The sequence below is a fragment of the Cryptomeria japonica genome, chromosome 9, assembly GCF_030272615.1.
Source record: "Cryptomeria japonica chromosome 9, Sugi_1.0, whole genome shotgun sequence".
Taxonomy (NCBI): domain Eukaryota; kingdom Viridiplantae; phylum Streptophyta; class Pinopsida; order Cupressales; family Cupressaceae; genus Cryptomeria; species Cryptomeria japonica.
The window spans coordinates 20,089,903-20,161,991 of NC_081413.1; the positions used below are offsets into that span (position 1 = coordinate 20,089,903).

General features: G+C 36.3%; 4 protein-coding genes across 9 annotated transcripts; 1 reads left to right on the forward strand and 3 right to left on the reverse strand.

Annotated features, from left to right (window-relative positions):
- Window positions 1-21,596: 21,596 nt before the first annotated feature.
- Window positions 21,597-22,652, reverse strand: LOC131055517 (probable carboxylesterase 6). The gene has a single exon (XM_057989977.2). The coding sequence runs from the start codon at window positions 22,644-22,646 to the stop codon at window positions 22,098-22,100; it is 549 nt and encodes a 182-aa protein (XP_057845960.1). The 5' UTR covers window positions 22,647-22,652; the 3' UTR covers window positions 21,597-22,097.
- Window positions 22,653-25,463: 2,811 nt separating this feature from the next.
- LOC131055520 (probable carboxylesterase 18) lies at window positions 25,464-27,262 on the reverse strand. The gene is made up of 2 exons (XM_057989988.2): window positions 26,105-27,262; window positions 25,464-25,987 (listed from the first exon to the last, which is right to left on the reverse strand). The coding sequence occupies exon 1, from the start codon at window positions 27,236-27,238 to the stop codon at window positions 26,189-26,191; it is 1,050 nt and encodes a 349-aa protein (XP_057845971.1). The 5' UTR covers window positions 27,239-27,262; the 3' UTR covers window positions 25,464-25,987; window positions 26,105-26,188.
- A 1,729-nt stretch (window positions 27,263-28,991) lies between these two features.
- LOC131055519 (uncharacterized) lies at window positions 28,992-38,164 on the forward strand. 6 transcript variants are annotated; one of them, XM_057989980.2, is made up of 9 exons: window positions 28,992-29,366; window positions 32,178-32,254; window positions 34,459-34,537; window positions 35,770-35,883; window positions 35,967-36,056; window positions 36,144-36,380; window positions 36,872-37,474; window positions 37,596-37,721; window positions 37,922-38,164. In XM_057989980.2, exons 4-9 carry the CDS (start codon window positions 35,779-35,781, stop codon window positions 38,111-38,113), a joined length of 1,353 nt encoding a protein of 450 aa, XP_057845963.1. In that variant the 5' UTR covers window positions 28,992-29,366; window positions 32,178-32,254; window positions 34,459-34,537; window positions 35,770-35,778; the 3' UTR covers window positions 38,114-38,164. The 6 variants fall into 6 exon arrangements, with proteins under 6 accessions (XP_057845963.1, XP_057845967.1, XP_057845962.1 ...); XM_057989984.2 differs by lacking the exon at window positions 35,770-35,883; XM_057989979.2 differs by lacking the exon at window positions 32,178-32,254.
- A 6,252-nt stretch (window positions 38,165-44,416) lies between these two features.
- LOC131055516 (probable carboxylesterase 18) lies at window positions 44,417-45,662 on the reverse strand. Its single transcript, XM_057989976.2, has one exon. The coding sequence runs from the start codon at window positions 45,543-45,545 to the stop codon at window positions 44,493-44,495; it is 1,053 nt and encodes a 350-aa protein (XP_057845959.1). The 5' UTR covers window positions 45,546-45,662; the 3' UTR covers window positions 44,417-44,492.
- Between the last annotated feature and the right edge of the window lie 26,427 nt (window positions 45,663-72,089).

Consider the following 72,089-nt stretch of genomic DNA (forward strand, 5'->3'; position numbering starts at 1 on the left):
TTGTCGATGTTGTCATTTTGCGATCATTTCCCTATCAATCATTATCTGTCTCAATTGTGTCAATTTGGATCAAATCATGTCAATTGGCGTATTTCTCAATCAAATCATTTATCGCATTGGTCATTTATCAATTCAAAGTCATGACATTAATTATCTTTAATCAAGGCCTAATTGTCATTTTCGCATTTCTAATTCGTCTTCTAGGGTTTTATGATTTAATCATTTAACCTAATGTGTCATTTCTTCCTCTAGGATTACTAAATTATTTATTAATCCTAAGTTTTCTCATTACAATTAAATATTCATTTAATTGGCTAATTATTCCTCTTTGTGAGTGAATTAATTAATAAATGAAAAATTATTGATTAATTCACTAAATTCCTAATTTTCATCAATTTTCTAATTCTTAATTTTCATCAATTTCAATTTCCTATTTTCTTAATTTCTAATTCCTTTTCCCTCCTATTTCATCTCCTAATTCTATGGGAGTGACATTTCAATTTGTCATAAATTGTCATAATTGACAATCAATCAATTTTGACATAGAATGTGTCATAATTTGTCATCAAATTGTCAATCAATTAAATTGTGCATGGAAAGTGCATAATTTGTCATAATTGACATATTGATTTGCAATTTCCATTTGAATTGCATCATGCCAATTTTGTCAGTTATCCAATCTCTCTATAAATTGGATAATTTTCTTCAATCAATACCCCTTGAATCTTGATGCTTCATGAATCTCGAATTTTTACCGAACTTTCGTTTCTAGTACTCTTGAGCCTTTTTGCTTTCAATTGTGTGAGCACTTGTAGGTGAGATCCACAAAACTATTGAAGAGGAAAGAACAACAATGGAGCCGCATGGAAGGAGTATTCAATCTTGAATCTGGTTTTGCATAATGTTTTCTTTTGAATGCTTCATTTTCATACCTCTATTGAATGAGCTTGAGGATTAGGTTCATTTCAATGAGTATTTCTTTGATTGAGCTATCATGTTTAACGTTTTGATTGATCTACTTATCTTGTGATGATTCCTAATTTCTACGTCAGTCTTGGCAGTCCATTTGATCCTATCATTTTCTATCATTCTTATCGATCAATTGGCCTCTTTTCCGCATGTTTCCGGCCAATTCCTCGAGGGGGCATGCATATGTCATTATCGTTGTCTGGGGCATTTTTTGCTATTGTTCTTTGAAACAACGCTCAAAATCGCATTGTCTCAAAGAGGGGCAAAATGTAGACACCCAAAAATGGTCAACGCTTGCGGAATCATACTTTAACATTTGCGCATTGCCTCATTTTAGGTTTTTGCGTCGCATTAACATTTCTCCTATGTCACGCACTTGGTCGTTATCATTTGCGAACATCGAGTCATTCTTCTATATTCTTCAATCATCTCGTCCTCGAATTTGGTCTTGGCAATAACATTATCTAGTCATGATTCTGATCGATTTTACTCTGTCACATCAATATGCGCATTCATTTGTCATCATTTTGGACATCGTCAATCCTGATTAGGGTTTTGTCCTCTTTTCAATCTTGTCATCTTGCAATCCATTTTATTGCCGATCCTTGTCCTCTTGTCGATGTTGTCATTTTGCGATCATTTCGCTATCAATCATTATCTGTCTCAATTATGTCAATTTGGATCAAATCATGTCAATTGGCGTATTTCTCAATCAAATCATTTATCGCATTGGTCATTTATCAATTCAAATTCATGACATTAATTATCTTTAATCAAGGCCTAATTGTCATTTTCGCATTTCTAATTCGTCTTCTAGGGTTTTATGATTTAATCATTTAACCTAATGTGTCATTTCTTCCTCTAGGATTACTAAATTATTTATTAATCCTAAGTTTTCTCATTACAATTAAATATTCATTTAATTGGCTAATTATTCCTCTTTGTGAGTGAATTAATTAATAAATGAAAAATTATTGATTAATTCACTAAATTCCTAATTTTCATCAATTTTCTAATTCTTAATTTTCGTCAATTTCAATTTCCTATTTTCTTAATTTCTAATTCCTTTTCCCTCCTATTTCATCTCCTAATTCTATGGGAGTGACATTTCAATTTGTCATAAATTGTCATAATTGACAATCAATCAATTTTGACATAGAATGTGTCATAATTTGTCATCAAATTGTCAATCAATTAAATTGTGCATGGAAAGTGCATAATTTGTCATAATTGACATATTGATTTGCAATTTCCATTTGAATTGCATCATGCCAATTTTGTCAGTTATCCAATCTCTCTATAAATTGGATAATTTTCTTCAATCAATACCCCTTGAATCTTGATGCTTCATGAATCTCGAATTTTTACCGAACTTTCGTTTCTAGTACTCTTGAGCCTTTTTGCTTTCAATTGTGTGAGCACTTGTAGGTGAGATCCACAAAACTATTGAAGAGGAAAGAACAACAATGGAGCCGCATGGAAGGAGTATTCAATCTTGAATCTGGTTTTGCATAATGTTTTCTTTTGAATGCTTCATTTTCATACCTCTATTGAATGAGCTTGAGGATTAGGTTCATTTCAATGAGTATTTCTTTGATTGAGCTATCATGTTTAACGTTTTGATTGATCTACTTATCTTGTGATGATTCCTAATTTCTACGTCAGTCTTGGCAGTCCATTTGATCCTATCATTTTCTATCATTCTTATCGATCAATTGGCCTCTTTTCCCCATGTTTCCGGCCAATTCCTCGAGGGGGCATGCATATGTCATTATCGTTGTCTGGGGCATTTTTTGCTATTGTTCTTTGAAACAACGCTCAAAATCGCATTGTCTCAAAGAGGGGCAAAATGTAGACACCCAAAAATGGTCAACGCTTGCGGAATCATACTTTAACATTTGCGCATTGCCTCATTTTAGGTTTTTGCGTCCCATTAACATTTCTCCTATGTCACGCACTTGGTCGTTATCATTTGCGAACATCGAGTCATTCTTCTATATTCTTCAATCATCTCGTCCTCGAATTTGGTCTTGGCAATAACATTATCTAGTCATGATTCTGATCGATTTTACTCTGTCACATCAATATGCGCATTCATTTGTCATCATTTTGGACATCGTCAATCCTGATTAGGGTTTTGTCCTCTTTTCAATCTTGTCATCTTGCAATCCATTTTATTGCCGATCCTTGTCCTCTTGTCGATGTTGTCATTTTGCGATCATTTCGCTATCAATCATTATCTGTCTCAATTGTGTCAATTTGGATCAAATCATGTCAATTGGCGTATTTCTCAATCAAATCATTTATCGCATTGGTCATTTATCAATTCAAAGTCATGACATTAATTATCTTTAATCAAGGCCTAATTGTCATTTTCGCATTTCTAATTCGTCTTCTAGGGTTTTATGATTTAATCATTTAACCTAATGTGTCATTTCTTCCTCTAGGATTACTAAATTATTTATTAATCCTAAGTTTTCTCATTACAATTAAATATTCATTTAATTGGCTAATTATTCCTCTTTGTGAGTGAATTAATTAATAAATGAAAAATTATTGATTAATTCACTAAATTCCTAATTTTCATTAATTTTCTAATTCTTAATTTTCATCAATTTCAATTTCCTATTTTCTTAATTTCTAATTCCTTTTCCCTCCTATTTCATCTCCTAATTCTATGGGAGTGACATTTCAATTTGTCATAAATTGTCATAATTGACAATCAATCAATTTTGACATAGAATGTGTCATAATTTGTCATCAAATTGTCAATCAATTAAATTGTGCATGGAAAGTGCATAATTTGTCATAATTGACATATTGATTTGCAATTTCCATTTGAATTGCATCATGCCAATTTTGTCATTTATCCAATTTCTCTATAAATTGGATAATTTTCTTCAATCAATACCCCTTGAATCTTGATGCTTCATGAATCTCGAATTTTTACCGAACTTTCGTTTCTAGTACTCTTGAGCCTTTTTGCTTTCAATTGTGTGAGCACTTGTAGGTGAGATCCACAAAACTATTGAAGAGGAAAGAACAACAATGGAGCCGCATGGAAGGAGTATTCAATCTTGATTCTGGTTTTGCATAATGTTTTCTTTTGAATGCTTCATTTTCATACCTCTATTGAATGAGCTTGAGGATTAGGTTCATTTCAATGAGTATTTCTTTGATTGAGCTATCATGTTTAACGTTTTGATTGATCTACTTATCTTGTGATGATTCCTAATTTCTACGTCAGTCTTGGCAGTCCATTTGATCCTATCATTTTCTATCATTCTTATCGATCAATTGGCCTCTTTTCCGCATGTTTCCGGCCAATTCCTCGAGGGGGCATGCATATGTCATTATCGTTGTCTGGGGCATTTTTTGCTATTGTTCTTTGAAACAACGCTCAAAATCGCATTGTCTCAAAGAGGGGCAAAATGTAGACACCCAAAAATGGTCAACGCTTGCGGAATCATACTTTAACATTTGCGCATTGCCTCATTTTAGGTTTTTGCGTCGCATTAACATTTCTCCTATGTCACGCACTTGGTCGTTATCATTTGCGAACATCGAGTCATTCTTCTATATTCTTCAATCATCTCGTCCTCGAATTTGGTCTTGGCAATAACATTATCTAGTCATGATTCTGATCGATTTTACTCTGTCACATCAATATGCGCATTCATTTGTCATCATTTTGGACATCGTCAATCCTGATTAGGGTTTTGTCCTCTTTTCAATCTTGTCATCTTGCAATCCATTTTATTGCCGATCCTTGTCCTCTTGTCGATGTTGTCATTTTGCGATCATTTCGCTACCAATCATTATCTGTCTCAATTTTGTCAATTTGGATCAAATCATGTCAATTGGCGTATTTCTCAATCAAATCATTTATCGCATTGGTCATTTATCAATTCAAAGTCATGACATTAATTATCTTTAATCAAGGCCTAATTGTCATTTTCGCATTTCTAATTCGTCTTCTAGGGTTTTATGATTTAATCATTTAACCTAATGTGTCATTTCTTCCTCTAGGATTACTAAATTATTTATTAATCCTAAGTTTTCTCATTACAATTAAATATTCATTTAATTGGCTAATTATTCCTCTTTGTGAGTGAATTAATTAATAAATGAAAAATTATTGATTAATTCACTAAATTCCTAATTTTCATTAATTTTCTAATTCTTAATTTTCATCAATTTCAATTTCCTATTTTCTTAATTTCTAATTCCTTTTCCCTCCTATTTCATCTCCTAATTCTATGGGAGTGACATTTCAATTTGGCATAAATTGTCATAATTGACAATCAATCAATTTTGACATAGAATGTGTCATAATTTGTCATCAAATTGTCAATCAATTAAATTGTGCATGGAAAGTGCATAATTTGTCATAATTGACATATTGATTTGCAATTTCCATTTGAATTGCATCATGCCAATTTTGTCAGTTATCCAATTTCTCTATAAATTGGATAATTTTCTTCAATCAATACCCCTTGAATCTTGATGCTTCATGAATCTCGAATTTTTACCGAACTTTCGTTTCTAGTACTCTTGAGCCTTTTTGCTTTCAATTGTGTGAGCACTTGTAGGTGAGATCCACAAAACTATTGAAGAGGAAAGAAAAACAATGGAGCCGCATGGAAGGAGTATTCAATCTTGAATCTGGTTTTGCATAATGTTTTCTTTTGAATGCTTCATTTTCATACCTCTATTGAATGAGCTTGAGGATTAGGTTCATTTCAATGAGTATTTCTTTGATTGAGCTATCATGTTTAACGTTTTGATTGATCTACTTATCTTGTGATGATTCCTAATTTCTACGTCAGTCTTGGCAGTCCATTTGATCCTATCATTTTCTATCATTCTTATCGATCAATTGGCCTCTTTTCCGCATGTTTCCGGCCAATTCCTCGAGGGGGCATGCATATGTCATTATCGTTGTCTGGGGCATTTTTTTCTATTGTTCTTTGAAACAACGCTCAAAATCGCATTGTCTCAAAGAGGGGCAAAATGTAGACACCCAAAAATGGTCAACGCTTGCGGAATCATACTTTAACATTTGCGCATTGCCTCATTTTAGGTTTTTGCGTCGCATTAATATTTCTCCTATGTCACGCACTTGGTCGTTATCATTTGCGAACATCTCGTCCTCGAATTTGGTCTTGGCAATAACATTATCTAGTCATGATTCTGATCGATTTTACTCTGTCACATCAATATGCGCATTCATTTGTCATCATTTTGGACATCGTCAATCCTGATTAGGGTTTTGTCCTCTTTTCAATCTTGTCATCTTGCAATCCATTTTATTGCCTATCCTTGTCCTCTTGTCGATGTTGTCATTTTGCGATCATTTCGCTACCAATCATTATCTGTCTCAATTGTGTCAATTTGGATCAAATCATGTCAATTGGCGTATTTCTCAATCAAATCATTTATCGCATTGGTCATTTATCAATTCAAAGTCATGACATTAATTATCTTTAATCAAGACCTAATTGTCATTTTCGCATTTCTAATTCGTCTTCTAGGGTTTTATGATTTAATCATTTAACCTAATGTGTCATTTCTTCCTCTAGGATTACTAAATTATTTATTAATCCTAAGTTTTCTCATTACAATTAAATATTCATTTAATTGGCTAATTATTCCTCTTTGTGAGTGAATTAATTAATAAATGAAAAATTATTGATTAATTCACTAAATTCCTAATTTTCATCAATTTTCTAATTCTTAATTTTCGTCAATTTCAATTTCCTATTTTCTTAATTTCTAATTCCTTTTCCCTCCTATTTCATCTCCTAATTGTATGGTAGTGACATTTCAATTTGTCATAAATTGTCATAATTGACAATCAATCAATTTTGACATAGAATGTGTCATAATTTGTCATCAAATTGTCAATCAATTAAATTGTGCATGGAAAGTGCATAATTTGTCATAATTGACATATTGATTTGCAATTTCCATTTGAATTGCATCATGCCAATTTTGTCAGTTATCCAATTTCTCTATAAATTGGATAATTTTCTTCAATCAATACCCCTTGAATCTTGATGCTTCATGAATCTCGAATTTTTACCGAACTTTCGTTTCTAGTACTCTTGAGCCTTTTTTCTTTCAATTGTGTGAGCACTTGTAGGTGAGATCCACAAAACTATTGAAGAGGAAAGAACAACAATGGAGCCGCATGGAAGGAGTATTCAATCTTGAATCTGGTTTTGCATAATGTTTTCTTTTGAATGCTTCATTTTCATACCTCTATTGAATGAGCTTGAGGATTAGGTTCATTTCAATGAGTATTTCTTTGATTGAGCTATCATGTTTAACGTTTTGATTGATCTACTTATCTTGTGATGATTCCTAATTTCTACGTCAGTCTTGGCAGTCCATTTGATCCTATCATTTTCTATCATTCTTATCGATCAATTGGCCTCTTTTCCACATGTTTCCGGCCAATTCCTTGAGGGGGCATGCATATGTCATTATCGTTGTCTGGGGCATTTTTTGCTATTGTTCTTTGAAACAACGCTCAAAATCGCATTGTCTCAAAGAGGGGCAAAATGTAGACACCCAAAAATGGTCAACGCTTGCGGAATCATACTTTAACATTTGCGCATTGCCTCATTTTAGGTTTTTGCGTCCCATTAACATTTCTCCTATGTCACGCACTTGGTCGTTATCATTTGCGAACATCGAGTCATTCTTCTATATTCTTCAATCATCTCGTCCTCGAATTTGGTCTTGGCAATAACATTATCTAGTCATGATTCTGATCGATTTTACTCTTTCACATCAATATGCGCATTCATTTGTCATCATTTTGGACATCGTCAATCCTGATTAGGGTTTTGTCCTCTTTTCAATCTTGTCATCTTGCAATCCATTTTATTGTCGATCCTTGTCCTCTTGTCGATGTTGTCATTTTGCGATCATTTCGCTACCAATCATTATCTGTCTCAATTGTGTCAATTTGGATCAAATCATGTCAATTGGCGTATTTCTCAATCAAATCATTTATCGCATTGGTCATTTATCAATTCAAAGTCATGACATTAATTATCTTTAATCAAGACCTAATTGTCATTTTCGCATTTCTAATTCGTCTTCTAGGGTTTTATGATTTAATCATTTAACCTAATGTGTCATTTCTTCCTCTAGGATTACTAAATTATTTATTAATCCTAAGTTTTCTCATTACAATTAAATATTCATTTAATTGGCTAATTATTCCTCTTTGTGAGTGAATTAATTAATAAATGAAAAATTATTGATTAATTCACTAAATTCCTAATTTTCATCAATTTTCTAATTCTTAATTTTCATCAATTTCAATTTCCTATTTTCTTAATTTCTAATTCCTTTTCCCTCCTATTTCATCTCCTAATTCTATGGGAGTGACATTTCAATTTGTCATAAATTGTCATAATTGACAATCAATCAATTTTGACATAGAATGTGTCATAATTTGTCATCAAATTGTCAATCAATTAAATTGTGCATGGAAAGTGCATAATTTGTCATAATTGACATATTGATTTGCAATTTCCATTTGAATTGCATCATGCCAATTTTGTCATTTATCCAATTTCTCTATAAATTGGATAATTTTCTTCAATCAATACCCCTTGAATCTTGATGCTTCATGAATCTCGAATTTTTACCGAACTTTCGTTTCTAGTACTCTTGAGCCTTTTTTCTTTCAATTGTGTGAGCACTTGTAGGTGAGATCCACAAAACTATTGAAGAGGAAAGAACAACAATGGAGCCGCATGGAAGGAGTATTCAATCTTGAATCTGGTTTTGCATAATGTTTTCTTTTGAATGCTTCATTTTCATACCTCTATTGAATGAGCTTGAGGATTAGGTTCATTTCAATGAGTATTTCTTTGATTGAGCTATCATGTTTAACGTTTTGATTGATCTACTTATCTTGTGATGATTCCTAATTTCTACGTCAGTCTTGGCAGTCCATTTGATCCTATCATTTTCTATCATTCTTATCGATCAATTGCCTCTTTTCCGCATGTTTCCGGCCAATTCCTCGAGGGGGCATGCATATGTCATTATCGTTGTCTGGGGCATTTTTTGCTATTGTTCTTTGAAACAACGCTCAAAATCGCATTGTCTCAAAGAGGGGCAAAATGTAGACACCCAAAAATGGTCAACGCTTGCGGAATCATACTTTAACATTTGCGCATTGCCTCATTTTAGGTTTTTGCGTCGCATTAACATTTCTCCTATTTCACGCACTTGGTCGTTATCATTTGCAAACATCGAGTCATTCTTCTATATTCTTCAATCATCTCGTCCTCGAATTTGGTCTTGGCAATAACATTATCTAGTCATGATTCTGATCGATTTTACTCTGTCACATCAATATGCGCATTCATTTGTCATCATTTTGGACATCGTCAATCCTAATTAGGGTTTTGTCCTCTTTTCAATCTTGTCATCTTGCAATCCATTTTATTGCCGATCCTTGTCCTCTTGTCGATGTTGTCATTTTGCGATCATTTCGCTATCAATCATTATCTGTCTCAATTGTGTCAATTTGGATCAAATCATGTCAATTGGCGTATTTCTCAATCAAATCATTTATCGCATTGGTCATTTATCAATTCAAAGTCATGACGTTAATTATCTTTAATCAAGGCCTAATTGTCATTTTCGCATTTCTAATTCGTCTTCTAGGGTTTTATGATTTAATCATTTAACCTAATGTGTCATTTCTTCCTCTAGGATTACTAAATTATTTATTAATCCTAAGTTTTCTCATTACAATTAAATATTCATTTAATTGGCTAATTATTCCTCTTTGTGAGTGAATTAATTAATAAATGAAAAATTATTGATTAATTCACTAAATTCCTAATTTTCATCAATTTTCTAATTCTTAATTTTCATCAATTTCAATTTCCTATTTTCTTAATTTCTAATTCCTTTTCCCTCCTATTTCATCTCCTAATTCTATGGGAGTGACATTTCAATTTGTCATAAATTGTCATAATTGACAATCAATCAATTTTGACATAGAATGTGTCATAATTTGTCATCAAATTGTCAATCAATTAAATTGTGCATGGAAAGTGCATAATTTGTCATAATTGACATCTTGATTTGCAATTTCCATTTGAATTGCATCATGCCAATTTTGTCAGTTATCCAATTTCTCTATAAATTGGATAATTTTCTTCAATCAATACTCCTTGAATCTTGATGCTTCATGAATCTCGAATTTTTACCGAACTTTCGTTTCTAGTACTCTTGAGCCTTTTTGCTTTCAATTGTGTGAGCACTTGTAGGTGAGATCCACAAAACTATTGAAGAGGAAAGAACAACAATGGAGCCGCATGGAAGGAGTATTCAATCTTGAATCTGGTTTTGCATAATGTTTTCTTTTGAATGCTTCATTTTCATACCTCTATTGAATGAGCTTGAGGATTAGGTTCATTTCAATGAGTATTTCTTTGATTGAGCTATCATGTTTAACGTTTTGATTAATCTACTTATCTTGTGATGATTCCTAATTTCTACGCTACATTAACTGGTGAACCCGACGTGAATACTAACCTTCTAACCATCTTACTGTGTTTTGGAGTGCTTCTAAGTTGATTTGCAGTTCAAAAACTCAAAAACAGAGCCGTGCAGTGCATTCTGGACACATCCTGCGCCTGTGTGAAGCATTCTGCGCCTGTGTTGAAGCATCTTGCGCTTGTGTTTAAAACTTCTGCGCTTGTGTTTGACATCCTGCGCTTGTGTCCTAACTTCTGCGCCTGTGTGAAGTCCAGAACAGAGGTGAAAAATGCAGTTTTTACTTGAAAAATTTTATATGTTTTAGTAAATTGCAATTTTGAGGGTCTTCGGTGCATTTTTGGACAAATATGGTGTAAACATGATGAGACATCATTGATGTTTCTGAAATTTGGTTCTAGATTATTTGAATACCTTTCGAACGCATCAAACGGTTTGTAATTTGGAGCTAGGATGAGAAAGTTATGCCTTCTCAAAGTGGACTGAAATTGTAATCTGGTTTTCATAAATCAGATCATCTGTGCTTTGGATTTTGGTACTAATTATTTGTGCAGGATCTTGGTATATGCATGACAAAGACTACAAATCAAACTACTAACATGTGTTATGCAGAATCGATGGTCAAAGACATTAAATCAAACCTCTAACTTGTGTTTTGCAGGTTGCCTTGGAGAAACAACCAAATTGTGTGTTTGAGATTTTTAATTAGGCACTTAGTGATTTATAAATAGGAGGAAATGAACCCTTGTTTGCTTTGTTTGTTAAGTATGACATTGGAGTAGGAGAGTATGCTCTCATCCTTCAAAGGGTGATCAGAAATCCAGATCTTCAATACCATGCTTGTGTTGTTGATTGTTTGTTTCCATTAGAGGGCCTGCCTTCCCGACCACTTTGCTTTAGCAAGCGAGTGATAATCGTGAGAAGGGGACGACCCAAAGTGAGTACGGCTAGAATTCCTTGGCATTCTAACTCACTATAAAAAAATACCTGATGGGCGAAAGCTTTGAAGGAAGTGTTACGTGGGAATTGCAGTTACTTGGGAAGTGATGACCCTTGGACTCTTTCTCATATCAACATCTAAGTAGGGCCTCTTGGTCTAAATCGCGCTTGCGCGACTACATTTGTTTGGTATCTTGATGGGCTTAATGTCTCAATCATGCTTGCATGACATCAAGGAGTAACGCTTAACAGAAACCCTTACTAAACACCTTGTTTTTAGAGGCCAAAAACCCTTCTAGTTGCTTGAGAAGGACAAGTTCAGATACTTGGAAGAGATACTAAGTTCGCCATGGGGAGATTTCCATGGGGACTGATGCTTGGCTGCCCTGAGAAGTGAGTGTCGTGGAGGGGAGCCCGTGGGGTCAAGCATCTATGTATTCTCCTTGAATCTCATAATGAGTCTACCTCTCAAGTACCTAATGTCTTTGCCTACCATAAGAAATGTGGAAATGAGCATGATTGTCTTGAGTCTAAGTTGTGACATCTTGTATTCTTTGATTGTCAAAAGTTGAATACCATTTCAAGAACAAAACAAATTGATCTAACAAAAGATTAAACACAAGAGACATTCATCCAACAAAAATTCAACAAGATTCAAAGATCATCTTCCTAAAACATGGTTGTCAAACATTTGTCAGAATCTTGTCTCAACATTCATGTCACTTACATTTAGGTTCATCCTAGGTTTGCATTTTGTAAGATCATTGCCAAGGTTAGGTTTCACCTAAGTCATACTCCTTTGCATATCAATAAGGGTCATCCATTTGCATGTGTCCTCTTACATTAAAGTCATACCATTGTCATACATTTGCATTTGCATATCCCAAGTCTCTTCATTAAGCCTAAGTCATTGTCATATCGTATTAAGATCATTTGCATATTAATTGTCCTTTTGCATATAGTGTCAAACCTAGGTCTTGTCATACTTGAGCAATCCAAATCTTTGATAAACCCTAAGTCATTGTTAAGAAGTCTAGACCTCATCAAGCCTTTTTGTCCTTTTGTCATCAATATCATTTCGTCAAACCTAGCTTAGTATCCAAGCATATAGGGGAGACATTGTCATCTTGTCCTTTGTGCATTAAGTCCTTTTGTCCTTTGAGGTCTAGATATCATTCCAATTTCCTAAAGGTCTCTTTTAGATTTGCATTCATAAGTTTGTCAAAATCTTGAAAAACAACCAAAAACATAGATTGCATTTTCATTTATTTAGTTTGCATTTAGTTGCATATCATATATTATCCTTGAAAAATTCCAAAAATATTGCATTTGCATAGTGACATGTCTATTGAAACAAGGTTCCAAGCACCAATGATGCAACAAAGTTTGACATATCAACCGACAATGCAATCAAATTTTAATCCAAGGCAATCACAATTCTATCCAACCCAACAACAAAGCAACATTGGTCAAACTTATCATGATGATTTAAATGTCCAAATACAGAAACTAGAGGAGAAACTAGCTCAAGAAAAGGAGATATTGGAGCAAAAAGTGATAAACAGTGAGAAGATAAGATCTCAAATGTCCAAAATGTTTCAAAAATTTCCAGGTCAAAATCCAAATTTTGAGCCAATTAATGTAAGATCTCTTCTTGAACGATCAGACATACCAGCTCTCCTCTCCCAAATAGAGATGATGAAACAATTACAAGAAAGGAGACAACATCAATTTCAACATTATGTGCCTCCACAACAAGAACAAGAAGGTGTTTACTATCAATCATATTTTCAACCATCACAACCAATGACACAACCAATTGTTCAACATATGCAACCAACACAACCAATGGTTCAATTTCAACAATATGTCCAACCAACTATACAATGTCAACAAATGGTTCAACCAATGGTGGAATATCAATGTCAACAACCACAATCACCAATTCAAAAACAAAACTTGCAACATGCACCAAGCCGAATTTTGAACATGTCAAACCAAAATGATCAACATCTAGTTCAATATCAGAAAATGACATCAAATCAAAAACAAGTTCAAGTTCAATCAACATATCAATGTCAACAACTGCCACAAACCATTCAAAAACAAAGGTTGCAACACACACCAACCCAAGTTTCAAACATGTCAAACCAATCTGATCAACATCAAGTCCAATATCAAAACATGACATCAAATCAAAAACAAGTTCAAATTCCAAGTCGTTGGTCAAAACCTAAAAAGAAGGGTGGCCTTATTGCAATGCTCTTAAGGAAACGACTAAGTGAGTCTTTTGAGGAAGATAAAGATAATACACTTATGTCTAGCAATGCCTCATCCCCCCGCAAGAAAATTGACTCTCTAGTGGCATCTATCCCTACACCTTTAAAAGTTTCACAAGAACCTTCCATATTGTCCTCATTAAACAATACACCCAAGGCTGCAATTATCCAAGAGCTATCCATAATTGATTGCCAAGATAATCCAATTCATGATGCACATCCTTGCCATGTTTCAGAGATACAAGACCCAATGCCACCATGCACTTTATTGTCGTTACCTATTTTAGAGGACCCCATTCGAAGTCCCTCTTCCTCATGTTCAAGCATTGATTCCTTGTCAGGATCCATCACGAATGTTCAAAGTGCATCCCCTTCATGCCAAATCATTGATCCCTTGTCAGAATCCCCCATGCATATCCAAAGTCCAACCCCATGTCAAGAGGATAATTTAGAGCACGAAGAAATGAGTCCTAAAGTAAATCAAGATCAAGATCCTAAAACCTTATCATCCCATCCAATTGTTGACCAGGACCCCATGTTCCTAGACACTCACAATGATTCCCCTATTCTTGTCCATCCTATCCAGAGTCCTATTGATACTCCATTCCTTGAGCAAGATCAAGATATCCCAGTTCATCCAATCCCAAACGATCCCATTCCATTTCATGAACACGATATCCTTTCAAATCCCATTGAAAATCAAGATATTCCTCCCATCCTTTCCGATGATCCCATTAAAAGTCAAGAGCAAAGCACCTTTAAAGAAGATTCCAATGATTTTCCTCCTTGTCAAGATCAAATCATTCCTTCAGATCCTCCACAAGATCCTTTTGTTCTGCCATCTCCTTGTCCTAATCCCCCATATACACTCCAAGATCGCATTTCTTTTGATGAACCCATTATTTCTCCCATTCCATCTCTTGAAGAGCCTGTCATTGAACCATGTCCACTACATGATCCTAATCCCCCTCATGATCCTGATACCCCTCATGATTCTAACGTGTCAGTGCAAGATGTTCATGAACCCCCTACATGCATAATGGGTTCTTCCACTTTGGTGCAATCCGATCCACTTCAAGATCTCATTATTTCTCATAATGGACTCACATCTTCTTCCCAAAGAAAAGAGTATCCTATTAGTCAAAATATTGATAAAGGCAAAGGGGTAGATCTCCATAAGCAAGAACCCCTTCATATTAAAGAGTATACTAATGGTCATGGCTACAAAGCTCACACTCAAGGCATTGGTATCCCTTCAAAGTCAAAATCCAAATGTCCACCTTCCCCATCATCGCTTCCATCCATTCTAGGTCCCTATATCCCTCCATCTCCTATGCAACATCAGCAAAGGTACACATCTTGGAGAACCTTCCATCCATCCCACAGGCCTCCATATCATTCCCATCCACACCAACATTCATTCCCTCCTCCAAGCAATTTGGATGCCAAGCATAAAAGTCATAAGTCTAGCAATCCACATGTATTCAAGGATCAGCATGTCCAATATAATCGACATGTCAAAACAAAGAACAATATGATCTATAAAGAAAAAAATATATCCAAAAGGCCACAAAGGCCCATAGAGCAAAATAAAGCAAAGTCAAAATATATATGGGTTCCTAAATCCCTTGTGCAAGCAATGCACTCTAAGGAACCACAAAAGCATGAAAAATCAAAAACCATGTGGATCCCTAAGCGGCTCCTTGAAGCACAAAAGCCGAAAGAAAAATCCAACTTGGCATCCAAAATTGCTATTCCTCCATCCAAACATTCCAAGTCTATTTCTCCATCACCTCCTTCATCAATTTTGGGCCCTTACGTCCCAAAATCCCACGCTATTCCTCCATCAAAATCTCAATATCCAACAACCACTTTTCCTCCATCAGTCCATCACCCCTCAAGGTGTGTGCCAATGTCGATCTTGCCTTCATTTCCATCCACTCAAGCCCAATTCTTCCAATACCCTATCCATTATCCAATGCATATTTTCCATCCTTCCATCCCTTTGATCCAATCCTTTGTGTAAATCCTGGCCTTAGTGTCATCTCATTTTCCATGTCCTTATCCTACCAACGTCTTTGAGCATAATTTTAAAGGTCATGGTCCATTCTTTTCAAGGCTACTATCCCAATAAAAAGATGCTTGAGTCCTTCTTCCATCCCCTATCATGTGTCCATCTCCTATTGAAAAAGTCAAAAAAAAAAAAAAAAAAAGTAAAAAAAGAAAAAGAAGAAAAAAGTCAAGAAAAAATAATTCGTCCATTGGTGAAAACCTGGCAAACGGGCGCTTTGGGCAAGTACCATGATGAAAACCTGGCAAACAGGCGTCATGCGTAATTTATGAACTTCTTGCACATCACACTTGGGGGCAAGTTTTATCCTATCATATCCTTTTGTCCCTCATTGTTCCATTATCCTATCGAACCCCTGTCATTACCCTTCATATCCTATTGTCCCTCATGTCCAGTTTCCCTTTCCACCTTTGATCTTGACAAGGCTGACGATCTTCATGAGCATCATGCATCTTGTTTGCAGCTTTTAGTCTATCATAGCTTTTGGTCATTTATCCATTTGCTTATTATAACCTTTCATCCATATTCCCTACCTTATTGCAACTTTCTACCACTATCACGTATACTATCCCGACCTTCAGTCCATGTCCCTTATCCATTCTTGGTCTTGCTTATCCTATCCATATCTTATCACTATCCATACACTCTTTTTCATTCCTTGATCTTGATCTGACATAAGGATGCAAAAATTTAAACATGGTTTTCAAAATCCTCTTGACATGTCCCTCATGCCATGTCACTGCTTTACATTGTCATATCCAGTCTCTTGTCCCATCACGCAATAGCTCTTGGAAATTGCATCTGCGTTGTCTCCATAATAAAAGGCCTTTGTCTTCCCTCTATCCACCATCATTTCAGCAAGCCTATTTATTCACCTGTCATATTCCTTGCCTTGCTAGACACTGGGGGCAAAGTCATTAAAAACAAAAAATCTCAAAAACATTTTAAAAAGTCCAAAAAAAAATTCCAAAAAATTGAATAATGTCCTGAAAAAATTCCAAAAAAATTGAAAAATGTCCTGAAAAAACTCCATAAAAATTGAATAATGTCCTGAAAAAATCCATAAAAATCCAAAAATGTCCTGAAAAAAGTCATAAAAATCGAATAATGTCCTGAAAAAAATCATAAAAATTTAATAATGTCCTGAAAAAATCCAAAAAAATCAAATAATGTCCTGAAAAAATCCAAAAAAATCGGAAAATGTCCTGAAATAAGATTATAAAAAATTGAAAAATGTCCTGAAAAAAGTCAAAAAATCAAATAAAGTCCTGAAAAGAATGAACACAAAAAAATTGTAAAACACCCGAAAAACAAAAACACGCATTTTGCAATAAAGTATTCCCTTTGTGCATTGACAGCTCACTGAGTATACATTCAACGATTCGCAATCAAACACTGTGCTTTAATGAAATCATGCTTTAACCAGATGAACTTTTTCAACTCAAACCAAACATTCAAACTGATCCAAATTGTCTTATCAATCGAATATCCTCATTAAAAATCATTTGTCCTTGTCACATTATCATGGGTCTTATACAGGGTGTGGTATACTCGAAACCAGACTGTGTCCTGTCTTAGACAGGGTACCGCATTTTCCTGAAACCAGACAGCATGATCATCCTATCAGCACGTTCAACTTTTGACAATAAAGATCAAGATGTTTGTTTGATTTGCTTGAATTTGTGAGTCTTATCTTCTTATTGATTTATCTTTGGCTTCGATCATGTTCCTATGTTGCTCGATGAGGTCACTGAGTGATTTAGAGTGACCGGGATGGCTCATGATCCTTTTCTTTTTTGATTGTGATTGTCGTTTGTTTATGTTGTGTCTGTCTTATGCAAATTGGGTTGCATTTCAGCTCTGGCCTTCAATGCCATGATGCTACGCATCCATTTTGCTAAATAAAAATAAAGGTTCTCACCTACAAAGTGCATTACTGAAAGCAAAATTTTCATCATCTCTAACTGTCTTCTATCTCATTTCTTCTTACTAACATTTCTTCCATCCGGTCGGATAGTCAGTTCGGTCTAGTGCTCCGATATCCAAGCACATATGCTGCATCCTGCATCCATTTGGTTAGTACAATTCCATCACACATATTACATCAAGCATTTTATCCATTTCATTTCATAAATCCATAAAAAATACATAAAAATACATCCATACATGTTCATACAAAGTGCATAAGTCATTCATACATGCAAAAAAACATAAGTCATAACACATTGCATTCATCATGTCGATGCATATCATATCACATATCATAATAATATCGGAGTACAAAATCGGACTATCTGTCCTAAGTATGACCCGCAGGCTGACTACAAAATGTCAAACTATATAATGTCCATTGTCTGTCATACGGAGCACGTGCCTCTGTCACTGGGTGCTTCCTTTGTCCTCCTCATCCCCGCAATGTCCCGCAAACGCGTCAAATTCATGAAATTCAACACATGGGTTTTCGAGATACATACCGCTGCTCCTGCGTCGTCCGATCGTCTGAATGTGCATACATGTTCTCCGAGGTGATCTGCCCTTGGAATGTTCGCCATCTCTCTGCAAGTGTTCTTGTCCAGAGCAACAAATTCTCCTCTTTGGCTAGTCAAAATGAGTCATTTTCACCCTCTTGGTCCCATTTATAGCTCTTTGTCATTGCATAGATGGACGTGCGTCTTCTCCATCTTATGTTGGTCGCGGTCTTGTGCACATTAAATTGCTTGTCTGTCATGCATCCGATCTCCGATTGTCAGTCTGTTCGATCCTATCATTTTTATCGATCAATTGCCCTCTTTTCCGCATGTTTTCGGCCAATTCCTCGAGGGGGCATGCATATGTCATTATTATTGTCTGGGGAATTTTCATTATCATTCTTTGAAACAACGCTTAAAATCGCATTGTCTCAAAGAGGGGCAAAATGTAGACACCCAAAAATGGTCAACGCTTGCAAGGTCATACTTTAACATTTGCGCATTGCCTCATTTTAGGTTTTTGCGTCGCATTAACATTTCTCCTATGTCACGCACTTGGTCTTTATCATTTGCGAACATCGAGTCATTCTTCTACATTCTTCAATCATCTCGTCCTCAAATTCGGTCTTGTCGACAACATTATCCAATCATGATTTTGATCGAACTTATCTTGTTGCATCAATGTGCGTGCTAATTTGTCATCATTTTGGACATCATCAATCCTAATTAGGGTTTTGTCCTCTTTTCAATCTTGTCATCTTGCAATCCATTTTATTGCCGATCCTTGTCCTCTTGTCGATGTTGTCATTTTGCGATCATTTCGCTATCAATCATTATCTGTCTCAATTGTGTCAATTTGGATCAAATCATGTCAATTGGCGTATTTCTCAATCAAATCATTTATCGCATTGGTCATTTATCAATTCAAAGTCATGACATTAATTATCTTTAATCAAGACCTAATTGTCATTTTCGCATTTCTAATTCGTCTTCTAGGGTTTTATGATTTAATCATTTAACCTAATGTGTCATTTCTTCCTCTAGGATTACTAAATTATTTATTAATCCTAAGTTTTCTCATTACAATTAAATATTCATTTAATTGGCTAATTATTCCTCTTTGTGAGTGAATTAATTAATAAATGAAAAATTATTGATTAATTCACTAAATTCCTAATTTTCATCAATTTTCTAATTCTTAATTTTCATCAATTTCAATTTCCTATTTTCTTAATTTCTAATTCCTTTTCCCTCCTATTTCATCTCCTAATTCTATGGGAGTGACATTTCAATTTGTCATAAATTGTCATAATTGACAATCAATCAATTTTGACATAGAATGTGTCATAATTTGTCATCAAATTGCCAATCAATTAAATTGTGCATGGAAAGTGCATAATTTGTCATAATTGACATATTGATTTGCAATTTCCATTTGAATTGCATCATGCCAATTTTGTCATTTATCCAATTTCTCTATAAATTGGATAATTTTCGTCAATCAATACCCCTTGAATCTTGATGCTTCATGAATCTCGAATTTTTACCGAACTTTCGTTTCTAGTACTCTTGAGCCTTTTTGCTTTCAATTGTGTGAGCACTTGTAGGTGAGATCCACAAAACTATTGAAGAGGAAAGAACAACAATGGAGCCGCATGGAAGGAGTATTCAATCTTGAATCTGGTTTTGCATAATGTTTTCTTTTGAATGCTTCATTTTCATACCTCTATTGAATGAGCTTGAGGATTAGGTTCATTTCAATGAGTATTTCTTTGATTGAGCTATCATGTTTAACGTTTTGATTGATCTACTTATCTTGTGATGATTCCTAATTTCTACGCTACATTAACTAAAGATAAGACTAAATTAGAAATTTCTATTGTCTTCTTTTATTACCATTCACCAACAATTGTTGTCATTATCTAACACATAAGAGCCAATACTCAAACTTTCAGAAGTTTTGCATTTGTTCATTCACCAACGCTTTATGTTTTGCCAATTGCACTTGTCCGAAAGTTTGTAAAGCCTTTTCTATAAATTAATTTCTTTGATTGTATAACCCGTGATTACAAATCGTGCATGTTGTTTATGCCTTACTAAAAATTGTAATTCTCACCAATAGCCCAGCCCTTAGCAGATGGTAAAACTCATACAGAAAAGGCCCCTCCTTGTGCAGAGAAAGAACACAGTGAGCAGCCACTTCTAGAACTTGTACAAGCTCTAAATCATATCCCCTTCAAATCAAAGCTTTGTTCATTGCTTCTTGAACATTAAGCTTTCATGTCTATTTTTAACTTCAACAGGTTTCTGTCTAGTAACCAACTCTAGAAGAACAACCCCAAAATTAAAGACATCCCCCTTCAAAGTGGCAACCAAGACGCGCATGTACTCTAGTGCTACAGAACCCAAATCGCCAAAATCACCAGTGACAAATGTGCTAAGATGGGTTCTACAGGATTCACCAACCGAGCAAGCCTGAAGTCTCTTATCCTCAGTTGATAATCTTAATTCAATAATGTACATTGCGATGAATAACCCTTGGATTGCAGCCATAGTGAAGCCAAGCCAATCCCGTAGCTACACCGATTGCTATTTTTAACTTTTTGGGCCAATCTACTATTACCATCTGACTCAACAAAATGAATTTTTTCGTACAAGGTTCCATTAGGCATGTGCATGTAAAAGCTTCTCTCCTTTTGCAACTCAGTAGCCAAGAAGTGGAACCAAAGTTCGGTGGCGAATTTGCCCTAGAGTAATCATTTCAGACTCGAATTTCTTTATCAGTCTGTGCAAATGGTTGCAACGTTTTGATTGCTAATAAAGAACCATCGGGCATTCTGTTCGGCTTTCGTTCCATATAAAAGCTTGTTGAATGGTGTAGTCAATGAGGTGATACATAGCACAACTGGCAACATTAAATGACATTTACTAGCATCTGTTATCGACATACTTGAAAATTGTATTTATCTGATGGCTAAACAAGCGAATTGAAAACGGTTTTTCAGCAGTAAAAAATGATTATCAAGCGTGAGACAACTTTCCGGTCAAAGTAACCTATCGGCTTACTATATTTAGAGGTTACAAGCTTTTAGAATATTCTACTACATATTTCCCTTTAAGTTAAGAGGATTTACATCTTATTATAATTAACGATGATATTAGACTCTATCACCCATGGATGGATTGACAGTTTATTTGAAGAACATTTTATTTTATTGTAATTTATGTTCTTTCAATCCTATAATTGTTTCTTACAGCTATAAAGAATCAGTATTAAAGAGATTATTTGAAATTATTTACTATTAAGCACACCTAGATGATGTACATATAATCTGCTTGAAATTATTTACTATTCATAAAAATGGAAATGTCATCCAGGAACTGAGAAGACAAAGGATAAGACATGGCGAAAAAGCCATGAAAGGCAGCTTCGTAGAAGAGAAGCTCCACCTTCATCTTCTTCAAATGCTCCATATATTGCAGCTGTCGATCCCGAAGGTTATCCATCCCACCAATCACCACCAAACTTGGCGGCACCTGCACCGCTGAAATATCAGAAGAATTCAGACCCATCAAATTAGCAGCAGGATGGTCCCTGCTCGCTCCCGCTGGCAAAAATGCCCGCCAAAACCAGTCGCTATACTCCAATCTACTCATCAGCACATTCGTTAGGTTTATCTCTGAAACCGTTCTTTCTTCGCCGCCAAAAAAGGCCTAAATGAGCACGTGGCCCACAATTCTCAAAGGGTGCAGATCATCTATGTAACCTGCCACGCGGCATCCGACGTGGTGGACAATGTTTCCTTCCGCGCTATCTCCCATCAGAAAGCAACGCTACACGTCAGCGTAGCGAGGCAAGAAACTTCTACCAGCGTCGCTGTTAAGCCACGTCAGCGCTGCAAAGCAGTCGTAAGCGGCGGGGAACTTGTGCTCGGGTGCCAGCCTGTACTCCACCGACACCACCACAACCCGCCGTCGTTTGGCCAGCCGCCGGCAAAACACATCATACAATTGTTGGGCGGCGGACAAGACACAGAAGCCGCAGCCATGAAAATACACCACCACCGGCAGCACCTCCCTTTCATTGCCGTTTTCTGTTACTGGAACAAACAGACGGACCCAGACGCCGTTAACGTGGTCGATAACGGTGTCTTTGGTATATACTCCACGTTTGGGCAAAATGTCGGCGGGCATAGAGGGCATGAGGCACCATAGAAGCCACGCTGCCAGACGCCTGTTAACAGTGCCGTCGCTTTTCAGTACTAAAGAGGTGCCTGACTTTAAAGCCCAGCACAGCCATCGTACGCGGAGAGGAAGGCAGCTTCTAATTTCATCAAGTTGCCTGTTCGTAAGGAGCCTCGCATTCTTTGCATTTCCCTCCATTGACAACTTTTCACTGTGAATCAAGAGTGAATGGTCGTTTTAAAGCCTGATGAGAACAGGGACCTTTTAATTGCCCGGCAATTTGTAGGTGAAGTCATAAAAAAATTAAATGAACTTAAATTAGAGCCACACAGTGCTGTTGGCAGTGATAAGTGGCATAGCGGGCCCATGAGGTCAAGTTCAGGAGAGTCCATTTCGAGATGCACCTTTCTATACCTAACTCAATTAAAAGGCATTTGGTTAAATGACAGAGTCTATCTAGTAGGCATTTAGATGGTGATGGTGTTGATTTCAAATCTTCTACAATGTAAAAAAAATCTACTCTTTTTTATAGTGATTTAATTTTCATCCTTAATAATTGTGGATGGTGATGGTGCTGAATTCAAATCTTCTACAATATAGAAAAACCTACTCTTTTCTATACTGATTTAATTCTCATCCTGAAGAATTGTGGGCTTTTGTCCTCTAATTTAAGGTCTAAAAGGTTTTGTCCTCAAATTTAGTGGCATAGTGGGTCCATGAGGTAAAATTCAGGAGAGTCCATTTCTAGAAGAACCTTTTTATACCTAACTCAAGTAAAAGCCATTTGGCAGAGTCTATCTAGTAGGCATCTAGATGGTGATGGTGATGGTGATGGTGGACTTCAAATCTTCTACAATGCAAAAAAATCTACTCTCTTTTATAGTGATTTAATTCTCATCCTTAAGAATGATGGTGTTGAATTCAAATCTTCTACGATGCAAAAAAATCTACTCTTTTCTATAGTGATTTAATTCTCATTCTTAAGAATTGTGGGCTTTCGTCCTCCAATTTTTGATCTAGAAGGTTTTGTCCTCAAGTTGGTTGAACTATAATTATAACTCCACAAGAATTAATAATCATATATAAAATGAAGTTTAAATTATGCCTATTCTCTATGCTTATGGTTTATTTAATCTATTTCTTAACCTTTGTTTGGATAAAACAAAGTTCGAAGAGGGGACATTGCCATTCACCCTTGCCAAAATTTGTTGTTCTCAATCAATCACAAACTAGAATGTTTCTAGAGTTATTAGGATCCCAAATTGTCCTTGTAGATTTATAATTCTCAATACTCAATTATCCTTGTGATGTAGTTAGCTTCTATTATTATTCCATGACAAGTTTAGGATTTAGTGATGGTTCTCCAACTATCTTAGTTTTTCTTACTTTGTACTTCAATGTTGTCCCTAAAGATTTTGTTAATATACTTGCCTCAAACTATTTACCAGGATAGTCCTTCAATGCCCTAATAAGATTATTGCCATTTGCATGTAGTACCCACATTACCCAAACCCTATTATTTTTTCTTAAAATACCTTGACCTACTCATATTACCTTAGCCAAAATACTTGTTAATGCTTCACGATATTAGAGACTAGTAAGTACAATTTGCCAATCCAAGTAATTGATCACTATACATGTTATTTGGCCACCATGAGGTGAAAATTCATTGGAACTATATTAATGTTTCCTCTTTCAAAGAAAAGAGTTACAACCTTTACAATTGATGCCCACTCACTAATGAATTATTTAGAACTTGTGTCGAAGACAAATTTTTCCTAGTAGATTGAATTTCTTTAAACATTCCTCAATCTCTGATCGATTAAATCATCCCAATGAGGTGTTTTCTTGAAAATGGCTTTGAAGTAACACTCTCATTGGTTTTCTTTATCTATGTTTTGGTCATACATGACTATATGAAGTATAATTGTGCTCTTGTGAGAAAAATCCGCATAGCTTATGTCATTCATAAAATGGTAGGAGTGTAATTGTCTCCTTCCAACATTGATATATCTATGGATTCTCTATTTCATTTATTAGCACAAGCATGATAAGTAGATAGTTGCATACACAAATAATTATGTTGTATTGTTTAAAACTATTAATAGGAGCAAGATGAAGTTGTTTGTTTATTGTAGTGCAAATAGCTTGGGCCCCCAAGATCTCTTAGTGTCAATATACGTGTAATTTCAACCCCATATATTGGCTAATTATGAAAATATCAATATGAAGTATCATGATCATTTTATTTATATTAGCCTAATCAATCCTATAGGTAAATTTGGATCATCTATTGGTTGGACCTTCTATGAAAGAATACATATGTTTCTTTTTGTTAATGCTTCTCTCCCTCCCCATTGATCCAAAATGGAAAACATCTAGGCACATTATAGTTTTGTACTATGGATGGTATTGGTTTCCTTGGAATAGTGGTGAAGATAATATCCTCGCCATTTTTAATGATGATAAAAAAATATTCACATTGCAATAGATTCCTTTCATAGATTAGTGATAGGAGCATGTTATTATTATAATCCCATAAATTGGTTGTAAAATGATGTATGAACTTATGTGCTCTAATGTTAATTTTGTAGGATGTTGCTATTTTGGGAGAAAAGGTTCCAACAAATGAATATCACAATAAGATGGAAAAATTTGTAACATTGTAATTTCTCATACAAGCAAAGGATCCTTCACGAGTTACTCTTTTGTTACAAAATTATGTTATCGTGTCATTATCTATAACATGGTTTTCTTGGAGGTATTTTTATGAAACAATCTATGCTTTATCAAATGCAATTATTATAAAATTTCTACTCATTCATATACCTAACATTATGTCTGTCTTTCAATTATCATTGAAAAACACTTATATTAGAAAAAAACTTATCTATTCACTTCAAAATATTTAGGTATTGAAAAGAACAAAAAGAATTGACCTAATCAAATTGAATAATATCATATAGTACCATAATCTTTGAAACTCTAGTACATATTCAAAAAGATCTTAAGAAATGAAAACAAACTCTTGATTATCATTGTTGATATCCAAAGTGATAGTCGAACATTAGATCCTCTACCATGATGAATTGTATCGTCCCCTAAATGCTAAGATCCCACTTCTTTATAAATAGCCAATTTTTCCTTGAGTAGGAGGCTCTAGGTATCGTTCACTTCAAGTCATATCTTTCACCTTTTTCATTTTGAGAGTACTTTCATATTTTGAATTGCATAGGTAAGCATGATTAGAATGTATACCTTTACATGAACTGAAAATACATAGTGAAAAGTTTTGTTACTACCAAGTTCCCTAAGTACGGTGTGAAATGCATTTCATTCCACACAAACTTTCTCAGTTTCGCCGAATTTGGAACATACATTCAACCCTTATACCTTAAAAGACCATATGGCTCAAAGTAGAACCCACCATACCTCAATTCTTGAGTAATAGTCAAGAGAGCTTCCTTTACTTGAGTAATAGTCAAGAGAGCTTCCTTTACATGCTTGTAATACTCATTTTCTTTTGACTATTGCCAGACCTGTTTTAAAATCGGAATGAACGCAAACTATTGATGAGACGAGCATTTAGATTAGGATCAGAGAATAACATAATAGTTTTTTTTAAATTAAGCAAATTACAAATACAAATTTCGTACCTAAATCGGTAAAGAGACTTATTCAATATCATAGTACAATGTTCTCCCATTCAATTAGCAAATGTTTCATTCTCCAACAAAGCCCTATAATCTATCCATAAAATTGGAGATGTCATCCAAGAACTGAGAAGACAAAGGATAGGGCATCGTAAAAAAGCCATGAAAGGCAGTTTCGTAGAAGAGAAGCTCCACCTCTTTCGTCATCTTCATCAAGTGCTCCATGTATTGCAGCTGTTGATCGCGAAGGTTATCCATCCCGCCAATCACCACCAAACTTGGCGGCACCTGCACCGCTAAAATATCCGGAGAACTCAGACCCATCACATTAGCAGCAGGATGGTCCCTGCTCGCTCCCGCTGGCAAAAATGCCCGCCAAAACCAGTCACTATACTCTAATTTACTTATCGGCACATTCGTTAGATTCATCTCTGAAATAGTTCTTTCTTCACAGCCAAAAAAGGGCTGAATGAGCACGTGGCCCACAATTCTCAAAGGGCGCCAATCGTCCATGTTATCTGCCACGCGGCATCCGACGTGGTGGACAATGTTTCCTCCCGCGCTATCTCCCATCAGAAAACAACGCGACACGTCAGCGTTGCGAGGCAAGAAACTTCGACCATCGTTGCTCTTAAGCCACGTCAGCGTCGCAAAGCCGTCGTTGTAAGCAGCGGGACACTTGTGCTCGGGTGCCAGCCTGTACTCCACCGACATCACCACCACCCGGCGGCGTTTGGCCAGCCGCCGGCAAAACTCATCATACAACTGTTGGGCGGCGGACAACATACAGAACCCGCCGCCATGAAAATACACCACCACCGGCAGCACCTCTCTTTCATTGCCGTTTTCTTGTACTGGAACGAACAAACGGACCCAGACACCGTTAACGTGGTCTACGACGGTGTCTTTTGTATATACTCCACGTTTGGGCTTCTCATTGGCGGGCACAGAGGGCATGAGGCACCAAAGAAGCCACGCCGCCAGACGCCTGTTAACGGTGCCGTCGCTTCTCAGCACTAAAAAGGTGCCTGTTTTTAAAGCCCAGCACAGCCATCGTACGCGGAGAGGAAGGCGGCTCCTTTGTTTATCCAGTTGGCTGTTCGTAAGAAGCCTCACATTCTTCGCATTCCCCTCCATTGATAACTTTTCATTCTGAATCAAGAGTGAATGATGGTTTTAAAGCCTGATGAGAGACTTAATTGCACGGCAAGTTATTGGTGAAGTCATTAAAAAACTAGATGAACTCAAATTAAAGCCGCACAATGCGTTGGCATTGACGAGTGGCATTGCGGACACATGAGGAAAAGTTCAGGAGAGTCCATTTCTAGTGAGCCTTTATATACCTAACTCAATTAAATGACAAGTTCAGTTAATTCCAGGACCAGTTCATGTAAAAAGACATTTAGATAGATGGTGTCTAGTTTAAATTTTTTATAAAAAAAAAAAAATTAAATTAAGAATGAATGTACTTTCAACAGCTTTCTTTTATAGTGATTTAATTCTCAATAAAATATTTATTTTGTGGGGTCATTAATGCTATCTAATATTTGATCTTAAAGAGTCACAATTTACTATTGATTGTAAAATATATCGTAATTCAAACTTAGATTTGCACAATGGTGATCTCACATTGCGATCATACACAATGGTTGAATATCATATATAATAATCATATATAAAATGAAGTGCTTCATCTCACTTAAATATCTTTTTCCTCCAAGCCTTCACATACCACTCGATACTATTAAAAATATAATTTAAATATAAATTATTTTATCTATTGCTTAACCTTTATTTGGACAATGTTTAAATTCAAAGAGGGGACATTATCATCCACCCTTGCCAAAATTTCTCGTTCTCAATCAATCACAAACTAGGATGTCTTGGAGGTATTTTATAAAACAATATATGCTTTTCTCAATCCAATTATTATAAAATTTATACCCATACAAATACCTGGCATTATGTATATCATTCAACTATAATTGGGAAACACTTATATTAGCAAAAGCATATGTCTTCGCCTCAAAGTATTTAGACCTTGAAAAAAAACATAAAAAAATTAACATAATCAAATTGAATGATATCATATAGTACCACAATCTTCTACCCTCTCATTAAATATTCAAAAAAGATCTTAGGTTTCAAAGGAGTGCAAACTCTTTATTATCATTGTTGACATCCACTTAGATGATAGTAGAGTTTTGGATCCTCTACCCTAATGAATTATAATGGTCGCCTAAATACTAAGATCCTTCAAAAGTATTCTTAGACGCCATGTTAACCTAGCATAAGTATTTAAGTGATAAGAGTGACATAAAAACCATGAGATCAACATAGCCAAGATTTCAATATTTAGGCATAACATAGATCTACAATACAATTATAGTAATATCTAAATATAAAAGCACAATACAAGGATATGTCAAGATATAGTCAAAATCTAGTTTTGAAAGTGTAATTAGAAGATAACACACATTCAAAACTTCAACTCTATTTGAAGAAACTAAACAAATTAAATTTTTTGAAGTGCTCAAATTTCTCATGAAAAAATTATAAGACATGATGTGCATGCACTTTGAGCATTATGAAATATAATTGAAGTTCTTAGAAATGAATGCGCACCTTACATAATTAGAAAATTGAGTTGCTTTAGTGAAATCATAAGCAAATTACTAACCCTTATTATACTTATGATTACTTTTATTATACTTGTCTTAACTCATCACTACTACACAAGAGGGGTATTTAAGACATTAATTTAAGACAAAAGATTACTTTTGTCTTAAATATAATTTTTTTTGTTTAATTACTTTTATTATTATTTAATTGTCTAAAATTAAGACAATAGGGAAAACACGTTTCTAAAACTATATTGTTTCCCTCCAGTCTTTTATTTTCTTCTATCACTAAGCTCAACATGTCAATGCTTCTCCGACGGCAGCGGCTTCATGCGAGGCGTTCACAGTGTTCATGATCAATGGCGGGATCGCGGGAAGGAATGGAGGGGTTTTATTTAACCTACACAATCCTCCCATATTTTCCCATCCAGCTAGCAGAGGCAAGAGCTACAGGGGAAGTAGGAGCACCGGGAGCAGAGGCAACAAACCAAGCGTTTATTCAGAACCTCAAGATTTTGAAGCATCCGTTGATTCAGAACCTCCAACTGATGTCATTTCATGTACTGGTTTTCCAGCTCCAGATCGAGGGGTTTAGAGATCTTCAACAGTTTTCGATGTCATAGCCGGCCCAAGGGTTGAATCAGGTAAGTTCTTGCTTGAAATTTCCTAAAACATTTGCAACATATCCATTTTGTGCAGTCCTTGCAATCATTTCATTTTTTCCCTTAACATCTCTTCGAGATATTCTATCAAACGGTTCAGGTGCGTTGCTTATGATTCCACATTTGCATGTGCATCTGCTAGAACATTTCCAACTTTAATATCTGCCAAAAACCCATTTTCTGCAACTCTTGCTATCATAAGCTTCAACCATGAAGCATGGATTCATCCTCCGCTACCATTGCCCTGTCCGAGCCCAAGCTCTGTGGGTTAGTATATTCAAATACATTACATTTCTGGGGAACCCAAATACGCATCCTTAATTTGTAATTTATTACCTTTTAAGAAGATCAATGGGTAAGCCCTCATCGTCAAATCTCTGGTTTTTGTAAACTATAGCAGATATTTCCATGGAATACTTGTGTGGAAACACTGTACTTTTAGTTAATCCTCCCGCATTTATGAGAATATGGTGACCCATAGGATTGATGTTCATTGTATCATAAAAATGAGGGGCTTAGCAACTTATTAGGGGATGCAGGGCGCTCAGATTTCTCTTTCTGGCGATTACAAATGGTTCTGTGACTGCGTGTGTCCTCAGCCTGAAAACCCAAAACAAGAGCCAAGTCATGATTGAATGACATTCTTACTTCGAGCGAGACCAACCCAGTAGCTGGAAGTTCTCCCGCTGAGTCCAACAGAGCCCTATGAGGTGGGTGGGAGGAAGAGGGGGTGTAATGTCCCCTTCTCTAATGACTTATAGAAATAGGGGAGAATTAGCTTCTTTACTCAAAAGTCTCAAACAATGCTTAAATAATGATTATAAAGGTTTACTGTAAAATTGTCATTGCTAGTCTGATAGGGTAATTAAATCTACGTAAGGTGGTCTTGACAAATATATAATCCTTTTCTGCGACTTATAATCTACTTGGATGCTGCTGACCCCGATCTAACTTGAAAGAATATGCTATGAGAGATCCTTTCTAGGCTAATGCAAAAAATTAGTTCTAGGCTAATGCACAAAATTAATTCTGTGTGGAAGCTGCTAAAAGAGCAATGAAAATAAATACATTACCAAAGATCTCAATTGTATTTTTGTGTAGTATTTGGATGTAATTTCTGAGTTTGGTGCATATCAATGAAGTTACCTATTAGGGATATTCTGAAAAGGTTTTCTATTATTGATGCCTAATGATTGTACTTAAAGGAAGTAGAGGTGTGGAATGTGCTTCCTACACTAAGCTATGAAAGGAGGTATCATGCACCTTGGAGTCATGTTCTCTTTAAAAACAAGTAAGACTCGAGTTATAAGTTTTTCTCTTATTGTTGATAGTTCATGGTATATTCAGGGAAATAGCAGCACATCATCATCTGAATATTTAGATGAATGAGCAGCAAGACCTTCTCCAAGGATAGATGAATACTTCAATGAAATGATATACCGGCATACTGAACACACTTCCTTACTCATGAACTGGCAAACCACACCCAAATGACTCAAACTGAACCAAAACAATCTCAAATGATAATATATTTTAAAAAACTCAGAATTTCTGTTTTCAAAACAACTGTAGCATGTAGGTACAGTAGGGTACAATCCTTTATTATTGAGAATACTCACCAAAGTCTACCTTGTTTTGGGTTTGCATCAACAAATATCCCTTAGATGCCTAAGGACAAGGTATTTTGAGCACTCAAATAGGGGTGCTTCAGCTCCACATTCCCACACCCCCTTCTCATGTGGTATGGCCGCCTCTAGGGTGTACAACCTTCTCAAATCTCCATAATTCTTTCTCAATAAGGCACGACTTACAGTCATATATGCTAGTAATAACAGAAATAACAAGTTAAACTAATACCCACGCCCAAAAATGAATCATTGACATGTTAAACTATGAAGTATCTTTCTTTGATCTTCACAGATTTCTTGTGCAATGTGGAAGAAAAGCCATACAAATCTTTGACTACCATCCCATGCAACTCACCATGTATTCTTCTTTGATCATTCAATACTGTATTGTTGCGTTCTTCTCACTGATTTTTGAGGAACCTTGTGGGACTGTTAATAACTGCATACCATGGCATTTGCTTTGTGTGTTTGACTTTTGATTTACTGTGTCCACTTTGATGTCAGAACACTTTTAACCCCTGGCAATGTTACTGTTCTTTAGAACTTTATACTGCCTTTTCCTCTATTTTTGAGTGTTGTAATGGGATCCTGCAAACACTACAATTTTCAAATCACTGCTCTTAGGCCTATTAATATGAATCTCGAAAACATTTCTTATATCTCTTTTAGGTTATAGTGTGATTGCCTACTTTTGATAGGTATTTTCTGATTATAGTGTTGTGGTTGTCCTTAAGCTGAGCTTTACTGCACATGATTGTCATTTTTGTGTCATGACAGGGAATCTAAATGAATGTACTAATATATTTCTTGCATCATTACATGACTCATAAAAATACTCCCCTTATCACTACTATTTGGATTTGAATTACTTCGTTGGCTCCTATTGAGTTGCTATTGTGACAGTCACCTTTACCTCTGCCTTCAAACTGAGATTTCTCAATGTATTTATACTGCTATCATTGGCTTTTTATTAAACTCTCTTTGGATCATTTTTCCTGAATCTTTAATTATGAGTGTTGTAAATCACAGTCTCTGTCTTTGGTTCATCTTGTAGGCTTCTACTGTATTGTCCTTTATTAATGCATTGACTGTTAAAACCTTTGCACTTGCTGTCATATTGTTGTGTACAAGCACTGAAGCATGACTATCCTATGTTTCTTGAAAGGTCTTCTTCACAGTGTTCACTTGCAAGTTGCTGAGAGAGATGTGCTACATGAAATGGTCAAGATAGTAAAGAAAAAGGTTTGGAAGAAAGCTTGTGTATAATATGCACATGTTTTGTTGGGTTGTAGCTCAAATGATTTATGGTTTCTGGGCTTAGTGCATATTTTCAGCAGTCCTTTATGTGGGTGTTAATTTTTTGTATTTTGCAACTGGATTTAAATGTTAGAGAAAAGATCTTGGTCCTGCTAGATACATGGCAGGAAGCTTTTGGGGGGCCAAATGGAAAATATCCACAATATTATTCTGCATACCACGAGTTACTGGTAAGAATAAAAAATAAAATGAACCTCAAGGAATTTCAACAAATCTCTCGGCTGAATATATTCGACTGAATCTGCCAATGGCGGGTTAACACATTTACCTTGATATGAATCCTCATTTTTGTCATCTAGATTTGTTTTCTAGCCCACATACTTTAAATGCCATATGGAAGTAGTGATATTGTAAAACTATTTTAGGGTTCAGATGCATTGCAACAGGGATGTTGGCATAATGTCATTAATTGTGTTAATGATCATGCATGATATCATGTATCAAGTTTTTATTTTGAAGTTTCATTTGTCATTTTAGAGTCTGTGGCTCTAGGGCGTAGAGTATGTAAACTTGAGAGCGAGTGCAACTCTCTTAATATTATATGATAATGTGGTATATCAAATTTTGAAAACTGTGAGCATGTGGCATTGAAGCTAACATCATTTTCATATTGTATTAGTGTGACTATGCATTATTTGCATTTAATATAGCTTTGAATATTTTTATACCTCTTTGAAATTTCCAACTTTGGCAGAATTTCCCCCTTCTAAACCTACTAAATGTTTTGAAGCTTTTTACTATGAAAACTGGTAGTGCAGGCTAACACAAGCAGTTTTGCTTGTGAACAGTCAGAGAATAACAAATGCCACAGTTATGAGATGCTTACATAAAGTGTTGTTAGGATATGTTGTACACTTTGCAAGTCCTTGTTATAAATTGACCTCTCATTAAATAAGGCGCTACTCTTGTGAGAAATCTCAAGATTTGTTGGATGACGCACTACATCACTTGGCATTTCAAAATTAGAGGAAACATTTGAGGGTTCATCTCTCCTATTTGATGATAGTCATGGAAAAACTATTGCCACATCATGTTAAAGTCTTTGAATCTTATTCAAAATTAATTTCCATTGGTTCCTATTTGTAAACTTCTTTTGTGATTGTACATGTACCTGATTGGTTTATCGCATCTTTATTATCCAAGGACTTAGCAACACATGGTCAATTATTAGAGACATTATAATACATTTAGATTCGACTTCTTACCAATTCATGGTATATTCAGGGAAATAGCAGCACATCATCACCTGAATATTTAGATGAGTGAGCAGCAAGACCTTCTCCAAGGACAGATGAATACTTCAATGAAATGATATACCAGCATACTGAACACACTTCCTTACTCATGAACTGGCAAACCACACCCAAATGACTCAAACTGAACCAAAACAATCTCAAATGATAATATAATTAAAAATCTCAGAATTTTTGTTTTCAAAACAATTGTAGCATGTAGGTACAACATGGTACAATCCTTTATTATTGACAGTACTCATCAAAGTCTACCTTATTTTGGGTTTGCATCAACAAATATCCCTTAGATGCTTAAGGACAAGGTATTTTGAGCACTCAAATAGGGGTGATTCGGCTCCACATTCCCACACCCCCTTCTCATGTGGTATGGCCGCCTCTAGGGTGTACAACCTTCTCAAATCTCCATAATTCTTTCTCAATAAGGCACGACCTACAGTCATATATGCTAGTAATAACATAAATAACAGGTTAAACTAATACCCCCACCCAAAAATGAATCATTGACATGTTAAACTATGAAGTATCTTTCTTTGATCTTCACAGATTTCTTATGCAATGTGGAAGAAAACCCATATAAATATTTGATTACCATCCCATGCAATTCACCATGTATTCTTCTTTGATCATTCAATACTGTATTGTTGCATTCTTCTCACTGATTTTTGAGGAACCTTGTGGGACTGTTAATAACTACGTACCATGGCATTTACTTTGTGTGTTTGACTTTTGATTTACTGTGTCCACTTTGATGTCAGAATGCTTTTAACCCCTGGTAATGTTATTGTTATTGGACCCTTTTAGAATAATATGGAGATATTCTTTAACTGTACATTAATCTTGAAACAAAAAACTAACAAAGTAATTTGAAAATTGCAGAAGGGAACAACACCATTAGTAGAGAGAAAGCAAATATAAGGAAAGCAAATTGAACAAATCAAGCACTTTGCAAAGAAAGGTATGTTTATAGATGTTCAAAATGTTGTAATTTTATCTTTAGTAAATCATTATTATATCATTTTATGAGAGAATTTCATCTACTTGTTGATATTCACGTATCCTTCCTTGATATGATACTTGTCATAGAGAAATATTTATGGGGAATTATTTAATCCTTAATGACATCTAATCCTTGCTAGAATTTAATAAGTCAAAAAAAACTACTAAAAGAACTCTCTTATAAATTGAAAACGAAAATGAGTAGTAAGTAAGAACTTGAAAGCTTTTAGTTTTATACATAAATTCACATTGAAGATGATTGTGAAAATAGTCGAAGTGTAGTGTTGAGGACAAGGAAATTTGGACACATAAATTACCTCATATTGGGTTGCATAATCTTGGTATTTACTCTATATTTTGTTGCTCATTCTCTAATTAATTTAAATCCATGTATTTCAAGTTATTCTACCTTGGCAATTCTATTAGGGCTATTTTCTTGGTCTCCATACGAAATGGCAGACTAGGTATTTATGTTGTTATTTTTGGTACTTGCAATATTTTTGATATTTGAGATTGAACTTGAACTGGCATTCCTCGTGTGTAATGGCATTGTTAATATATTATTTGAGCTTTACTATCATCTTTTCAATATCCTTATATCACATTGTCTTAACTGTCTTTATGCTGCAACATTGTTGGCAAATGAAACCCTTGTCAAAATGAGATCATTGAATCTTGATGGTTCTGTTTGGACTGCTTTTTATGCTGATCAATACTTTGATTTTAGATTTTAATGACGAGTTCTTCAATTTCATCACGGTAATGATGAGTTCTTCAATTTCTATGTGATGCAAATCTTTGTGATGTTAGTCTTTTCATGCCCAAATGAACTATCTTTGAATCCATGCTGCTCATAACTTCTCATTATGGGACTGCTTGTGTTTTGAATAATTGACTATATCGTTTCTTTTGAGAATGTTGTGCCTTTTACTGTCTTAGGCCTCTTTTCTTACTGTGTTGACTTTGGTGGTGACCATCACCGTCAAATGGCTTCACATGAGAGAACCAAAAATCTACATATATATCTCATGGCATTCTTCCATGGATTATGACTGTGATTATGATTGTCTTTTTCTGTATTTTCAATTTTTTTAGAGTATACAAAACTTTTTCTAGTGGCCATGGGTGCTATATGCATATGTTCTGTAATCAATATTTTCTTATTTTTATGTCATTTTCTATTTTTTTAAGAATGTGGTCATGGATGCTACCAATTCTGCTACGGGGGATCCTCCGATCTTAAATGCTTTGATTGATATGTTAAAAAATGGACGAGGGCAACAAATTACTATGATGGTGCATGAGGTAAGCTTGAAATTTGTCTTTTGTATGCTAAATTATCTTATGTTCCCTATTATATTATGCTAATTTGTGTTTGTGAAATGCAGGCAATCTCGAAAGTAACTCCATCGAGCGTGAATCTTGTTGGCATGAAGGATCCAGCTGTGCCGTCCACTACATCTACTGTTATGCCAGACGTAAGATTCAATCATATGTTTGTGTGGGTTTGATTACGTTATTGTCACCTATTAAACCATCCTAATATTTATATTTGTGCCTCATAGGATATTTCAAGGGGTACTCCAACAAACACTAATGTTCCTGATGTGGGTTCAGTCAGAATTCTCCCACCAACAACCGAACAAGTTTCCTTGAGGAGTCTCATAGATTCACAATCAAGAATACTAAGGCTCCTACCAGATACTCCTGAAAATGTTCCAACCAGACAAGAAATACTTGTACAAATTCAGTTATGGGAAAGGGCATTGTTGGAGAGTGCAAGGCCTACCTCAGATGAACAGGTAAAATTAATTATAGATTTTTCATTTTCATAATTTAACAATTAATGATTTTTATTGTGTTTTATTTTCTTTAAACACTATGATTAGAACTTTATTATGATTGGTCATTAACCTTTACTCAATGGTTGTCCTCTTCATTTGTAGCATTGTAGATACTTTGGTCACTACAACTTAAGATGAACTGTCTCTATTACATGTAACATCCTCTAGATACTTCTTCCTAGGAATCAATCACAAAGATGGAATGAACATAATCAGAACTATGAATGCTTGTGCACCAATCCCAATCAAAACAAACAAAATCAAAACTACGGATATTGTCAAACAATCTTTCTCTTTATTGTTCGACCTTCATTCTTGTTGACTACTACAACTTGAACAGTGATGTATCCAAGAATGTCTTGGATCATCTTCATACTACTGGCTGCTTAGAAATAGTTTCATATTTTGGTTGGGTTTCTGACAATTTCACAATCTCACTGTAAATACAGGAAATAAATGACAAAGTGATTGATGCACCTATAGGAGCATCTACCTCAACCCCTAAGACTACAACAATATCCTCAGTGACTACAAAAGGAACGCAAGAAGTTACAATCTTGCTCACCTCAGAAGGAAATGTCTTGAAGGATGAAGTGGGGTTAAAAAATTTTCACTTTATTTTTTGTTGTGCAGAACAATTATTTGGAAATACCATTCAAATGGATTGGAGGAAGCAATCCAATGCTAAGAAAGAGGAACTCTTTAAAGATGTCATAACAGCATTTGGAAATCCAGGTTTTAATAAGGATATCATTCTTGATATTGCACGGAAATACATGCACTCTAAACGAGATAATTTAAGGTCGAAGCTGACAAAAGACTTGAGATATCCACGTCCAGCTTGGATTACAGACCAAGTGACATGGGATGAACTTATGAAAGATGCCAAATTTAAGAGGAAATCCCACAATAATCCAAACTATAGGACATCTACACAAGGAGGATCTAAAAGATGCCTTCGAGATACACCAAAAGCAACCCAAGCTAGGGTGTCAAGTATTGGATCCGATAAATTAGGATCTGGTGGGTATAATAGCATTCGTGGTGGTTTGGTGAGTGAATATTTTCATCTACTATATTTTCTATTTCATAAAAAGTCATTGAAAACTTCTGAGTTAATTGTATCTTATGATTCATTATACCTTATAAATTTGGTTATGTTTGTTAATGTAGGTTCACCAATTTCAAAAGGAAGCTTCAGAGGAGGACCTAAAATATGCTTTATTACATGGTTCCCAAGGCCTACGACAACATTTGGTAGATCGAGGGGAGATTTTAGTGAGTGGTCATGAATCTGAGGTAAGTTCTTTATAATATCATATGACTTGTGCAATAATTGAACTAGAGGTATTAAGTTATTTAAATAAGTTAAATTGTTTTGTGTATAGGAAGCCCAATAATCACACTCATCAGGTAGTGAGCATGAAGAGGAGGTAGAGGATCATGATGAATTGTTTGTTGCACACAATGATTCGATTGTCATTCCTGAAACTCGGCAGGAAACCATCTTTGAATTTCAACAAGTGAGAGACAACAATATGGAGGAGGGTGTTCAATGTGATGAACTATCCACACCCACAATCAGAAAGGTGCCTCGTAAAAGAGGACACAAAGCAAGAGGATGGATAGAAACAAGTGAACAAAAGACATGTTTGCTTCCTATCATTGTTCAGTTTTCATTGCTATTATAAACCTAATTTATATCATCATATTTTTTTAATTAATACGTGTGAATTTATTTACTCTCAAGCTCTTCCTTAAGAACATGTGGTGTTGGCTGTTTCTTAAATAATTATCAATTTTGATTAGGAAAATAGGTAACTGTACTTGGTTTACAAGTTGCTAAATTCCAGCAGCCTCACACTAATGATACCACATTGATAAATTATAACTTTCCGTACATAAGCGATGATAATAGAGATTAATCTATGATAAAAAACAGAGTAATTATCAATTCTATGACTGTCAAATCTATGAGTAACTATTGTTAATTCTGTGACTGTCATGATAATAGAGATTAATCTATGATAAAAAACAGAGCAATTATCAATTCTGTGACTGTCAAATCTGTGAGTAACTTTTTTCCCAAAACAATGTAATGACGAACTCCAGTGTATACTTCAAGCTAAATATGTTGCCTTTTGGAAACATGGATATGTTAGATTGTTACCAATGCGAATGCGTCTTGTGGTCAGCTATTCAAGTTATGGATCTTTTCACAAGAGCTGTTGCATATGATGCGATTTTGGGTATGGTAGAAAAATGAGGGTTTTAAAAAAGATTGGTTTGCTTGCAGCAGTTGCTATTATAAATTTAAATAAAACTTAGAAATGAGGTTGAAACCGAGAGCTCATGCTTATCTAGAACAACGTGGACAACAATGTGGCAGTCCTTTATTTTCAAGGTTGGTGTTCTTTGGTTGGCTTGTAGTATGCTTATTTACCGCGGGGACTTTAGGCATGATATGATACAATATGAAGTTGCAGTGTAAACTCTTGACATTGAAAACCAAGCAATGTTTATGTATTGATCAAGCTATGAAAAACAGTGAATTACTCGAGCACAGACCTTCCCAGATCTCAAGATTGCAACTGTAGAGGAAAACAAAAATATACTTAAATACATCCATAGAAATAGAAGCCCAGATTTCTTTCAGTTTCAGACTGCTTATATTTTTTCCATTTTTGCCCATTTAATATCGCTATTATATTAACCCCTATAACACCTCACATGGCACTTTAACTTTACACAACATATATTTTAATCTACTTATAACACCATGATATTGACAAGTCCAAAATACACTTTATGTTTTTGTTTTTTTTTATTCAACTATAACACAGATCTGATCTAGCATTGCTAGTCATGGTGTTATGGATAATAGATACATAACATATAAATACACTTACCAAAAAGTGTATGGCTTCCAGTTATTGAAACTTAAATTTTAAGGATAAGTATGATTCTTTGAAGAGCAAATGATACTATGTGGGTCACTGGCCTAAGACAAGTGCAACGGTGGTCCCAGATCAATATCACACTGCGCTTGTCGGAGTTTATTGCACCACATGTCAAAAGTTGTGCTCAAATAAGGCCATGCTTTCTTAAATCTGAGGCAAGCACTTATCCAAATGTTAAAGATCCGTTCTTGATCTACCATAGGAAGAGATGTAGCCAAGTTTTAACCAGAGAAAGGCAAACAGATCTTTGACAAATCACTTGTCCAATCTGTAGAGCTTGAAGTAGTCAAACTAGAATTTTGAATAAGGTCTCTGTGAAGGGATTCTGATAAATTTGACTAACGACCAGCTATGCAAGTTCTTTTTCTTCAACAATCATTTTCACAGCCATGTCAGCTATCTCCAATGCAAACATTTCATCCAAAAGCCAACAGAAAGCAGAACTTGCAATGCTAATCTGATAAGAATTCCATGAAAAGTAGTTGGCAAATTTGCAGAGTTGTGATTTGACAATATCTAGATTATTCTGAAGCTCCCTGAAATATCTACAAATGTTGGAGAGGTGGTTATCTGCATATTGTTGTGCAGAACTCTCTTTGTAATCTCACGGGCCTTGGATGATACTCCATTTGATACTAAAGACAACAGTTCACTTAAAATTTCTTTCACTTAAAATTTCTTTCACTTAAAATTTCTCCCATGGTATTGAGAGGGTTGAAGTCCTGAACACATCTAGAGGTGGAAAGATGAACAACTAAGTCAGGGGACAAATGCAATTGCAATGACATAATAGAGGCTCGAATTTGATATTCATTCTCTGCACTCCATGGCACAACTTCCAGGTATTGCATGCATGAATTTAAACAGTCTGTGAACAACAATTCTAAAGCAATTTGTAGTAGTGACAAGGCCTCCTGGACACTGGAGAAGGTAAATCTCTCCAAAGAATACATCATCTGAATGCATTTGACATAACCATCGACATTTTGGCAATCGTTCAATGTAAGTTCTATGGGCCTTACACCATCAGCAAATGACCAGCGTTCTGATAGCCTAGCTTCAAAGAACTCAGACTTTCGAAGAGCTTGGGAATGGACATACAGAGGAGATAGTTTTGGCCCCTCTGAGGGTATGAGTTTTAGTATTACGTCTGCCCTTTCTTGGTCTCCAAATATTGGGTGCAGCTGAGCCATTGTAAGAAGAGATATACAGGTTAAGCTCAGTCCATAGAAGGCAATGCTACTCAATCAACTCGATGTTTATTGTAAAGGCAGGTGAATTGACATTTTTCGATCCAGTATAGTATTTCTGCCACAAATCTATATAGAATTATTTTCCTATATTGTCCTCCTCTGCTAACTTTGCAGAAATTTCATCAGATACCTGTATCTTAACAAGTATTAAACTGTCTCCATGAATATCTGCCTGTGTTAAATTTGCATATTCTCTCCACAAATCTATCGCTTCACTCGCAATTAAACTGTCCTGCTTAAAGAAAGCACTCTCATGTAAGATTTTTTTGGATGTTTCACTCAAAATCAACAGCTTCAATAAGATTTAATGGTTCTGCTGTCCTTTGTAAATTTGTACAGATATACCACCAAAAAGATTAAGATTTAACCAGCGTTGTTAACAGATATACATACTGACAGAGAGATTAAGATTTAACCAGCGTTGTTAACAAATATACATACTGGAAAATGATTTCCAGAAAACTGTCATTTAACCTTTTTTTTTTAAAGTCCGAAAACAATGTTCGATTCTATTTATAGTTTGAATGGGGAGACTGTAAAAATGAAAAACTTAATTCAAAATACACTTTATGTTGATATAACATAAAATTATAATTATCAGCAATAACTTTATAAAGTATTGCAGCATTAAATAACTTTTAAAACGTAACAATATATGAGAATAAAAAGCAGTTACTGTGGTAATAATTTTCAATATGCTAATGGAACATGGGAAAATAATGGAAAACACCAAGTCTTGTTGCCATTGCGAGAGGGAATTAATTGATTAAAATTGACTAATATTAATTGATTCAAAATATTAATATGTTTGTTTGAAAGATATTTTTAAATATATTGTTAAGATTTTGTTATGTTTGTTGAATGTGATTCTATTATTCTGTGATATTCATATTTTCTATTAGTTCTTTTTGAATGTGTATGCAATAGTATTTTTAATCACTAGTTATGCCTTTGTTATGATTCATGATGGGCTTTGTACTTTAGCAGTTCTTGCATTTTATTGATGATATTTGGCTCTCTATTTCTATCTTCTTGGCTCATGGTAATCTTTCATGCTATGTTTATCACCATTACGACTATCACACAACTTAAGGTTGCTATGAGATATTCAGATGGATGTTTTAAGCTCATGGCTGCTCTATCTTGTCACTTGTCATTATTCACTGGTTTTTCCTTTTTTGAGCCCTTTTGACTGTCATAAACTTTTGACAATTCTATTGTTTGTTTTTTTAATACATTTTTATTGAAAACTACATTAAAATATTTAAAATAAATTGTTTATTTTTTTAATACCTTTTTTAATATTGTCTCTAGAGAGACAATAGTTGAGATCTAAAGACATATCGTCTCTCGAGAGACAATAGTTGAGATCTAAAGACATATTGTCTCTCGAGAGACAATATGATTTTAATCCCAACTATTGTTTCTAGAGAGACAATATGTCTTTAAATCCCAAATTGTCTCTACAAAGACAAAAAAAATTATGTTTTCTATCGTCTTTATAGAGACAATTTTAAAGACGATAATTTAAGACACTCGGTTAAAGACATTTTTTAAGACTATACCAATTTTTTTTTTTGTCTCAAGTTGAGACAATTTCCTCAAAAAATGTCTTAAAAATTGTCTTAAAACACCCCTCTATGTAGTAGTGCTTCTTGGCTAGTCATATGGTTCTTCTCAAATTTGTATTACAAAATCTCCTTGTATACAAGTTTATGATTACTCTAGCTTCAAAAGGTACCCTGTAAAAGATTGACCAAAATTGGAGTTTTTTAAGGAAGGAAAAAATATTTGGTATGTTGGGATAAAAAAATTATCTATTGAGAGAAAAGGGGGATTGAGAATGAGATCTTATTACCTTAATAATGTGGTATTAATTGTCAAACTTTATCATAAATGATGTGTGGAAGAGGATATTTTATGGGGGAACATTATGATATTCAAACGCTTGAATCTCAAAAAACATTCTTTCATTCCTAGGATGCCTACCCTAGGGAAGGGGTTTTAAATTTGAAAAATCATTGTGGTGTGGAGTAATATGTTAAAAAATCTATAATCTATTTTGGCTAGTGGTAAAGGGTGATAAAGAGATGATGCATACGAATAGAAGTGCTCCTTAAGAGTAGAGTTTCTTGAGCTCCATTATTTGAAGTTTACATGTATAGAAGCTAGTTGGACTTCAATGCAATTCTACATCGAGTAATATGAGGATTTAGAAATGGAAACTTAAAGACCAATGGCCTAGTCAATAATATTCCTTTCTTATCAATAGTTTGGATTGTATCTTAGCTTTGTAGAAGGTTCTCTAGACACTTGAATATCCTTGGATGTGGCTTCATGGGTTTTGGAATTTACTTTATGAAAACTATTTATATAATACTTTGATGGTTGGAAACTTTGATGTTGACAATTTTAATCTCTAGAACATATTGTGGCATCCTTAAGGTTGCACTAAAGTTAATTCTTTCTAAAGGTTGGTCTTTTTAGGCAAAAAAATAAAAAAATCACTAGGTTAACCTTAAAAAAAATAGTTTAATTAAATCAAGAAAATGCGTTCTTTCTTTTAAGGATGAAGAGGAAAATAAACATATATTATTACCTTACCCCTTTGCCAATTTTCTCTTGTATTTATGGGCTAATCCTATGGGCAATCAATGGAAAGTTCATGACTCAATTTGTGATTTTTGTGTGAATTAGATGATGATCTCTTCCGAGCCAAATTTATCAATTTATTTAGTGTTATTCATTCTAATTTGATTTGGTGGAACATAATCAAAGGATCTTCAATGAGAGTGGAAACCATATTAGTCAAGTCTAGGGATAATTTATAACCAAAATCATAGGAATTTGTTTGAATTCAATATGCTCAACCAAGTTCTTAGTGGGAACTCCTATAGTCTTTAACAAATTGGTTGTCCCTACTCTCCTTCACCTATTTCCTTTAGTATAAATATTCTTCAAAAAGACACCATTGTTTTATGGGAAAACTCCTTTATAGGCTTGACTAAAATCAATGTTGACAATCCTTAACTTGAAACAAACCCAAAAATAATGGTATGGAATGTCTCTATCATGATTATAATGGCATGAGTATTTTGTAATTTACATGAATCTTAGACATTATTTGTTGTTCAATTAAATGCTAAAGTGATAACCATTCATCAAGATTTGTTGCAAGCTTAGAAAAGGCAAATCCCTAACATTATCCTAGAGACATTCTAAGAATCTACCAATGTCAATAAGCTTACTTCCTTTGATTTTTAGCAATGACAACATATAAATGATTGTAATAAAGACATCAACATTATCATCTATGTTTTCACATTTGTTTAGAGAAGACATATTAGATGAGAGAGAGATCAGGGTGTTTATTTCTTGGTGAAATCCCTTTCTAACTAGAATGGCATATGGATGGTAACTAGGGATAATTAGGAATGCCCTATTAAGATTTGGACAAAGAATGATGCTTTTTGTAAATACTAAATTTCATACTATCCCTAAATTTATGTGCTTTACCAAATTTGCTAGTTTTGTTGGGTTTCTTTTAGTTTCATTATGGCTAACATTGCTATCTTATTTTGATTTAAATGTTTTTCGCATTGGTCATTTATTTTTAACTTACATATCTTTTGAAGACTAACAAACCCATCATGTAATCTATTCTTTTTTATCTTTTACCCTTTTGTTAAAAACTCATTTATTTTAATAAAAAATTGCCACACATCATCTTCCAATCTATTATAAAACTTAATTTATATAAACTCCTTAAAATTTCCAAATAGAAATAAAGATCCACAATAATTTAATTTATAAGAAGTAAAACAACAAGAAAAGAGGCAGCGCCCCCATTCTTCCAATCATCTCTGCATGAAATCAGAGATATCATCAATGAAATCAGAAGACAAGTCATAAGGCATCAAAGGAAATCCATGAACGCCGTTTTCATAGAACATAAGCCCAACTTCCTTCTTCATCTTCTTCAGATAATCAAAATACCGCAGCTGCCAATCTCGCAGTGTGTCAAGCCCTCCAATCACAACCAAACTCTTCGGCAAGGGAACCGCCGAAATATCGGCGCCGCCGGGCCCCACCACATTCGCCGCCGGGTGATCTCTGTTCGCCCCCTCCGGCAAAAACGCCCTCCACGACCAATCGCAGGCGTCCACAGAAATCAACGGAACGTCCGTCAAAGCCAACTCCGACGGCGTCCTTTCCTCCCCTCCAAAAAAGGGCTGTATCAAAACATGCCCCACGACATTCATTGGCGTCAAGTCCTCCTTCCCCTCTGCCACGCGGCATCCGACGTGGTGAACAATATTCCCTCCGGCGCTCTCCCCCATCAGAAAACAGCGTGACACGTCAGCGCCACGCGGCAGAAAGCGATTCTCAGCGTGGTCGTTCCGGAGCCACAAGAGAGCAGCGTAGCAGTCTTCATAAGCAACGGGAAACTTGTGTTCGGGTGCCAGCCTGTAATCCACCGAGACTACCACCACACGCCGCCGTTTCGCCAGCCGCCGGCAAAACACATCATAGCCCACTTCTGCAGCGGACAACGTGCAGAAACCCCCGCCGTGAAAATACACCACCACCGGCAGCACCTCTGTTTCATCGCCGTTTTCTTGTACCGGAACAAAGAGGCGGACCCAGACGCCGTTAACGTGGTCTATAACGGCGTCTCTGGTATATACTCCATGTTTGGGTATCTCGTTGGCGGGGACAGGGGGAGCGAGGCACCATATAAGCCACGCCGCCAGACGCCTGTTAACGGTGCCGTCGCTTCTCTGTGATAAATAGACGCCTGCTTTTACAGCCCAGCACAGCCATCGCACGCGTAGAGGAAGGCTGCTCCTAATTTGGTCCACTTGCCTTCTTGTTAAAAGCACCCTCACATTCTCTGCATTCCTCTCCATTGATGAGTTTCGTTGTGAATCAAGAGCGAATGGTTTTAAGGGCTGCTGAGAGAAGTGGCCTTTTATTTTCACGGAAATTTGTAGGTAAGGCTTTACCAAATTATATCATGGGAATCCGTTCGTTGCATTCATACATGGTCTCGGACAAATGCACCGTTTCTGCAATGGCCTAACAGTACGTCAATATGCTCGGGCATTGAATTGAATAGTGGTATGGTGGGCCCATGAGGTAAAGTCCAGGATAGCTCTTTTCAAGTAAGGCTTTTATATAAGTTTATTATTTTGTCATCTGCTCTTCGTTAAGTAGCTTTTGATGATCCTTTCTAATTTGCTGGTTGTATAATAGTTTAAATCTATGCTTTTTGTTCGAGTTTAATGCTCTTGGATTTGAGTCTTCTTGCAGCTGTTGCAACAGCTGCATTCTTTATTTGTAATTGGTATTTTTTTTTTGAAAAATTATTAGTGAAATTTAATCGGTTTTTAATTATGTCTAGATGTCTATTACATTCAAATGGACGTAAAAACTTCAAAAGTTATTTAATTTGACAAATAAGAATAATGTATTTAATATTTATTATTATTATTAGATTTTATCATGTCTATTACATTCAAATGGATGTAAAAACTTCAAAAGTTATTTAATTTGACAAATAAGAATAATGTATTTAATATTTATTATTATTATTAGATTTTATCAGTTTTCAATGTAATGTTCTTTTATATTCAAATCAGAAATTCGACAAAAATAAATAAAATATATATTTAATTTCTTTCTTTTATTATTAGATTTTATAAGTTTTAAATACAATTTTTTATTTTTTTTTCAAATGAGAAAATTTGTCAAAGTTGAGATTTAATCAGTCTGAGCATTTTAGGAAAATGATGTTTCAACCTTGTATTTACATAAGGTTACTATTTATATTTGAGCACAAATTGGTCCAAAATTTTCGCTAAAGCTTTAGATTGGCTAGATAAGCATGTTGGTAGATTTTCGTTGCAAGATCATGTCTAGATTTGAAGATATTAAAGCTTTTGTTTCTGAAAATTGTGAACGATATTTTTTAAGTTAATTTTGAAGGCTTTAGAGGCTCCAAAATGATTTGAAAGTGTTCATAGCTGGCGCTTGATAGAACATTTTGCAATCTTTTCGGTGCTTCAAACGGTTCATGAATAGAACACCAGCTCAAAAGTTATGGCTTTCGGATGTTGGGTCTCTTGAAATAGGAAATATTAAAAATGTGTTGGGCACATAAATGAGCTATAAAAGGGAGTTACACGTATTGGGTGCCACTTTTTGAGTGGTTTTGACACATCACAGGGCAACTTTCATTGGAGATAAGTGGGGTGCCACTTTTTGGGTGGTTTTAGCCCATGGTTTTGTAATACCTTTTGTTGGTTTCATGTATTGTATCTCCTGTATTTTAGCTGCATGAGATGGAGGTTGTGCATAGAATCTTATAGCTCTTGAGTTATCTTTGGATCTCTAGTTGGTGATACTCCTGTGAGAAGCTTGCTCTGCAAGTATATTGTATTTTGTTGTCAATTTCTAAATAATATATTAGGTATCTTTTAGAGTACGGGGTTTTTCTATTGAAAGGGTTTTCCTTATGATATATCTTGTGTTTATTGTTAATCTATTTGCATGTTGTATATCTCCTTCTATGTGTGTTTCTTATTCTATAACACTTTAAGATTTATAAGAAAAATTGCATTATTTGCCCTACTAGATTAGTGTTAGGAAGTCATTTTTGCACCTCAACTTGGACTTTCAGTTGGTATCAGAGCGTGGCTAGTTTTGGTTACATTGTTGGGAAGTAGATATTTAATATGATTTTAGTTTGAGTGAGAGCTTTTGCAGAGTATTTTTTAAATCTTGTTGCAGGAAGAAGATGGCAAGAACATCTAAAAAAGTTGATGTGGATAAGTATAATGGCAGTAACTTCAAACTCTTAAAGTTAAAAAATGGAAGACATGCTCATGGATAGAGATCTAAGGGCTATAATATCTGGAACAAAACCTCATACTACAAATTCACCTAATAGGTTTAATATTGAGTTTCCTCTACCATAGGGGTCAATGTATATCTTTTAGTCTCAATATACCACTATATATAATATTTCCAATAGCATAAGTATTTGAAACCTCATATCAGGACTTACAATGTGTAGTCACACAAATCTGTCCAGCTTAATTAAATAAATATTTGCTATTTATTTGATTAAAAATCCACTAGCCATCAATTATTAAATTAATATTTAATTAATTCATCTCCAAACATTCTTCTATTAATTAAATAAATTATTCAATTTATTTTAATTAATTCATTAAACCAAATTCAAATCAATTAAATAAATAAAATCTATTTATTTAATAAAATCCCCTTTTCCTCTTTTAAATAAATTAAATAAAACATTTATTTAATTCATTATCCCCACCCCACTTGCATTTTCCTACAAATGCAACTTGCACACATTTATTGGAATAAATAAATTTTTATTTTAAATAAAATCTTATTTTCCCTCACCCACCAAATCCACTTGCAAAATCTAATCCCCTTCTAGATTCTTCTAACCCTTTCCTAATTAGCCTAATCCATCCCCTAATTATTGTCACATTCCTAAGCAAAATGGAGTCACTTCTCAAAGACTCCAAAGTCTTTGAAAAGCATTTAATGCTTTGTGTGTTCAACAAATTAACCCCCAAAGTCTTCCAAGACCACTAATGGCTCTTACATGACCATTTATGGCTCTTACATAACCATTTATGGTTATTTCAAACTTGTCCCCCCAAACATTTATTGTTTTGACCATATTCATCCATTTCACATTTGCACAAGAGTTTATCCATTGGATAAAAGCTTTATTCTTTGAATAAAGAGTTTATTCATTCAACCAACCTTGACTTTAATTCCCAAGGTCATATCAGGAATTTAATGCTTATTCTCTCCCCTCTCAACCTATCTCACATTGACACTTGTCATTCTGGGATTGGGTTGAAAGCCCTCACATGGATTTGAAATCATTCAATCCTGACCCTTGTTGAGATTACTCAATCTCAACCATCCATTGCTCCATTTTTCCTATAAATAGAGCCCATTTCTTCATAATCCAGATCCTGAAAACTTGTATGCATTTAAGCTATAGGCATTTTAAGAGAGCATTTTAGCATAAGCAATCTAATATCTTGTTATTTTGGTGAAAATATATCATTTTAGCATCAATAGCATAGTATTAGTTTTTCATTTCACATTTAGAGCTATACTACAAACTCAATCCTCCATAAGCATCCATAGTGCAAAAAGTTGCTGAGAGCTACACTATTTTGGAACTTGGAGAGGAGAGGAACAAGGGAGAAAGAAACTAAGAGCATGTTAGGAGGTATTTGGAGATGCCTCATCATGTTTGCTTTGATAGTTAAATATGCTTTCATGTTTTTAGTATCTCTCTTGATATGCCTGTTTAGATTAGTCTTTGATTAAATAACACTAACGGTTTCGTGTCTTTTGTGTTATTTGTCATTTGCTAATCTTGTCCATTTAGGAGGGCATCATTTGGTGGACCCGATGTGAACCCAACCACCAAAAACATATCATTTTTTTAACTAACATGTCTGATTGTTGAAATTGTCACACAGGTTGCGCTTTGACGCTATTGAACACGTTCCAGCGCTACCGTCATTTATGCTTTTAGCGCTATTGTTCTTACAATAGCGCTATTGACCAAATTTCAGCGCTTTTGCAACTGTTTTAGCGCTTTGGTAGTTCTTCTAGCGCTATTGACAAACTTCTAGCGCTTTGGCCTCTCTGTCTCTCCCCTTCTTTAAGCGCTTTTGTGTTAAGTAGCGCCTCTGCTTAAACACAGACTAGCGCTATTGTAACAAAGTGTCATCCAAATCACCTTGTAACCACAAAAATGGAAATTCTTAGGCTTGTGGAAGCCCCCCTTGAACATCGATTTTACTAACACGTTTTTGTTTGTGCAGGTTAAAAACTCACTATAAAAACCACAAACTTGTCTTTTGGTGCTTAAAAACTTGACAAACACAAAATTGTATTGCTTTCTAATTAGGATAAATTATCTTTTGGTGCTTAAAATCAACAAACAAATTTGCTTTCCTTGCATCAAACTTGAAAAATCACAAGCCACACTTCAATTTTGGGCAAATAAAAAGAACAATCCACTTGTTTAGATTTTTGCAAAACAAATTTTACTTCAAGCAAATGTGTTTTTCATTAAGTTGACCAGGATTTTCAAATTCTAGAGTACAAAACACATTGCCTTTGAAAGTTAAAAAGAACACCATGGCTGTTGGAGCAACATCTTCAAATAGTTAGACCACATTTTGAAATGATGGATTAAAAAGAACAAGTGTTTTACGTGTTTGGCACGCTTGTGCACAAAGGTCAGTCGAGTGGTCCTACCTCTAACACACACTATCTTCTCCCTTGGCTGTCATGGTCCTAGGTGCAAGAGAAAAGTGTTAGTAACACTCAAAATTTTATCTTTTTAAGAGAGGCCTGCCAAGGGATCGATACTCTTGGGAACGACCTCGAGCAGTAAATCCTTCGAGCCGCTATAGAAATCAGGTGAGAGCAAAAGCTGTAGCCTTGGGTATAGCTGTTCCTACAGTGTAACTGGCCGAAAGGACAAATGGGCCCCACCACCAGTTACAAGGCTCTTAAGTGAGTCACTGCAAAATGAACTTATGTCCAAAAACATCGAACATGACTAAACACCTTTAAGTAGTAGCCCACCCGTTCTATTGATTGAGGATATTTGCGATGCAATTTAGTGCAAGAGCATAGATGGTTTTGCTCCCAAGATACTCACCATACATATTTCCTTGAGTAGAAACATAGCTTTTTGAAAAGTCACTTGTGGCTTGATAAAAGTGGTGACTCCCCCATCATAGGGATCATCTATTTGTTATGCTCGTGCAAGACTTAGTATATCACATCCTTACCTACCACGACGAGATTCATAAGGTATGTAGTACCAAAGTCGAAGAAATATCAAGATGTGGGCTAAATTTATCACAACTGGCCATTTGACCTTAGGGATAAAAAGTGTTTGAAGTGTGTTCGTTTTAAAGGCCAAGTGCAAATTGAGCCGACTTCAGGATTTGGAAATACACCGTAAAATACATCTAAAGGAAGGGTCATATACAAGTCCAAGGATTGGGTTGATTTAGACCCATACTCATTTGTGCCTTTTAGGCAACATTTTGGTGTTTGTGTGCTTGCTTTGTTTTCTTGTCAAAGAAAAATCAGAAAGTCAATCCCAAAAACAAAGTATTCATCCAACATTTCTCAAATACAACCAGAAACATGAAAAACAAAGTGCAAACAAATAGTCAAAAACTTATGACCATTCTTCACATCTTGCGAAAGAAGAAGTGTCATCAGAATATCAACTTGAAAAGAAGACCATTAAGCTCAAAGGCTTTGATCAAAAGAAGGAAGTTCTTCTATATCAATAGACAAATCTTTGTCTCACATAGAGTCTTTCTACATCGTATGCGTCTCTACCTTCAAGGAAAAACAAACAAATTTGATTCCGAATCATTGAACCGCAGAGCTTTTATGCAATATAGAGCTCTGAGTTATCACAAAAACGAAGGAGGTAAGATTAATCCCAACTTCTTCCCAAACGTCTGCATCACCTACAACACAGCTCGAGAAATACCTCCAACACCTGAAAGGGAAGAGGTAGAGTTTGTCCCATTTGTAACACAAAGTTTTTATTGAAGTTGAAAACATTTTCATCCATCATCTTTTTCGTACATCATCACTTCATCATCAATCCGTTCCAACTCTCAAAATATTAAGAGGTTCTTGTCCCAAGTTCTCTTTTGGATATTGTTTGAAATCAAACACTTCACATCACTTTTAGATTGTTTCTACATCTAGGATAAGCTCATCCTAAGAAACACATCTACGCAGGTTAAAACTAGTTCATGAGTAAATCCTCTCATTACTAGGTAGTTAAATCTATAACACATCTCAGATTTCTCTATACCTTATCACATCAAAATCTTATCAAACAAGAAAGCAATTCAAAGAAGGAATTCCGGTTACATCTACCTTAAAAGTGTTAAAAATCCACATACCACACAATCCACCAATCATCAAATTCTCATTTCATCAAAAACTTATCATCATTTTCATGCAATTTCAAAAAAGACTCATAAACAAAATGGCTCAAACCTGATCACAGTCCCGACAATGAGAAATAGAAATAGAAGAAGAAGAAGAGGAAAATCTCAATGAATTCCAAGAAGCACTTGGAGGAAATGCGAATGACGAAAACCCAAGTACTCCTACTCCTGCAACAATAGAAAGGGCTCAGCATAACCCTCTCTTTAACAGATTGTTTGACGAAATACTCAGGAGCAATGCGGATGCTCACTTCTTAAAGCTTGCTCAAGAAGGAGCAAAAACTCCCCTCTAACTTTGATCTTGCCCAATTAAGACAAGCATCAGAAAGACAAAGTCTCCATGAAGAGGAAAGAGGTAGAGATCCCATCAGATATAACATTCCTCGAGGTAACCCACCACCTCCTCCTCCAAATGAAATGGAGATGTTGCGGCAACAAGTCGAGAATCTCGCCCAACAACTTCATAGTGGTGTCAAGATTAACCAATTCTCACTCAATGACATTTGTCCCTATCCTTTTGATAGGAATCTTTACATGCCACCATTTCCACGAGGATTCGAAACACCCAAATTTGAAAAATATAGAGGAAAGGGGGATCCCCGTGATCATGTCTGAGAATTTCATTCCGCTTGTCTTGAAGTGGCATATGAAGACACCTACCTAATGCGCCCTTTTCCCCAAGGCTTGGGAGGAACAACCACATCATGGTTTTCCCGACTACCAAGTGGCATTAGAACATTTGAGGAACTTATCCAAAAATTCCTCACTCATTACTCTCATAACATTGAACGCAACATTACCATGGCTGATCTATGCAACACCAAACAAAAACCAGGTGAACAATTCTCAGTATTCCTGCAACGATGGCGTCAAATGTCTAGAAGATGTTCTCTTCAATTACCTAAACGAGAACTAGTGGAAATATTCATTTCCAACTTAAACGAAGAAATGGAATTTCACCTGGATGTCAAAGACACAGACTCTTTTAATGATATGATCACCAAGGGTTTAAAATGTGAACGGGCACTCATCAAGAAAGGACTCATCAAAATCTTTAATGAACCAAAAGATGCTCTTCACCCGCGCTTCAATAGCGATAAACCAAACTTCTGGAATAAAAACAAGAATATCGTCAATGATGGGGTTGTGGATGCCCGGACTATCCAAAATGCACAACCTGTGGTTCGGTTTGCAGGACAAAATCCTCCACCTCAGAATAACACAAATGTTCCTTCCAATCAAGGTCGCATCACATCTCATGATGAACCTAGACCTCGTCAGCAAAAATAGAAACGCACATACACTCCCTTAGGGGAACCCATTGAAACAGTGTTGCGACAACTCATTTCTCAAAATTTGGTCACTCTACCTAAACTATCAAACTATGAGCCTCAGGTCAAACCGACATGGTGGAGAGATATTGAACACTGTGAATTCCATCAAGGGAGAGGACACAAGACAAGTAATTGTCACCGATTGAAAGATCTCATTTAGGATCTTATTGATCAAGGAGAAATTGAAATTGAAGGACATGACCCAAAAACAACCAATAATGATCATCTGATGTTCAAAAATCCACTTCCATCACAAGATCAAAGGGGTCCTTCCACTTCCAGGCGAGGCACTGATACCATTGATTATACACAGGCTGCGTATAATTACACTGTAAATCATCTGTATGATGCCAATGAATAAATTGCAACCATAACCTTCAAAAATCCCAACTCAAATTGCAATGTTGTTATGCGTCACGGCAAAGTTACCATCAAGGCAGCTCCACAAGGCACCGCCTCCATCCCAAAGCAGTACAATCTTGTGGAACAATTAGACAAAACCCCTGCGCTTATATCCATTTTAGAGCTATTGCGTCTATCGCCCTCTCATAAAACTATCTTGGATCAAGCACTCCAAGAGGCATCAGTCCCTGCAAATCTGAATACAGACCAATTTCAAGCCATGGTTGGAAGTCTAAAGTCATCACCTTGTCTCACTTTTTCCGAAAGTGACAACTCTTCCTTCCAGCAACCTCATAACGCCTCACTCCACATCGAAGGATTTATTAACCAGCATAGGATCAAGCGAGTCTTGATCAATAATGGAGCAGGCCTGAATATTTGTACACTACAATTGGTCACAGCATTGAGATATGTGATAGAATCAGTGGATCCTCGCAAGAAGATCACAATCAAAGCCTATGATGATGCAGAGCGTTCATCCAAAGGAGCTATGGTACTACCAATCCGAGTGGGCCCCATGGTAAAGCACATCATTTGTCAGGTTCTGGACCTTCCTCTGCCATACAATCTATTGTTAGGAAGACCTTGGATACATGCCATGCAAGCCGTTCCATCTACCTACCATCAATTTATCAAGTTCCCACATAACGGTGTAGAGATCACAATCCTAGGCGATGCAAATCCCTTTGCGTTTTGCCATAATATCAGTCATCAACTAGAGATTACCGTTCCTAATAATAGAGAAGCCATTTCCTCCACATCATATATAAGTCCCGCCTCTCTTGCCAGTTCAAACACCACTATACCAAAGCAAGAAAAGCTTAAGATGAAAATGGCAGAGGAAGGTCCTGGGGAATACAACTTGAGTCAACTCTTTTGTGTGGGACAAATGCCCACTTCTCCTAGAACACATGGTAAACCACAGCAGGTACTCTAGCAACCACTAAAAATACTAGCATGTGCTTTGACGCCTTTCGTTCTTGGAAAGAGTCAAGAGGAAGAAACACAAGATGAGGACTTAGCGGAATGGATCTATAAGGATCCCCTCACCACTGATATACCGCGAGTTACACTTCCTACGGATCAGTATGGCAAAGGTCTCCTCATTATGCAACGAATGGGATATGATGGTCAGAGTGCTTTGGGATATGGCAAACAAGGACGACATGAACCTCTACTACCAGAATTAAAGCCCAAAGGTAATACAAGCCTAGGCATTGAAAAAGAGATCTTTCCTAAACTCAAGTTCAAAGGAAAACCCAGCAAACCATTTTGTCCACCTACGGCAAAAAAGATGTCTTTTATCATTAAAGCAGCCTCAAGCACCATCCCAACTGCCCCATCAAGGCTCAAAACCCCAACACAACTATCACCAATACCAATCATCCCACCAAGCGAACCAGTAATCCCATCAATAGTACCATTAGCAGCGGCAACTGTGTCAAAACCCGCAGCCACATCTATAGCACCAGCAGTTCCAGCAGAAGCAACTGAGTCAATATTACCGATACTCCCCGTACTAGATTCTTTTATCCCCATCAACCGCCCTGCAGCACCGATCACTACAAAGGTACATCAACCAATCACACCTGCAGTATTTAACTCAAAAGACATCCCAGTATGGTATAGTAATCGGATGCTGGAAAGTGACTCAGAGACCGACTCACATGAATGGGAATTTGATTCGGTACAGCTTAATACTTCAGATGAAGAAGACACATCACCACCTCCGCCACGTAAAGACATCCTTGTTTACGGAGAAGCACAGATAAAGACCACTTGGGTTCCTGAACTGGAAACATCTTCCACAGACCCTACGTCTCATCCCGCGCCTGATTCTGACAAGGAGAGTACCATTAACGACCTTCACCATCACGTCTTAAACCTCACTGATACCTCTAACAAAGTTAACCTAATCGATGAAGTAATGCCCATTATCCACCCTGAACTCATCGAATGGAACCAACCAAATTCCCCATGCCTTGACTTCTTCCAAAACGATGAGGCCATCATTGACTTTTTGGAATTAAGGGATAACCTACCAAGTGGGGATCACAAAGTTGGATTCGCTATTGAACTTAATAGCGCCGCATACTTCGGGGCGGATGCCAAACCTTTCAGCTGCAAAAATATAACAATAAAACATGGATCTTCCAGTGAAAACCACACTGTGGCACTGTTTGATCCAACAAAAGTAAAAAGAAAGAGCATATCCAATGGTGAAAACCTCTCTAAGGCGCCTGAGGATGAAGGGTTTGGCATTCTCCCTGATAGTACACAACAGGAACGATCAACAATTCTCATAGAGGAAACCAAAGAATACAATGTGGGGACTCCTGGCAATCCTCATCTCATACATCTGGCATCTCTTCTCACTCCAGAGGAACAACCTAAATTTATAGAGTTCTTTCAACAGCGTCAGATCAACTTTGCATGGTCATATGCAGACATGCCTGGGCTTGATCCTGATTTAGTCATGCATCACCTTACTGTAGCAGAAGGAGCCAAACCTGTCAAGCAGAAGCTTCGTAAGATGCATCCTCAGATTGCAGTGCTAGTCAAAACAGAACTCAAGAAACTCCTAGATGTTGGTTTCGTTAGACCAATTGATTATGCAGAATGGATCTCTAATAGTGTGCCTGTCGGCAAACCAAAAGGGGGCATCTGCATTTGTACTAACTTCAGAGATCTGAATAAAGCTTGTCCTAAGGATGACTTCCCCCTTCCCAATATTGACATCATAGTGGATCTAACAGTGGGACATGCCATGCTTTCACTCACGGATGGCTTTTCAGGATACAATCAGATAAAGATCGCACCAGAAGATCAACATAAGACAGCCTTCACATGTCCATGGGGCACATATTGCTGGAATGTGATGCCTTTCGGTCTCAAGAATGCAGGAGCAACCTATCAAAGGGCAATGACCACCATCTTCCATGACATGATGCATACTATGATGGAAGATTATGTGGATGACTTACTAGCAAAATCACTCACCAGAGAAGGACACCTCCACATCTTAGATAAAATCTTTGATAGACTGGAACAATACCACGTTCGACTCAACCCCAAGAAATGTGTCTTTGGAGTGACCTCCGGGAAGCTTCTAGGATACATTGTCTCAAGCAAAGGTATTGAGGTCGATCCAGCCAAGGTTAAGGCAATCATAGACATGCCACCTCCAAAGAATATCAGTCAGCTAAGGACATTACAAGGACAACTTCAATCCATTAGAAGATTCATTGCACAATTAGCTGATAAGTGTCACCCATTCACACACCTGCTACATAAGAACATCCGTTTTCAGTGGGATGCTAGATGCCAGCAAGCATTTCAGATGTTTAAAGACTATCTCATGAATCCACCATTGCTGATGCCACTAGATCCAAGAAGACCGTTGTTACTCTATATCTCAGCAACAAGTGCAGCATTAGGTGTACTACTGGCACAACATAATGCGGAAGGAAAAGAGTGTGTTGTTTACTACATTTCTGGCACACTGGTGGGCTATGAACTCAATTACACCCCTATTGAGCGAGCTTGCCTAGCAATAATCTTAGCAGCCACTAAACTGAGGCACTATCTGTTAAGACACAAGGTACAACTCATTGCAAAGATTGATCCACTCAAGTATTTACTCAGCAAAGCAGCATTGACAGGCCGTTTGGCCAAATGGGTGATGATTCTAAGTGAATTTGACATTGAGTATGTGGACCATAAAGCTATCAAAGGTCAAGTTATTGCAGATCAGTTGGCCGATGCACCACTCATGGGCGATCATCCTCTCATTTCCAATTTTCCAGATGAAGAGATATTCATGATCACAACAGCACAACCATGGAAACTATATTTTGATGGCTCATACATTAGACATGGCTCGGGGGCAGGCATTCTGTTTATCAAACCTCAAGGTGATAGCATCTCGAAGTCTTACAGACTCACATTTCCATGCACCAACAACATAGCAGAGTATGAAGCCTTGATCACAGGACTCAGGTTAGCCGTACAATGGAAATTACAAGAACTACAAGTATATGGCGACTCACAACTGGTCATTCGACAAGCAACAGATGAATATCAGACCAAAGATGATAAACTCGTGCCATATAAGCAAATGGTGGATAACCTAAAGACATCATTTACTATTATCACTTTTGAGCAGATACCAAGAGATCAGAATCGAGCTGCAGACGCTATGGCTACCATCGCATCTCTCCTAGATCTTCCACAGAATTCAACACGCTACGAGTTCTTGGTCGAATAGCTTTGGATCCCCGCTTATGATATCCCTGAATCCGAGATGATATGTCACCTTGTCGGTTCTGAATCCCCATGGTATGGTGAGTTCTACACCTATCTCCGCGATCACACCCTTCCTCCCAACCAATCAAATAACCAACGTAAAACCTTCATTCGCCAAACTGCTCGATATACCATTATTGTCGAAACCCTATACCGTCGTAGTCTTGATGGTACTCTCCTTCGATGTCTGGAACAAGATGAGATAACAAAGGCTTTGGAAGAAGTCCATGAAGGAATTTGCGGGACTCATTCAAGTGGTCCATCACTAGCTAAGAAACTCCTGCGCAATGGATACTATTGGCCATCTATGGAAAAGGATTCCTACTACTTTGTCAGGAAGTGCAAGAAATGTCAAGTTCATGGCGACCTGATACATGCACCAGCCTAGGAATTGCAACCAATCACAACACCAAGGCCTTTTTGTCAATGGGGTCTTGACCTTGTGGGTAAGATTCATCCATCTTCATCTAATGGCCATAAATTCATTATTACCGCCACCGAATATTTCACAAAGTGGATCGAAGCTATTCCACTTACCCAAGTCACTGGCAAGCAGATCGCCTCATTCATCCTCAACTACATCATCTGTCAGTATGGTGTACCCATGTCCATCATCACAGATAACGGTCTTCCTTTCAAAAATCAGGATGTCCGTGAACTTTGTGAGAAATTTCACATCCATCACTGCTTTTCCACCCCTTATTACCCACAAGGCAATGGTCAGGCTGAAGCATCCAATAAAAACATATTGAGAATCCTAAAGAAGACAGTCAATGATGCCGGCCATGATTGGCATGTTCAACTAAATCCAGCGCTATGGGCATATCGAACTAGCATTCGAACCCCTACAGGTGCAACTCCTTATTCATTAGTCTATGGTGTAGAAGCTATCTTGCCTATTGAGGTCGAGATACCATAATTACGGGTTTCCTTGCATAATCTGATAGATGACGAAGCATATAGAGTATCCTGTCTTTAGGACTTAGAGTTACTTGATGAGAAGCGACAAGCTGCATACAATCATCTCAAAGCCTATCAGCAGCGCATGAGCATAAGCTACAATCACCGAGTTAGACCTCGTACATTTGAGGTAGGTGATCTTGTTCTACGAGAGAATCCTCGCATTCAACCAAACAGAGAACATCAGGGTAAGTTTGAATCAAACTGGCTAGGCCCATATATTGTCACTGCTATGTTCGGGTCCAGGGCATATCAATTGGCTACATCAGAAGGAGAACCATTAACAGATCCAATCAACAGCATGCACCTAAAACGGTTTTATACCTAAGGTGTACAAAGCATCAGGCTCCCCTACATACCAGAAAATACCAAAAACATTCAGAAAAATGTCCTGAAGAAAATACAAAAACATTCAAAAAAGTAAAGAAGAATCATGCATCCAAACGGTGAACAACCACTCCGGTGGCACCTTGGGTAAGTACGATGGTGAAAACCTAGCAAACAGGCGCCACTCGTAAAGGCTATGGCTCCATTGTCTTTCAGACTTGTTGTGATCACATCCACTTCATACATACATCCATCCATCCAAAACCATGGCTTGTTATTTCTCTGCAATTATGATAGTACTCCATACATCTTGTATCCCGCTTTTTCATAGTCATGTCTAAAAACTGGGGGCAATGCCCTTAACCTATTGATGGAAGTGGATTCTACGTTGTCTTATGATTCATTAAGTTCTTCATTCAAAAACAATACAAAATACCAAAAACATTGGAAAATATCTCATCAAAATACCAAAAACATTCAAAAACAATTCAAAATCCAAAAACATCGGAAAACATCGAAAATCACACTAAAACATGGCAACACCTTGTACATACTCATCCATGCAGATACCAAAACAAACATTTGACAAAATACTCACACAATGACCACTTATCAATCGACCACACAATCAACATCAAGACTCAAAACTGTCTTCAACAAGGATGCATCCTTCCTTACCAAAACAAAGACAAAAGTGACGTGTTCTTTGACAAGAAAATTATGTTAAGCTATCAAATACTTGGTTGATTTGTGAGTACAATCATTCGTTTATCTATATCGGGATATTTCAGCATTGTTTTGTATCGTTTGCGCATTATTTCCGATGAAGTTCTGGGGCATGTACTAATGGTGTCTACGTGGGAAGTTCACCAAGCTGCGTAATCTTATGCAAATACAGTCATAGATCATTACGACTTGCTGACTACAACGTATACCTCAACCATATGGGCATGAACCATTACCAAGGATCCATATTCTTTATTCTTTATGTATATATTGTTTGTTTGCAGGTACAATTCTCTTTCTTTGGTTCCTCCTACCTCATCCAAACTGGATAAAGGTTTTATCTCTTATTACGGTATGCACTTGTCTCAAGATATGATCAGCCTAAGATCAAGGAGGACGATCCAATTCATGCATGAACGACGATAATCCTTGTCTGTTCCGCAAGCAATACTCTGGTCGACTTGACCCTTATATCAAGTCGTTTGTATTAACTTGCTATATAAAATCCATGAAAGGAATACTCAGGTCATCTTGAATCATTATGTCAAGATGCTTGTATTCTCTTCCAACATTTTAAAGCTCAATGATGAAAACAGAGCACTATGGATTGTCATTTCATCTCATCTGTTTATATATTGCATTCCATTGCATATCACCCATTCATTCATTCATATATAGGTTTTATATGCAAAAGTGACCATAAAAGCTGGTCTTGGATACAATCATGACCGAGTACTCTGATACATCATCAGTGCATCATCCAAAGTCTTAAAAAACCTTGCATTCCTCATGGTCATATCATCATCGCACTTAGTTGCATCTTGCATTAAGTACATTCATGTCATTTTTACCTTTACATTGCATATAGTTCATTTTGGACATTAGTTTTCATTAAAACATTTGCATCATTGCATCAATCATAAATAGTTAGATTCATTCGTGGGATTAAATTGTCTTTGATTATATTAAGCCATTTACTATGCATTCCTTTAGTGACAGTTATCCATTATCATTTTATTTATCCTTTATCATTTATTATTGTATACATTCATTTACTCATTTAGTAAAAAAAGTGCATTCATTCATCCATTAACTACGTATCTTATTATGCTCATTTTTAGGATTCATTCACATCGCATTCATTATCCTCTTTTTAATTGCTTTAAGGTGCAGTTATTACAACCATGAGTTATAATATCATCACATTATCATTTATACTTAAATCATATTTAAGCATTTAAAATCATAAAATCCACTTGTTTATAAAACATTGGTTCATAATATTTCATATCCATTATATATATGCATTCATTTAAACATTATCATATAAACATTTGTACTTTACATTTTGTTTATCCATATTTATTCATCTACAAACATCTAGATGCATATCCATACATAACATCATTCATTCGACCATTGCATTAACATCATCACATAAATCATCTCATCATTATATTAAAATAGGAAACACCAAAATCCTGTTCATAAATTATCATAAGCATACATCATCATCATGGCATTACATACATAAAGCATTACATCAAAAATCAAAACAAATCATACATATATAAACCTGCATTCATATGTCAGTATCGTCATAAAAACATGCATATAAGAAACATCTCATCAAATGCATACATATACACACATCCATCTAAGCAATCACTCATCATCCTGCATAAACATCCATACATAATCAAATGCATATCATCAAAATATGGGATCTCCTCATATATCTCATCTCATATATCAGAGTACAATGAAGTCTACAAAATCGGCTACCAAGAGCCATCCAAGATATAGTCCAAAAAATAAACAATGATACAAATACATATATGCATAAATGCTCTCTCAAATGCCACTCTGGCCAGATGCTGACCCAACACCTCCCCCTACTCCACCACTAGTGCCTGCACCCCCTGATCCATCTCTCCGTGGAGGCCTCATCGAACCACCACTCCCTCCTGCATCCCCTGATCTCTCCCGCCTCAAAGGACCCATCACTCCCCCACTGCTCTGCATCCTCTGCGATCGCTCTGATCTAGTCTGCCGCATCTGAGTATAACTGAGAGCTCGCTGACTCACTGGCACAACCTGCTCATACAAACCCCGCCAGTACTCTATCTCAGCCTGTGCTCGGTCAAACTGCCTCATCACCTCCCCTGTAGGCCCCTGTGCTCCTACTCCAACCCGGACTCTCTCCTGCAGCTCCGCCAATCTCTCCACTACAGTATCTCTCTCTCGCAGCACCACCGTCAGCTCTGACTCCCGTGCAAATAGCTGCACATCCCTAGCTGCCACCTCCAAATCCTCTATCCGGGTTTGCAAGTGCACTATGATGTGATCCCGCAGATCTCTAGTGGCTCCCTCCCCGGTGTCCATAGCTGCCTCCCCTACACCTCCCTCTCCAGTAGTCCCCTCCCCTCTGTCCATCGGGATCTCCCTCTCCATCCCCCTCCCACTCAGCTGAACTCCTCTCGGTATCAATGGTCCCTGGGATATCTGTAAAGGCAGTCCACCTCTCCCTCTCTGCTGGCTCCGCATCCCCAATCCTCCACCTCCACCTCCTCCACCTCCACTACCTCCATCTCCTCCACCTCCTCCACCTCCACCTCCTCCTCCTCCATCTCCTCGATCTCCTGCCCTCCTCCGTCTCCATCCCCTCTCATCCTCAAACGCTGGGATCGGCTCTGCTGGATCCGATATCTGTGGGATCGGGTGTGCCGCCCGGTACTGCGTATACTCCTCTGTCACCCCTGCATCAACGACCCTCGGTCGTAGGTCCCATGGCCTCACCTGCAGTGTCCGAAACTCTTCCAGTGCCTGATCATAAGGTAGCACTGGACCCCATGCATACCTCTCTCGAATAACCCGCGCATACTCTCCAGATCCGCTAGGCAGTCCCTGCTGCCGGCCAAACTGCCTCATCACTCTCCGAGGCACCTGTCTCTCTACATGGTATGAGGTCCTTCTAATGAGGAATCGGGTCATGAAGACATAAGGTAGTGCCTCTGCGTCATCATCCCATGGCTCACACTCCAAGTATGGTCGCCATATCACTGCATCCAGGTCATCCAATGCCCGTCGCCACCACTCTAACTTCCCCAAGTGGGGCTGACTCATCATGCTGCTGTACATAAACATGTACGGCTGATCCACTGCGTGGAATCTCAGACTCACTGGTCGAGTCACTAGTAGGTGCTCCCACGCCCAAATATGTAGCAGCGTCATGCCCACTGCTAAGGAACCCCTCCCCCGGTATACTACCTCATGGAGCTCCTGATACATGTGCGCCAACACGCACGAACCCCATGCAAATCGGGTCCCCTCGGTCATCATCATCTCGATAACCTGTCCCCATCCCATCGCCAACCCATGTGACCGCCTATCTGGACACAACAGTCCTCCCATGATCCCTGACAAAACTGCTGGAAGTGGCTCATATAGTGCCGCTATATCCTCCCACGCGATCGAGTCATCATCAATATATACATCCTCATCAAAAATCCTCTGCACTGCCACTGTCCCCCAGGATCTATCGTATGTGACCAACTCTCCTCGAATCGGAATCCGTAGGATGCGCCACACATCTTCTAGCGTCATGGTCATCTCCCCCTATGCCAAATGAAAGGTGCACGTCTCACTGTGCCACCGCTCTGCTAATGTTGTGATCAATCCATGATTCATACGAATCACGGACATGTGCATCACCTCGTATAATCCAGTCGTGGCAATGCAGTCTATCTCCGCCTGAATCAATCAGTCCCGCAACCCCTGTGTCGCAGGATGGCGCTCGCGTAACTGCAACACGCGCAGATCCTCCTGCACATGGAAATTCATCAATCACCATCAGTTGTTTTGTTTTCAAACTTTCTTAAGTTTAAACCTAGACTATCAACAGATACTTTAATCAAGTATCTTCAGGTCTCAACAGGTAAGCAATCATGGTCACCTAGACTTCAACAGGCATTTATCCTAACATATGACCTAAGTCTCATCAGGCTGCTATGGTTCAAAACAACTCCCACTTCACATCGCCAACCATCCCTCATTGGCATCAAGGAATTAGTCTTTATTCAAACTGGGGCATCTCTTTATCCTAAGGCAAAAGTGCTATTTTACCAACACCAGCGCTAGTTTCCAAACAATAGCGCTACAACCCTAACAACAACGCTCAATCAGCTATACCATAGCGCTACAACTACAAAAGTGCTAAATCAACTACGCAATAGCGCTACTTGACATCAATAGCACTCAATTAAGCCCTCAATAGCGCTAGAAGTGCAAAAGCACTAAAACTTGCATTCAATAGCGCTAATGCAAAGCAAAAGTGCTCAAACAAGGGGACAATAGCGCTATTGCGGCACAATAGCACTAGTTTATGGAGCAAAAGCGCCAAAACCATTGTTCCAGCGCTCTTGCTCCGACTTGACTTGGACTCAGCTAAAAACCTATCAAAAATGCACAAAAATTAAGTTTTCAAATTTGCGTACCGTTGGCCCGTAGTCATCTGGGCGCTGGAGCCGTCAGACTCGCTCGAATCTGTGCTCGGTGATTGGAATCGGCATCTTAGCTGCTGCTTGCTCCTCCAAACGTCACTATCAGAGCTCTCGTTTTCAACTGGTCGTGGTCACAAATGATCCTGTTTTCACCCCATTTATACCCTTCGTTGTCACCGTAACTTCTCCCTGCTCACCGCCGTGGTCTCCGTGAACTTCTCGAGCCCCCCATTTCTCCATGTTTGTCCCGTTTTCTTCTATTTTTCACTCGTATGGCTAACTTTTTCTCTTCTACCACCTCGCCAATTTTCATTCTTTTTCGAGAGATCGCCCGATTTTTCGAATTTTTTTTTTTTTCGGCCCATCTCTCGAGGGGGCATACCACCCATTAAATTTACATTTTATGGGGCAATTTCTTTATACCAATTTTTCTTTCTTTGAAACAATGCGATAAACCGCACCGTCTCAAAGAGGGGCAAATGTAGTCACACAAATCTGTCCAGCTTAATTAAATAAATATTCACTATTTATTTGATTAAAAATCCACTAGCCATCAATTAATTAAATTAATATTTAATTAATTCATCTCCAAACATTCTTCTATTAATTAAATAAATTATTCAATTTATTTTAATTAATTCATTAAACCAAATTCAAATCAATTAAATAAATAAAATCTATTTATTTAATAAAATCCCCTTTTCCTCTTTTAAATAAATTAAATAAAACATTTATTTAATTCATTATCCCCACCCCACTTGCATTTTCCTACAAATGCAACTTGCACACATTTATTAGAATAAATAAATTTTTATTTTAAATAAAATCTTATTTTCCCTCACCCACCAAATCCACTTGCAAAATCTAATCCCCTTCTAGATTCTTCTAACCCCTTCCTAATTAGCCTAATCCATCCCCTAATTATTGTCACATTCCTAAGCAAAATGGAGTCACTTCTCAAAGACTCAAAAGTCTTTGAAAAGCATTTAATGCTTTGTGTGTTCAACAAATTAACCCCCAAAGTCTTCCAAGACCACTAATGGCTCTTACATGACCATTTATGGCTCTTACATAACCATTTATAGTTATTTCAAACTTGTCCCCCCAAACATTTATTGTTTTGACCATATTCATCCATTTCACATTTGCACAAGAGTTTATCCATTGGATAAAAGCTTTATTCTTTGAATAAAGAGTTTATTCATTCAACCAACCTTGACTTTAATTCCCAAGGTCATATCAGGCATTTAATGCTTATTCTCTCCCCTCTCAACCTATCTCACATTGACACTTGTCATTCTGGGATTGGGTTGAAAGCCCTCACATGGATTTGAAATCATTCAATCCTGACCCTTGTTGAGATTACTCAATCTCAACCATCCATTGCTCCATTTTTCCTATAAATAGAGCCCATTTCTTCATAATCCAGATCCTGAAAACTTGTATGCATTTAAGCTATAGACATTTTAAGAGAGCATTTTAGCATAAGCAATCTAATATCTTGTTATTTTGGTGAAAATATATCATTTTAGCATCAATAGCATAGTATTAGCTTTTCATTTCACATTTAGAGCTATACTACAAACTCAATCCTCCATAAGCATCCATAGTGCAAAAAGCTGCTGAGAGCTACACTATTTTGGAACTTGGAGAGGAGAGGAACAAGGGAGAAAAAAACTAAGAGCATGTTAGGAGGTATTTGGAGATGCCTCATCATGTTTGCTTTGATAGTTAAATATGCTTTCATGTTTTTAGTATCTCTCTTGATATGCCTGTTTAGATTAGTCTTTGATTAAATAACACTAACGGTTTCGTGTCTTTTGTGTTATTTGTCATTTGCTAATCTTGTCCATTTAGGAGGGCATCACAATGTATACATGTATCTTTAGCTAAGCCACAATTCCTACATGAACATGCAATCATAACACAACCATTTGTACCAAGTTCCTTGGTTCTGATGATAGTTCATTCATCAAGTTTATTGTACTTAAGAGGTCAATAATCATCATGTAGTCATAATATCGATATGATGCAAGAATATTGCAAAATCCTTGATAAGGATTCAAGTAGCATCGTACATCAATATGGTTCAATGATATCGAGCATCATAAAAATATAGGACAACATCCTATTAAAGCAACATAAATCTGTTTTTGATCCCCAAAGACATGTCCAATATTTACAAACTTGCATCAAACATTATCAATATTTGTGTCACACTCGAGGTAATTGGAGCACTATGCTTAGTGTATTATCATATAAGATATTCACTCCCTAATATTACTGGTAAATTTAAAACTAAAAGAGGAGTAAAGATTTATTCAAACCAAAACAATTACAAAACAAGGTCATTACTCAACCCTGTCAAGCTCCACTAAATGGTCCAACTTTTGAGACAAATCCAGATGTAATTGACCCCTATCCACAATGTTCCAATTTTGCATATGATAAGAGGCCCATTTGGCCAAACAATCTGCTACTCCATTCCATTCTCTAGGAATATGATTGAAAGAAACAGAGTGAAAAGAGGAACATAAGTTAAGAATTTGTTTAACAACCAAAGGTAAATGCAAACTAACACCTTCTAAAGTCCGCCTATTCAACAAATTCACCACTACCTGGGAATCAGAGTCACAAATGATCCTTCTCCAACCAAGTTAACAACCGCGCTCCATGGCATAAAAAATGACAAGAGCCTCTATCAAATTATTAGTATGAAGACCCTTATAAACAAAAAAGATAGACTAAACGGTCCCAGAACTATCCTGACCAACCCCACCAATACCAGCATGACCAGGGTTTCCCCGAGAAGAACCCTGCATGTTGAGTTTCAAAACTCCCCGAGGAGGAGGATACCAATGCCCCTCCCTATTTATCTTCCGAAGAGGATGTCTACATCTATTTCTCATGATATGTCCTTGCTGAGGAGGAAGATGAAGATGATTGCAACAGTTAACATCTCGAGGATCCACTATTTCTGATAAGTCACATTTTACCAAAACAGTTTCTCCCAATGAATGAAGAATTTCCACCACAAGCGAGGAGCCACCAACATCACATCTTGAAAAATCCCACGATTCCTCTCCAATCAGATATTCCAGATAATAAAAGAGGGGACAAGAGCCCAAGCAACTTGAAGAAAAGAGATCATAACAAGGGCCTTGCCCCAATGATAAAAAAATTCACCCAAATAAGAGACATGCCAATTGGCCTTGTTCCACACACCCCACCAAAAGTGCTAGATCTCCCTAGAGAGAGAAAGTTGGAAGTAGAGATGAGAAACACTCTCCTGACTATTACGACACAACACACACATTGAGGGGCCTTGAAACCCACGCTTGCACAAATTATCCCAAGTAAGACACTGATTTTGAACCACCAACCACGTGAAGAAGTTACACTTGGGCCACGAACAATTGTGCCAAACAAGTTTCCACCAAGGGACCTCAATGTTGCCAAACAACTGCCTATCAAGCTGTCCATATCCTGCAAAAACAAAGTACTTCCCAGACAAATCATTGCCAACCCAAGCCAAAAAATCATGTCCCACTAAGGCATTACAATCACGAGAAGAAAGAATCTAAGCAAGCTCACGCCCATCCACCTCTGACCCTCCTAGTGGTCATTCAGAAGAGTTCTTCCATCTAAAACTAACAGCCAACCCACAATTTTGAGCCACTTTATAATGCTCAATCGTGTCTCAACTTGCAACAGTAAAAATATCACAAAGGGACTGGAGGTGAGGATATGAAGAAAGAAGAGGAGGGTGTCCATCCCAAGAATCAAACCAAAAAAGAGTCTATGAGCCCGAATGACAGATCCAAAAAAGCCCACTCTTAACTAACTGAGTGCCCACTTTCAGAGTATGCCAGGTCATAGAACTTGTTCCATCCAAAGGAAAATGAGGAACATGAAAAGAAATAACACCTAAAAGATACTTATGGGTGAGAATACGGGCCAAAAGCTGATGTTGACTAGTAAATTTATTCTTAACGTTTTAGTTTCATTTTCCTTATTGTGTAACCCATTGTTCCTATAACATCTTTGCTCTTCGACTAGATAATTTTACACTTGACATTTATAACTAAATGATTATAATTGTAGATACCAACATGGTAGGAAACCCACTATATCATAATATGTTCTTTGATGTGATTACCAAATGTAGAGACCTCGGGTCTAAAACTCATCCACTAATCTTATACTTGGATTTATTAAACCAAACTTTATATCATATACCATTATCATAGTATTTGGTACTATTATCTTCAAGATAAAAATTGTCATGTACAGTAGTGTGTTATCCAACTATATAGAAGTATACACCAAGAATGATAAACTTCCTTTATGTGTAATTATTACAAACATCATGCTCAAGCTAGGTGAACACATTATATTTGTAAAGTATTCATATGAAGATATATCCATGATAAAAATACTCTATACTTATGAATTTTTAATTACAAATAGCGCGAATCAATAATCACCATAACTCATGATTAGGTCCTACTAGATAAAGGTTTAATCAACAAAAGTTGTAGAGTTATTAATAATCAACACCATGTTCAATTTTCCATGTATCATAGCTTTTTTGTTAGACATGAATTGACAACTAGACATATATGGTTGAAATCAATGTAATGCCAATGTTTATCCCAAGGGAGGATATGATGCATTTATTAATGCCAACATATATGATAATCATTGTATCATCCTATGTTGAGGCTAATACATAGGAGACTTTCTATAGTTATGTTTAGCTCAACTTACATTGATTCCCTCTTCATTTCTCATATGATCAAATAGAAGTTAGGTTTCATTAACATTACTATAATCAAATCCATCCAACTGGGGTTTAGAATTCTATAAGTTCTCATTTAGAACCACTATCACACCACATCTCTATTTAACTCTTTAGTTTCTCTTTCCTGGTGTGCTATCTTAACTAGAAGTTTTGAGAATTTTAGAGAATTTACCTCAATTTTACATTTTAAACTTATAATAACATTAACCCTTTATTTGCTTTTGTTGAAAAGAGAATAAAGGTTTTGTTCATTTCAAGAAACCCCAAAGTCTAAGAAACCCTTCCTACATAGTTGTTTTCACTTATTCTTATGCCAAGGTAAGCTTACACAAATTACAACAAATTACAATAGTTAAATGTTTCAAAAAATATGATTTATTTAAAGAATGAAACCAATGCTTTAAAGACTTGTCTCAAACTGGCCTAATTTTAAGCTCTACCCTCTAATTTTAAGCTCTACCCTCCTCCTTATAGTTTCAGTTTTGAAATGATATTTTTCTCTAAGTTTGTAAGGGTAAAGCTATTTGTTTCTTTTCACATTTTGACTGAAATATCTTGATAAGAGAATAGAAATACATTTGTAGAAGAAATACAAGTTTGAATAGAAATAAGAGACTTTAAATTGAGATTTCAATGCATAAATCGATTCATCTAGTATAAATCGATTCATCTGGCATACAAAGATATTCTGAATTATATTCTACTTATTTGCAAAGAGTCTTCCAATCAAATCCTTGCCACAGATAATGATGAGCCATAGACAAAGCACCTATAATAGTTGAATCAACTCGTTAGCATCTCTTAAAAAAACAAAAGAAGAAGACATCTTCTTGCCCGACTAGATGATAAACCCTTATGCCCTACATTCCTTCCTCCCACAAAATTCTCGATATAACCTCTATACTCTACTTTTCATTCATGTCGTTTTTTCTCCAATCTCTCTTCCGCTCCCATATTTTCAACTCCTCACATTCCTCTGCTCCATCAATGTGCACTTCCTCAATTCTATTCCCATTAACGCGCAAGCAGGGAGTATGCTAGCGAAGGTTGAGAAATTTTTTCTCTCCCTCTGCCAATTGCCTTTCTTTTCTTGCTTTTTCAATAAATACATTTTGTTTATACCATGTAATAATAGTTCTACTCGAGAAGACACACTTCAATTTCAATTTGAAGTGAAAGGCTACCCATACTCTTCACGTGGTGCCCATGCCTTTGCATTAATTTGGTCTTGGTTGCCTCCTTTCTGTTTTGCCAACCATGATGATTCCCTCCGTGCTACATTAAATTGAAATTTATTCTCAATCTATTAATTTTTTTTTCACCATATAGTGGTCAATAGGAGACGGTCTTATATAGGGATGTGACACATTATCATCTATGTTTTCACATTTGTTGAGTGAATTCATATTAGAATAGACGGAAATCAAGTTGTTTGTTTCTTGATGAAATCTATTTGTAACTAGAATTTCATATGGATGGAAATTAGGAATAATTAGGAATGCCCTGTCCAGAATTTGGGCAATAAAGAATGATGCTTTTGTAAATGCTAAACTTCAGTTTATTAAAAGTTGTTAGTTATGTTCGGTCTTCTTAATTTCATTATGGTTAACATTGCTATTTTATTTTGGTTTACATGTTTATCTTATTGGTCTTTTATTTTTATCTTAAAGACAAAAACTTATGTTTAGTTTGGCACTTCAAATTTGAACAATCTTTAAAGAAATGATAACTTCAACCATCAAAATGAATTTTGAAGGATCTCCTTTTCTCAATGATTTCCGCTTATCTATTCCATTTGAATGCCCACCATTTTTTAAATTGATCTACACTAACTCTTCTTAAATCCCACAAACCTAATTAGTAACCTAATTTCACTTTTCAGTTCTTGGCCATTGTAAGCATTTTTTTTTGAAGTAAAATGTTTTGGACAAACATCAATTTTTCAGTTCTTGGTCATTATGAGTATTTTTTGAATAAAAATATTTTGGGTAAGCATTTTCTTCTAAGTAAAATGTTTTGGACAAACATCAATTTTGCAGTTCTTGGTCATTATAAAGCTTTTTTGAATAAAAATATTTTGGGTAAGCATCAATTTTTAGTTCTTAGTCATAATAAACATTTTTTTTTAATAAAATTGTTTTGTGGAACATTAACTTTTGTGGTTGTTGGTGTAATTGAGCAAATTAAGAGGATAACCCTTCTGAAATAATTTGTTGTTGTGCATTGAAAGGCTGGATGCCGGAGTGTACTTAAGAACAAAATATCAACATGAAGCCTTTTATGTTTAAAGGAGAATACATTTAGACTGCCCTTATGAGATTACAGGTTTTTGTACTGATATTCAAAAACCTAATCATAGATTCTGATAATTAATGAATTGTTTAAATTCATTTTTTCTTAGACTGATATAGTTTCATATTGGTTTCTTTTCTTATTGTCTAAGTCGATTTTGGGAATGTCTTAAAAAGTGCAGAAATTTTCATTGATTTAAAATTGGTTCTTTTAAAAAAATTGGAGCGATTATATTGATGGGTACCCACGATCAATCCAATTCGAGCAGTAATCCACAACTAGACACTTGATGTCTGGACCTAAGTAAATGGCCATTAGTTCTGTAATTCGTGTAGTAATTTGGCATCATAAAGTCTGAATTTGTACAAGTATTTAAGAGTATTGCACAATGTTAATTTGAGAAGGAAATTCAATAAATCTGTACACTTAGGAACAGGTTAGAACTTTGCAGCCAATTCCATGTTTTGTGCGTTTTCTTTAAGAAGCCTACTACAAAGTTTTTGCCTTTTTAAAATTGTTTTCCTATTTTTGCTAGGATCATGATTTAGAGTTCTATGGATATTATATTTACAAAAACTTTCGAGTTTCTATGTACTGCATGCTTATGCTACAATAGCATACTAGTTCAAGTTGTTTAGAAGAATATTCTTTCCTCTTGCAAATGTTAGAGTCCTTTTCCTCAGCTAAAACTGTTTATTAATCCATATGCTTGACCAGAACAAATTTGTGTTATAGG

What these genes read in the sequence shown, in the direction of transcription:
- LOC131055517 (XM_057989977.2), bottom strand. Translation starts at nt 22,646, where the DNA reads ATGGAGGGAAATGCAAAGAATGCGAGGCTCCTTACGAACAGGCAACTT.
- LOC131055520 (XM_057989988.2), bottom strand. Translation starts at nt 27,238, where the DNA reads ATGGAGGGGAATGCGAAGAATGTGAGGCTTCTTACGAACAGCCAACTG.
- LOC131055516 (XM_057989976.2), bottom strand. Translation starts at nt 45,545, where the DNA reads ATGGAGAGGAATGCAGAGAATGTGAGGGTGCTTTTAACAAGAAGGCAA.
- LOC131055519 (XM_057989980.2), top strand. Translation starts at nt 35,779, where the DNA reads ATGGATGCTACCAATTCTGCTACGGGGGATCCTCCGATCTTAAATGCT. An exon ending in CATCTACTGTTATGCCAGAC is followed by an intron (nt 36,057 to 36,143) that starts GTAAGATTCAAT and finishes TGTGCCTCATAG; the next exon opens with GATATTTCAAGGGGTACTCC. An exon ending in TGAGTGGTCATGAATCTGAG is followed by an intron (nt 37,722 to 37,921) that starts GTAAGTTCTTTA and finishes GAAACTCGGCAG; the next exon opens with GAAACCATCTTTGAATTTCA.